The 72,089-nt window shown below is 38.5% G+C and overlaps 1 protein-coding gene and 1 pseudogene across 1 annotated transcript; one reads left to right on the forward strand and one right to left on the reverse strand.

The window, feature by feature from the left end:
* Window positions 1-35,648: 35,648 nt before the first annotated feature.
* Window positions 35,649-36,495, reverse strand: LOC146384924 (uncharacterized; annotated as a pseudogene).
* A 16,909-nt stretch (window positions 36,496-53,404) lies between these two features.
* On the forward strand, window positions 53,405-55,048 carry LOC146384925 (nesprin-2-like). Its single transcript, XM_084929904.1, has 3 exons — window positions 53,405-53,620; window positions 54,620-54,802; window positions 54,881-55,048. The coding sequence occupies exons 1-3, from the start codon at window positions 53,564-53,566 to the stop codon at window positions 55,046-55,048; spliced, it is 408 nt and encodes a 135-aa protein (XP_084786030.1). The 5' UTR covers window positions 53,405-53,563.
* The last annotated feature ends 17,041 nt before the right edge of the window (window positions 55,049-72,089 follow it).

Below are 72,089 nucleotides of genomic sequence, written 5' to 3' on the forward strand. Positions count from 1 at the left end.
CTGCCAACACACATGTGTGTGACGTGTGTGGTAATGAATAAGGATGTGTTGTGTGTGGAGCTGGTCGTTAATCACTGGCAGTGCTGGCAGCTAACAGATAAGCAGATTGATCCAAGGCCACCAAGGGAACGCTGCTTGGCACTTGCCCATTCATCACACACACACACACACACACACTTATACGTATACACACACAGGCACGCACAGACACACATATATATGTACTGTACACATATACAAAGACTGAAAAGGCTGGCCAGTGTGTTTTAGCTCAGGGCCGTCTATGACCATTCATGTTAACATCTGTGAGAGCTCCAAGAGTACACAGTGAGTTACGAAAAAAGAAAAAATGAAGAGAGAGAGAGAGAGAGAGAGAAGCAGACTGCGGGGCTGACAACATCTGCAGCCGCTCCATGACTGCTCACCTGTAAATCCCAACCTGGCATTTGTTACGTTCTCAAAATACAGTACACAAACAAAAACACATACACGTACACATGGAGACAGATAAGGGTCTGCGCTTTGGTCATCCAGAAATCCCACAGGGGCCTCAGAGACTGGGGAGCTTGGAGAGGAGTGGATGGATGGATGGATGGTAGGAGAGAAGACAGGATGACAGAATGACAAAACAGAGTTAAGGACACGCTCCAGTACTATGTGACAGCTTGGCGGGCCCACCGGGGAGAGAGTGAGCTGAGAGGAATAAAGCGGGAAAAAGAGAGAGGCAAGCCGGAGTGAAAGCAAGAGGTCAAACATCTGCGGTTTCCCTTTTTTATGGTTTCTATCACATGGTCAGTGGTGAGAAGAGAGACAGTGAAATCAGGGATGTAGAAAAGAGTCGACCAGGCAGAACTGAGTTTACGTTTTATTTACAAGTTACTTTTGATTGATTGATTGAAAACTTATATATTTGTAGTTTTGAAGCTTTGCTAATTTTTTTTTTCTTTTGATAAGAAATGAAATAGGCTGAAAAAAAAAAGCAATGTTTTTTTTTCATAAAGGTATTATAGGCACGAATACAATGTACTTTCGTTTCTGGCCGACCAGCAGAGTCCAAAATGTATTTTTGGCTAAGTAACTGCAGAGTACAATACCTGGCTTTCAAAGCTGCCAAGCACCTTTCTGTGTTCAAATGTTTTGAAATATTAAGCCATAAAGTTTTCCTGAAAAATTGTGCCAAGAAAACGGGAAATTTCCACTTAATTAGGGCTGACTTTCCTTTAAAATTAATCTTAAGTTAAAACTACTTTTTTTTTTGAATTATCAAAAAAGATTTAATAAGAAAGGACTCTTAAAAAAAGAGCCAAGCTTAAGATCTCCATCAGTCACTTACTGTGACATATTAAACACATCCCGTTTAATGTGTTTTCAAGTTTGTATGTGCAAACTCCCTAAGGGCTTTTTAACTCATGCATTAGATATAAAGGTGGGATGATCGGTATACACCACTGTGCTAAATCACTCTTGCTGTTCCCCTGAGAAAGTCTCTGATTCTGATGGGTAAGTATCTAAGTATAGTGCCTGAGAAAATAAAGTCATATATATAACATTCAAGTCTTTTTATATATACAATTTTAGCTATTTCCATATAGTTTTGTTTTTGTTGGTTTTGTTCGACCTTTTAGGTTTGTTCTACTTTACCATGGCAACACATTTACTATATGAATATTGACAGAATAGAAACAGGGAACCGGTCTCCACATAGCTATTTTTCAGATTATTGTTTCTTAGTTTTCTGTGTCCCTGATACTTTCATCTCGCTTGCGTCAACATTTACCAGTCATTGTGTTTGTATTGTGTCAGGCAGTTGTGTAAAATAGGAAGGAGAGAGTTAGGAACATAAAAGAAAGATGCTAACAGCAAAATCTAGCTTTTTTTCTATGCATAATACATCAGAATCTGTGGTGAAAACTCCTACTTTTGAATCATAACAGCTTTCTATACAACTGTTGTTAGTCTCTATTTTAAATCTTGTTATTGGAAAAATTCAAAACCTAGACAAAAACCGGTCTTTTATCTTTTTTTAAGTGCTTCAACTTTTCTTTTTGCTTTCATTGCTGACTTCTGTTTCTCAGTACCTTTTCCATAACCCTCTAGGGCTCAATTTGATGTACAGATTGGGGACTGCAGTATCAGCAAGCCACCAAACTGACATTACCAAAAACTCACTATCTGAAATTGTGCTTCTAATAGAAGTTAATCACATAAAAATTAGCAACCAAAAGCACTAATCACTTATTGAACAAAGTCTCTTCCCTCAGATTTGACTTGAATATACATCATCTGATGTAGTGTGGACCTGTCCTGAGTGAACTATCCGCCTGCTTCTGGGTCCAAGCTCTGACTCCATTTATTAAGGCTGTTGTTCTTTTAACGTGTGGTCATTCTTTGTATCTTGTTTTATTTGATATAAAACCCCTAAAAATAATCTATGATCACTGTTGGCCCAACTGACTTTTTATTAGCACTTAGTGCATTGCATCTTTAAGCTCAGGTTTTGAATGTTTTTGAAGTAACTACAGCCCATGGACTCAAATTTTGCCTGACACCAAAAATCTGTTTCAGAAAGGAATAACTCTGAGGAAAAGTAAAGTTTCAATGGGTACATGAAGCTGAGGATCAGAAATGTTTTATGGTGAGTAATGCAAACCATGCAGCACCATACTAATGACTAACCTTGTGCTGTGGATGGATCATCTCAGATCTCTTGACTGAAGTTTATGATTACATTTGTCTCGGCCCATCAGGGACCTTCAAATTAACTTTTACTGGAGGGAAGACGTTAACATTCATCCTCCATCTTTGCTTTGCTAATGTGTTTATATTATTCTATTCATAGGTCTGTAGCTAGCCACGGACTAGCACACTATTATATGCCAGCTATCCAAACTTTAATAACCATGCACACATTACTGCTGATTAGTTTACTTTCTTCATTTATATCTGAAGTGATAGAGCTGCATGTTTTAGCTCCTAGGGTTTTTTAAAAAAAAATCCCTGTCAGATGATGGTATAGCATCTGTAAGTGGAAACTAGTGAGCTAACTTCCTGCTAACTTTAAACTCAGTTAAAATTAGTAAATTATCTTTTTCATTGATGCCTGGATGTCAAACTTTATTGTAACACCTGGGAGAGCAGCCACACTTATCATTTCATTGACCATCATTTACTTTTTTCATTTTATTTAAGATGAAAAGGCCATTTTTAACTCTCAGGCGAATAAGAATCTGAACCTGGGAATGGCTAATGACGTCAGATATAAGAGGCGGATTATGCACCGTCTCTGCCAGATTTGATTTTAAAGGGTCTTTAGCAAGTCATTTCCCTGGTATTGTCTATGAGGCTCAAGGGTCATATTTAATGAAGTATCAGACTCTTCATTTGAATGTTATGATTTATTTTTATGTACTGAAATGGTTTCTTTTTCACTTCAATTTTTTGTTACATGAAGTATCCCTTCTGTTTATAAACTGCTCTTCATGCTCTTCAACTTCTGCTAATGTTCAAAACTTTCTGTCCTCTCTATAAAAAACATTACAAACATTTATTTTGGGATTAATATTGGTAATCATATACATGTGTTCACTGCTATTTTCAAAGGTATATTAAAGTAATATTAGATGTCAACCTAACCCAACCTAAGTGCATTTTTAAATCATCACTTAGTGTTTCACAAACTGCTGAGTTTTGAGACTTTTTAAATGTATAAGTTCCTTCTTGTCATTCTACTGTGTTTCTGTATTGCATATGCAGTGCTCCAGATGAGAGGAGGAAAAGGCTATGCCACTATTGTTAACCATAATATAATAATCCTTATGCCATGATAATCTTTATACATGTTTGACAATCAAAAAACACCTACCCCTGTAGGAGGCACTGTGGTATCTTTATAAAATTATAGTTTTGTTTTTTTGTTTTTAACAGTGGGACTGATGCATATATTCCAAATATGGCTGAGAAAATGATATGATGATATAACTTACTGAAAACATAAACATGGTGTTGTAGGACACAGACTAGATGGACAGCAGCTGGAGCACAGATGACAAGCCGTTTCAGAAAGACAAGAACATGGTTTAATCTTTTCCAGTCTTCCATCTATTAAATCTCAAAAAATGCATTACTGATCATGCTTTCAGTGGCTTTCAGTCTGGTGGCTTAATTATTCAAAAACCTTCCCTAAAAGCATGCTTTGCCAGACCTGCAGCCCTTCTTCAGATTCTTCATTCTGTATTTAGTGGTGCATCAAAGAAAATTCTGTCACAGATGTAAACTGTGGTAACTATTAATTTGGGCAACGTACGTTGAACATAAAACATGAAGCAAACGCACATGGAGTAACATCACATTTGCAAGTTATAATATATATGTTTAGAATTCCAGAATGTGTGATGTTGTTTGTGAAATGTTTAGTTCAGATTAGCTCACCCATAAGGGGATAGGGTTCATATGTACATACATACGCTATTATCATTATAGTAAGAAGATAACTGTCATGTGATACTTTCATAAACCACACTGCATACAACACATTTTATGGAAATAGAGAGTTTCCATTTTACTGTTACAAAAATGAAAATAAATAAACACAACAATATGTACTTAAAAATTCAATTTTCCAATTGTGAAGCTCCTGGAATGGAGAAGCTTGCATTCCTGCAACATACAGCTAGGATTTTAACAAACACCAAAAATGGTCCTATTCTCAAACCTCTATATTAGCTTCTACATTAAATAAAATACCTCTAATAATTTAGAAATCAGTAATTGAACTTGGACATAATTATATTTCAATTCTACTTGTATCTAAAATCAACAGGGTCAGACCTTCTATGTTTTCCCAGAAAACAAAACAAAATTAAAAAAAAATCATTTTCATCATCTATCAGGGCTTAAAACATTATTATTTAAAGTGGCTTGGTCAGTAAACCACGACTTCAACATTCTTTTAACCTCTTAGTTGTTTTCATTTCTACTGGGCTCCCCATGTTCACATATGATCTAATGATCAGTCATTACAGGGTAGAGTAAAACACCTGTCCCTGAGACAAAACAGAGGACTGGGTCATCACACAGTTACCGCTGTCTGGAAATTGCTTTTACCGAGGTTGTAGCAGAAATAATCTGGATTCGTGGTGATGATCACATCTGCAGTGTAAGATAACCAGACATCTGTGAACAGGGAAACAAATCTAGTCTTGTTTGGTTTTCACTTTGGATTGTTATTGTTATATTTCAACTCCACAATGAGTCTTTGTGCATCATTTATATCATGACATGTATATGATTTGCATGTTTTATTTTAACCCTTTGTAATGCAGTCTGAACAGTGTTACACCAGAAAATTTTACTATACTTGACATTATTGATACCATTTGAGAATTTTCATTGCATTTGGATGCAACCCATCTTATTTCTTCTGCATTTTCACGTTACTATAACTTAATTTTAACTGAAAGGAAATTAAAAGTTTTTTCCCAGTTTTTGTTTTCCTAGGAAGGTTTGTGAATCTGCTATCTTTTTAATTGGGACTATTTATTTATTTTCTTATTTTAGGGTCATGTGACTGGCCTAAATGGCACCTTTTTTGTTTTCCTAGGATGGTTTGTGAATCTATTTGTCGATCTATAATAGACTGAGAAATCTAAACATAAAAAGAGAATGCTTAAAAAAATAACTGTACATTGTGCAACACGGTAGTCGTGTGATGCGGTTATCATAAATCACTGGTTGCTAGAATACATATATGGAGGAATACATGGGGGAGGTACAGAATTGCAGAGAGATGAGAAAACCCCATGCAAGCAAACCTTGAGCTGTAATCATTCAGCAGGTACGCTAAGATTCTCTTCCATTATTCATTACTCCCTATCTCCATCCACTTCTCTGGATCTCTGTCATCACACATCACTGTCTTCACATATAGCTTTCTGTCACTGCAGCATTACAGAGAACACAGGCAACAGAAAAGTGAAAGTGCTATAGGACGGTTTCATATGAACTCCTGCTAAAGTCAAATCTATCTATCTATCTATCTATCTATCTATCTATCTATCTATCTATCTATCTATCTATCTATCTATCTATTTGTGTGTCTGTCTATTTTTTCCTGCACACAGAGTACTTGATTGCTTTCCTGCTGTTTTGAGTGGGCTACCAGCATTGTACAGCACACCCACAATGGGAGAACTGCTTTCTGATGTTTATTGTGTGCTGCTTGAAGTGCATCAAACCTACAGGCCAAAATGAATTAGTAAACCAAATTACTGTGCTGGCTAAAGGCAGCACCACCTTGTTTTCTGAATTTTTTTTTGAGGCAGCAAGAATCAACAAGCCTCCCAGTGTTGCTTACAGCTGTAACATCACATCGACCAAAATATCTTGATGCACTTGTGCGGCCCTCCTTTCTGTTTTTTTGTGCCATAAGTCCATTTTAAGTAAAACCTATCGGCTGGTGCATTTTACAGCAGAGCCCCTGCGGACTCAAGTTCCTCATGCATTAAATAGTCAACATTAGAATTTCAAACTTAAGTTAGATGACTCATGCAACAAAGCTGTCAGACAGCTTCTGCAACACATGATCCTTTGGCAACCTTGAACATTAAAAACGCTGGAAAAAGTAATTAATGTGTTTTCTAGTATGACCTGGATTACTCTGAAAAAGCGTCAGCATTAGATGAAGATAAAATGTGTGTGCATGACCACTGTGTATGTATCTTCATATCTATTTGAGGAACTCATTCTCTTGTATGTGACCTCTGTTTATTCTCAAAGGCTGGTGCCAGGATGCTCATGGATTTCATTTTCTCTCCCTCTCTCTAGCCTGTCTTTATCAATGTGTGAAGACCTCCACAGAGACCTCTACAATTCTGAATTACAGCCACATGAGCACAAAGAGAGCTCAGGTCGGAACCCCTGGTGATCACAGGAAGGTGGTGTGGTGGATTAAAGGCCAGTAAAACTAATACTGATTCTTCTTAAGAATAAAGGAAATGTAGGAGGTACTGGTTGAAATGGTAAGAATGGACTTACCACACAAAAAAGAGACACAGATATACTGCATACTTTTGAAGGAATAGAAAAGAATATCCAGTACAAATATAAAGTACAAAATAAAATCCAAGCAATTACTTATGGCGCTGACACTACGAGCAATACCCAATAGATTTACCATGGCTATTACTGCTATTTTGTGGCTAGTAACATGCAATTTCCTGTAGCTTCCATTATTTACATCCTAATATATCTTATTGGTATTGTATACCACATTTTTAAACACAGTGAATGTTTTACTAATATCCCCCAAAATCCTTTTAAAAGCAAGACTTGCCATCACGCTTCTGTATTTTGGGTTAATAAAACGAAACACATCCATATGAATATGAAAAATGGCAAAACTTTAATATCAGTGGTCACTGGGATAATGAAGAAGTCCACATAACTGCTACTGAAATTGCATAAAAACTCATCCTGATAAACAATACACAGTCCTGATGTCCTCTAGTTTGTTAATGTTTAAGTACAGTATCAGAAACTGAGGGACATGTAAGATGCTGTCCCAAAACGTCCCTTAGCTGGATGACCTGACTGTCTCAGAGTCTTTTGAAGTCTGCCTGCCAGTACTGAAGCACCCACTGGAGAGGAATATAGATTAATTCAGTGAAAGCAGGTAAAAGGAAGTTGCTGAAGTGGAAGTGACTTCAGCATACTGTGAGGTCGAGTAGGTGCCCCTTTGTCTCATACTTTATATACTGAAGAGAGGTTTAGTCATTTCAAAACTATGGATTCTTAAACCAAAGCTTGAAGCTAAGACCACACTGTCTTTGAATTTCACTGATAACTTGTGTGACAGATACAGGAAGGTTTTGTCAGGTGTTGTCAATCCTTGAAAGCTGACGTCTCCTTTCTTCTTCAAAGATTGAAAATGATTTTTAAAAAGGATAAAAAAAAAAAAGATTATTTGCATATATTTCATGTAGGCTTAGAGTGGCAATTATTCACATTCATGATGCAGTGAAGGAAAGAAACCAACACATTGAATACTTACAATTACTACAGAACCTTAACAATGACACTGAGACTGAAATGAAGACAGATTACTGTATTTCACAAGGGGAATATCAGATGGAAATAATGCACTAGTTTTAAAGCCACTTCGTTTTCACCATAGAGAGGTAAGGCATTCAGTACGTTTTTTTTCTTAAGTTTGCGAGAGTGTAAGAATGAACATTTGCAACTCACAGCTCCTGCAAAGCACATGCCAACAGGGATCTGACAAGACCTGAATTTTAGTATAACAGCTTTTCAAATGCTGTTTTTTGTGGTCCTGTAAATGAAAGGAAGGCTGCGTTAACTACTGTGTCTCACTGCCTCTCCTTATCACGGCACCCTATTTATGGGGGACTACAATAACTGCATCTTCCTGTCTGTCTGCACTTTTACGGTGGCTGTGGCTATGTGCTGGTGTTACTGCTTAGCAGCAACATCCCCGATAAAGTATTTTGTGGAAAAAAAGCAAAATCTATTAAAAAAAAATTATAAATACGTAGCTGCTTATATATACCAAGGAAATGCTCTGTCTTCACTGCTGTCTGCATAAGTCGACTATGGAATGAAGCAATCCTGCACTTGATGGTGACCTGTGCACTTGGCTTGAAGTTGGCATCTAGTGTTTGTTTGCAGCATCCCCATCAAATTCCTGATGAAGGTATTATTAAGTTCTGTTGGTATTGCATAGATCTTCCCTTGTTCACTCTGACTGTACCCTTTGAGGGTCAAGTCTTCAAGTAAGACACAAGTAGTGTATTGTGTGTGCGTCCTTTAAATAACATTCTTCTGTTTTTCATCATAGATCCAGTGTATCCCTCCCAAACATGGCCTCCACCACCTACACACAGTCTAGAGGGATGTTAATATATTATCCATTATACATGTCTTTGGTTCCAAAGCTGCTATAGACTAATTTGTGGTGAGTAGGCTATAATAAACAGTCTTTGTGAATAGGAGGCAGGGCACATTCTTTTAATTTAGTTGAAATATGATGCTCCTTACGCTGCTTTGCATTTGCAATCTCATTATAAAATAATGATACTGATTAAAATTTGAGCCCATATATTGCCTTCTTCGCGTTGTCTTAGTTTTTGGTGGAATTTTTACACATATAATTCAAATGTTGCAGACCTTGAAGGAGGAAAGGAGAGGAAGAAATAACAAGAAAATGAAGAGAATAATAAAATTCCAACCATATCTGCAGCTCCAGATTTTCAAGTCTGTAAATAGCTGATATATGGAGAAAAACAGGAAATAGACATGAGAGTGATGGGAGGAAGAGATGAGCCATGTTTAAAATGAGAGAATTACAGTAGCACACACACATGCATCCACACACATCAGCAATGATTTAGGGCCATGGCCTGCCATCTCTATGACTTTCAAAGCAGGCAGGAAGCGGAAATGAAAAGGCGATAACACATGAAATAATACACAAGCACAATAATGCACATAATATCACACACACACACACACACACTTGTGTTAAATGTCACTCAGCTCTGGTTATATTGAAGTCCAGCGCAGACAGCATTGACTGACAGAGTCTGACTTCTGGTGTGATTTACACGTCAGCCTGAAACAACTCCACACCGCAAGTACACACATTCACAAAACCACTCGGACACCCATATAAAAGGGCAATTTGTAATGATGGATGATCATTATTGAAGGTGGTGCTAATTGGCCGTTGGTCATTGCGGTCTGTCTATGTTGGTGTTTTGTGTGATTGTTTGTTATGACCTAGCAAGCATATCTCACTTAAAGTACCAACCGTGAACATTGGCAGGTTAATATTGTCCCAGTTTGATCACAGAGTATAATAAGGATTTTGGATTGGTGTCAGAGTGGTACATTACGGCCTCATTTCATGCAAGTGTGTGTGTGTATGTATGTGTGTGTTTCACTGGTACCAGACTGGAAGCCACAGCAGGTGGGCAAGCAGCATTTCAGGGAGGCATGCACACTGCTAATTACTATCTGGATCAGTCATACTGTTGGTTGGCATCTGTGTTCATGTGTCACCCTGGTGAGAGGAAACAAAGATAAAAACTGGATGCTGCTTGTGTTCTTCATTACATGGCTGGTGGTAGCCAGATCGGAGTTAACAAAAAAGTCAGAGTTTCCAAACTCTGGTGCTGGAAACACTATGTGGGATTGCTTTGTATAAGGTGTGGGTCATTTTCTTATATTAAATCCACGATCATTTCTGTATTTCAAGGGCTGTAGAATTAGCGATGGTCTCTTTCCTGATGTTAGGATTTTTCTCATTTTTGGGCATGTCAGAATCATAGCACTGTGCGATACTGTGGTCAGTCATGCTTCCTCAGCATGACATAAATTAGTATATATATAGCACAAACATTTTAAATACACAATCTGTTAGCACTATTAGTTGTCTTTCTAGATCTCATATTACTAGACTCATTGTATTTACAGCCCACACTTGTGTCTTTGTCCTACATGCCAGAATTTGCACCTACAGCTCATTCTCTGCTCATTCTCATTCTCTGACTGTAGTATACCAACTAACAGGGTCCGGTTTTGGGGGAAAATCAGAGGGGAGCTTGATTTTGAAACATTTCTATTTATGAAAATAATTCAAAAACTACAGTGAGACTATACACTATAAAGTCTGTTAATATATTTATTAGTAATTGCTGCTATCAATGTAAACTTGATAGAATAATTTAACCTAAACAAGTTTACAAGTTAAACTTAACTGCAGTCCTTGCAAGAATATTCTATACTCTATGAAGAGAACCATTCCAAAGCAGACCCTGGTTAAAACACCCAGTATCAGCCTTTTGAGCATTTTGTGATATTGCGATGGTTAACAGTATCACAGGCTGAGGTCAGATTTCTTTCTCTGGAAAAATTTACAAAAATCAGACTGAAATTCATCAGGTATGCTGCATTTGTCCAGAACACCTTTAAACTTCTTAACTACAACCTTTTCAAAAATATTAGCAATAATTTGTCATTTTAACTGCTATGAAGAGAAGCTTGATTTTTTTTTCAAGATTGGTTGGTTGACAGCAAGCAGGTGCTTGAACGGATACCATTTAAGAGTTAATTACAGTGAGCACTCCGGGACAAATAGACTGAAAGACATTTCTGAAAAAGAATGCAGGTAAAATGTCAGAAGAGCACGAGGGTGCTTTCGTAGAAGCAACTAATTTTACCAGCTCAGGTAAAGAAACAGATAATATCCATCCATCTTCTTCCACTTAACCAATTCTTTTTCATAACTTGGCTGCCATGTGGGGGGAAACTGGGTACAGCCCTTGACAGATCGCCAGTCTGTCGTAGTGCCAACACACAGAGACAGGTAATCGTTCATACATACATTCATGGTCAATTTATAATCACCAGTTATCCTAATGACACTAACTGCATGTCTTTGGACTGTGAGAGGAAGCCTGAGTACACAGAGAGAAGCAACACAGGTAGAACATTTAAGCCATCTGTCGCCAGGTGGTGGATTTGAACCCAGGACCTTCTTACTGAACCACACAGATATTTCTCCTTTGACACTTTGTAATGTACAAGGTGTGTTATGTTAGGAAGATGACTGAAACAGATTGTAATCTTTCCAAAATAACTAGCCAAGCAGAAAAAAGATTTTTTTTTGCTGACATTACTCTTTTTTTTCTACAAAGAAAGAAGGAACATTTTCCTGATCTTCTTTAAAAAAATTGAAATAACAGATGGAGCAGAAGTAACAATATCACTAACCATGTCAAATAACACCTTAGGATTATCTCTGCTCTTTGAAACCAGGTTTGAAGAATGGGCAGCTCTTGCTTCAAAGTGTTAAAAGACAGTAAAAAAGGAGATGAAAGCGTAAATGAGTTTTTTCCCGCAAGTGCTAAACTTTTCGACAAGAAAAGAACGGAAAGACCTGAAAATAAGAGCTAATCTTGTTTTAACGGGATATGCTTTATCTAAAATAGAAAGGCAATAATTATTATAAAGATTTATTAAAAGATCAACATCATTATAAGGGGATAAAATACATTAAAGCACAAGAAAATTAAACAGCAGCAGAATAATTTAAAATGCAGGAGCTAACCACATGGCAGATGGGAGAGAGAGGCACTTGATAAGACAAGATAAAAAAAATACAATAATCATCAGAAATAAAAGTGTCTTCAGAATAAATACACTTGATATTTTAACCCAAAGTAAAAGAAAAATGTGTAGGTCCATTTCACGCCAATGATGCAACATATTTTTGAAAAACTCCAGCACTCAACCAGATCTTTGAGGCTGGCTGATGAAGAGTGACCACAAGGTCTGACGAGGGATAAATAGTCAAAGTCATGCTGCCCAGCTTCATTAAGAACTTAAAAAAAGAAAGAAAAGAAAGAATTAAGTTATCAATGTTAGAAGGCACCACCTTTTTTTCGGTTTGTGTAGAAAAGCAACTGTTACTCCCTGAATCCTGGATTGATGTACATAGATAGACTGCTAAGCCAACAGTCTATCCGCAATAGATATACTAAAGTGTGTGGTCCAGGGATTTTTCATCAGTGTATAAGAGTGGAAGTTGTAGAAGTAGTCAGATGTCTCTAGCAGGCACTCAAGATTTCTCTGGCTAATCTGGCAACCATAGCCGATCTCATGAAAACACCTGTACAAGATTTTTTTCTTTGTTTAACAGATGGAAGATAGCAGATTTAAAGCTGTCTACGAACAGCATGGACAGCATACTGTCAACTGTGGTGTTGAAGTTGCTGTGAAGCAGAAAGACATGATGCTTGAGCTTGATGCAGATGTTGTAGGAGGAGGAAGGTGCCAAAAAGTGGAGCAAACAGGTGGACTACTTCTTATGCAAAAGGTGATACATCTTATATACTTCTTACAGGTGGTGGCAGGGGATAATGTAGATAGGCAGTATCACAAAATAGTCTGCAGGATGGCTTTGAAAGTCAGGGAGAGGAAGCAAGTGAAAAAGGGAAAAGGATTTAATAGTTGAAGATAAAAACTGAAGGATGTTGCAGAGCTCAGGAAGTTGAGACAGGTGCTTGGTGGTATAGGGAAGAATTACCAGATGACTGGGAAAGTGTAGCTGGAATTGTGAGGGAAAAACAGTAGACAGTGGAAACAGGAAAAAGACTTGACTATGGAATGAAGAAGTCCAGTAAAGTATTTAAGAAAGAAGGTAACAAAGAAAAAGTGAAATAAGCAGAAAACTGAAGAAAGTAGACTGAACTACTGGGAGGCTATTGCACAGCAAAGTGTCATAATCTGGCTGTGTGCAGGCAGGAATTGGACCCAAACGCAAACTCACAGGAAACAGGACTAAACTCAAATACAGCTTTATTGCTGAAAGAAGGAAAAGGCGATACAAAGTAATACAAAACTAAACTGGGAGATTCTAAAGGAACTGGCTGACGAGGAAACACATGGAGGGGCACACAGTCATGAGGGAGGACGCGACACAGAACTGAGGGAGACGCGGACATAAATACACAGAAGGATAATGAGGGACGTGGGAGCACACAGGGGACACAGCTGATAGTAATAATTATAACAAGACAGGGCAGGAGCAACACAACGCGACGTACACTGACGGGAGACTATCAAAGTAAAACAGGAAGTACACAGAGACGTGGACAGGAGGGAGAGAGAGAACACGGGGCGAGCACAGACATAACGGGCTGGGGAAAACATGGAATAAAACACAAGGTGGAGAAATGAGGCATACATGGAGGGGGACACATGGGGTAAATACATGAGGGGAAATCAAATAAACTAACTGAATAACCTGGGAACCATGGAGTAAATAATGAACAAAATACAAAAACACAAGAAAACTAAGAACACTGGGTCAAAATGACCCAGAACCATGGCAGCAAAGACAGAAGTAACAAAGGGGGAAAAAGAGCTTGACATGACTAAGATGCCTGGGAGTGACAAGAATGGACAATGTTAGAAATAAGTATATCAGAGGGACAGCTTAAGTTGAGGAATTTGGACACAAAGTTAAGAGAGGCAAGGCTGAGATAAATCAGATATATACAGAGGAGGCAGTGGATATATTGAACAAAGGATGTTTAATATGGTGCTGCGAGATAGGAGGAAAAGAGAAAGACAACACAGGAGGTTCATGGATGTGATGACGGAAGACATGCAGAGGGTTGGTGTGACAAAGGAAGCAGCCAAATGAAGAAAAAGAGTTATTTATAGTTCTAATTTTATAGTAGATTTTTTTTAAACATTATTTGATAAAATATTATAATAAATTATGATTAAACATTGTTTCAGCAATATAAAGAATTTACAGTTTGTTATCTGCAGTAAGCCACAGATGAGTCTACACTCAGATATGAGAGCAGAATACTGTCCAAGTAGAGAGCTTTATATCTTCTCTTCTTATTAAAGATCAAGGTGCTGTATTGTTATACCTTTATCCCAAACTCATGCTTGGCATATCCAATGGACTTTATGGCCAGAAATATTTACTTGCTATTGCTAAAAAAGCCCTCTAATTACCATATCACAAAGCCAAACCAAAGGAATACAGTTTTACATGGAGGATGAATCAAAACTCTTTTGTATCGAGCTGCTGCCAAGAAATATTTAATACAATAATAAGTAGTGTAAGAACTTTTTTTTCTTGGCTCCCAAATAAAACTGATTTTGGGTAATGCCAAAATGGAATTAAGGTCGATGTGCCCTCAATACTCAGAGAAAGCAAACACACGCTACACTGAAGTGGCCAAAAAAATAATGTTGCCATAGTAACAACATCATCCCTGATCTTAATAGTAGATTTTGTTAGGATTTGTGTATTTGCTTTGTACAGTTTTCTTGATGGAATGCTGTGAAAGTGAATTTTTAATTTGCTATTATTTTCACCCATATGCAACCTGAGGAAGGTGTATGATCTCAGCAAAAACAAATGTGTCCGTAGGTGGAATCAGAGTCAGGACTATTTTTAAGAATGCAAAAATTAGGTAACAATATTGTCTGATTGTAAAAGAAACAACTGCTACTGCAATAGCACTTTTCTGTTTGTTTGACTATATAAAACCTTTTCTTAATACACGCCTAATTTACACAAACATATCTATATAAGCATGTTTTCCTATGCCTGAGCACTTTTAGCTTAACATTCACACACTCGCTCCTGATGGAGAGAGCATTGAGGAACTGGATAAGGCAGTATCCAGGATTCCCAGCAGTGAAGGACTGTACCTTTTGGGAGACTTCAATGCTAAATTGTGGGTCGATTTTGAAGCCTGAACATTTTGCCTAGGTCACCATGGGGTAACATGGGCAGGATGAATGACAATGGACAGAAACCGCTTGACTTTGCTTTCATATGGTCTGCATGCTATCACAGGAGACACTGCAGACACCCAGTGTCTTGCCACTGGACCATTTCAACCTTGCCATCACCAGGTATGCGGACCTGAGCAGCATCTTACACACTCGCTGTTACCACAGTGCTGACTTTAACACAGACCACTCCCTTGTTGTCACCAGTGTGACACCCAACCCTTAGCGCTGTATAATCATGTCATGAGATAAATAGAAGTATATCATACACTATACACTATTTTCCATGATCACAGTAAAGTTGAAACATCAAATGTAAATCAAATTCCAGCATGTGATGGCTCGAGGTAGCCAACGGGCAGATGTTAGTGTTCTTCTTAAGATAGTTTGTGCAGGTGTAACTGAAGTTATGCAGAATTACACTTTTTGGTAGAGTGGAGTGGGAGGGTATAGGAATAAGAATGGTAAATAACTCATGTCATCACCAACTTGAAGATCCAGAGAAGGAGCTTACTGCAGACAAAAATTTTCTGAAATTTCTATACTAGTTAGGGAGATTCTAAGGATTTTAAAGAATATTTTATATTAATATTTAAGAATCGCTGTGCTACAGGTACTAATTCTGTATGTAAGACTCTTATGCAAAAGTTCAATGAGGAAGCTATGTAATCACTCATGTGCCTGCTCTTCTGAGTGTTTGGGTCCTTTTCCGTTCTTTACATCAAATAAATGTTCAGTTATTTCAAGTGATCTCTCCTTATTGAAGTGCATATGTGGATATCACCCAGCGTTTCTGTGCTTTACAACTTGAATATGAAAATTAATATGCAGTGATTTTTCATTTATTTATTTATTTTTTTAACGTCAGTATAAAGAGACCACTAAATTAGGTCACTGTCAAACACCTCATCTGACATGCTACTGCAGTTTTAAATCTTTCCACTACTGATAGCAGATGGTTTTTGTTTCGTTTGCCAACACATCTGGATTTTAAATCATCGTACAGCCCTTTTACTGACATTTCACAGATTTTATCATGTTCATTTTAAGCTTTCCACATCCTGTAAACATGCCATGATATTTCTACATTGTTTAGTGCCTATCACTGACTGCAGAAAAAGCAATTAGCTGCAATGGCTTGGACTGTAAAGGACGTGTTTTTAATCGGTAAGGTCAGAAGCAAAAACATGGTGAAATAATGGAACCTGACTTTGAGTCCTTTCCACATTTTTTCCATAATGCCACTGTTTCACAGCAGCAATCTGCATCCATCACAATATCTCATCTGAGGAAAATCATGACATTTACCAGACTGTGGTGGAGAAGGTCTCGTTTTTCAAAGACTCACAGTTTGATTGGTTGTTGTTTGACCTGCAGAATGATACAATACTACCATATTTCAGTTGAGGTATATGTGTTATTTGTAAGACGTATGTGCAAAGTTTAAGTATGTAGAAGGGAAGTTTAAAAAAAAGTACCATAATGACTACTGGGCTGGAGAAAACCTCATGTATTTATTTAAATTTTTCCAGCATTTTTCTTTAAATACATCTATTTGATCTTTTTTCTTTGAGGCAACTATTTAGATGTTTTCTTTTTCTTCTTTTTTTTTGTTGGATTGTCCACATAGGGTTCTGGGTTTCAGGGGGCAAGGGAGAACTCAAGAGTGCTGCTAAGAGTGGAAATCACACAATTGTAGGTCATTCTTTGTTGATTTCAATGTTTCGTAGTTTTTGTCTTAAAAAATGTTTTCAGTTTTAACCACTGTGATTGCTTGCAACACAGAAAAATAAGAGGTGTACTGATTGCCAACTTTTTGCTGCCACAAAGGATTTACCAGTACCAGATGCTCCTTAAACAGGTGCTGCTGTGAGTTTATCATATGGTATTTAAAGTGTGTGTCTCTCTCTCATATATATAGATTGAAAGAGAAAGACCACCCCACAGGGTGGGTTGGGAATGTATTTATTTATTTTTTAATTTACCCTATTTTCCGCACTATGAGGTACACTTAAAATCCTTCAATTTTCTCAAAAATCTACACTGTGTCTTATAATCCAGTTTGCCTATATGAATTCTGGTTGTGCTTACTGACCTTGAACCGATTTTATGTGGTACACGGTGTTCAAAAATCTGTCAAAAAATGTTCTAGTACGACTTTGGTAAGCTACGAAGCCACACCGCTTGATAGATTGACTGAGCATTACTCCTTTGTGAGGAGCCTCACAAAGTAATCTGGGTCCAAAACTCCGTCTGCTTCAGGTCACAAAGTGAAACGAACACTGCGACATCACTGAGAGTTAGAAACTGTCTAAATTCTTTCATCTTTAATAAAATGATCGGTGTTGCTGCTTTACCAGGTGTAACAATTAAGTTTAACATCCACGCATCCATGAAAACAGAATTTATTACATTTAACGGAGTTAGAAGTTAGCAGGAAGTTAGCTCGCTACACAGTAAAACTCACTGAGTAAAATTCACTGAGTAAATTTTACTCAAACTGAATAAAATTTTACTCTAAGAAAGACAGTATTTGGTCCCAGTCTAGATGGAGTAAAATCTACTCTTATGGCAGAGTCATACTTTCAGAGTTAAATATACTCTATTTAGTGCAAATATTTTACTCTACATGATGATAATTTACTCAGTTTAGTATAAAATAAAAACAACACCACCCTAATTTCATTCTAAATAGAACAGAATTTTACTCTGAATAGAATTATAAATAGAAGAAAAATTAACTGTATTTCACTCACTATGTAACTGTATTACAATCGTTCACTGCAAGGTTTTAAAGGTACAATAAATAAACCAGAAAAATATATTTTTGTTTTAGCAGCCACCTTTATTGTTCAGAGGAAACAGTATGGTACAATATAAAAACTGGAATCACCATGACTGTATGACACCTGTGAATCGAATGCTTTACAACAGAAAAGCTCTTTGGCATGAATTACATGAGGTCCGTCTCTTTTACACAGAACTTGAAAATCATTGAAATGCTCATTGAGACACGCTGTTTGCAGTGCAAAAGTAATCAACAATAACCTCTCATCCTTCACAACAACATGGTAGAACTTGGCATTTCACAATGGACTTTTATACAAACAACTAAATCTGCACAATAAATATTTCCATGGTGTTTTGCCCATCTAACATTTAACACCTTGGTGTTGATTGGTAGCTGAAGAGTCTCTGCCATCTCACAGCCCCAGTCCAATGCATTTCAAGAATTTTACCTGGTCCAGTGGTCAGTCTCTTGGGGTCAAATGTCTGCCAACTGAAAGCAATAGGACTTTGATGTTTTGTTGCCAATGTTTTAATTACATTTTTGAAACTTTTCAATTGTTTTTTTAAAGAAGCTGTGTTTTGCTTCATTGTGTATGCACCAGCTATGCAAAAGTGGTCCTGTTTTAAGTATACATGTAGGATAATGCATCATGAAATTATGCTTTGGTAGCAGCTTCTTGTGTGGAAATAAACCTTTGAATAACCTGTGGTGTTTGGCGATCAAGTGTTTCAAGAAAATAGTGATACCTTTTGATAACACTGCTGAAAATACAATATTCACTATTTGAAACAACAGCAGTAGCAAATACCAGTGCTGATCGTTTGGACAAACTAAGTCTCCAAAGATGAGTAGTAGATGCCGATGTAAACACCAGAACTGGATGGCATTTAACTCCAAGTCATTTGAGTCCTCTCCCAACTTCACTCTAGGTGGCTTGTTGTTTTGTTCCATTTAGCCACAGTTAAAACTCTTAATTCTCATGTCCACTTCCTTTGATGTTGTATACTGATCTATTGCATGTAACATAATCAGTTTCATTTCATATTGTGTGACTCCCTCCAAGATATTGTGCATAATATCAACAGAGAAATTTTCACATGTATTGAAGCACTGCAATGAGTTTAGAATCCAAGACTGTTTAACACCCATCACATAAGGCGGTCTGGGATTTGTCTCCATTTTTTGGCAATGTTCAGTATGGAGTGCTTGAGTTCGCATGATTATCTTGGGTGAATCCTCTGTAAACTCTTTCTGAAAGTCCTCTTTCTCAGCAAGACAAAAGTAGCAACAATATCTGGCACTAAATGACTCTAGAAAACCAAACAGACAGTGAAGACCAAGGTTGTCAGTAGTAACTTGGACAATAGTTCCATGTACTGGGTTATCATGCAGGGCAATCGTAATTCCATCCCCTCCAGGATTTTCATATCATTCACAATTGGATCAAGTATCTTAGAGAAGCCATATGTTCGGGATGTTGAACTTCTTGGCAACTGTGAACATAATAAAATTGCATTATACATTTGAAATAAACACCAGAACAAGGCAAAGAAAGTGAAATTAAATAAATTGAGCAAAATAAACCTAAACAGTTGGTATAGCAGCTATTATAACATCATCCCCAAAGCTCGACTGATTCACACTATGAAACACGCAGGAAATGTTGACGTTTTTTACTCACCGCATTCCAAAAATGATCTGTAGGTCAGCTGGCCCTCAAAACTGATGTACTTCTGTTGTTCTCTGCACTTCACACGCACAGCTTGCATCCTTCATGAAATGAAAAGGATATTTTTAAATAATTAGATTTACTACAAATACTTACAAAATTGAACAAAACACAGGCACACACAAAACACATAGGGCTTAAGAAACATCTAAAACTGCACACTTGTGCAGACTGCAACCATGTATGTTTTTCAATTCGAGTAAAACACACGTGCTTGCTAAACTAACAGCAGTACACATACAAGATTCACTCCATTAAACACACATGCTCCTAACCAAAGATCGGGCGAAAACAGTCGTGTATGTGACTCAATTCAGAGTAAACCACACGTGCTTTCTAACTGAACAGGTGAAACATCCACAAACGTCAATCCTCGATAAAACACACATATTACTAACAGAACATTAGGTAAAAAAGAAAAAAATTTTCATGACTCAGTTTGGAGTAAAACACATGTGCTCACAGACCTTTTTTGGATAAAACATTGGTGCACTGGATTTGCTAAAAACACACTACTCTGGTCAATTATACTACCTAAAGCAGCTATTGAACAATGCTAAACTTAGTTTAGTGATATATACCTTAATGCTGTCTGTAAGTCTAACGACATTAATTTAGCAGAAGCTAACGTAAGCATCAACCTTGCCAATTATGCAACATGTAAGACCCACAAACTCTCAAGCTGTAATGTTACTTACAGACCTTTCAGATAAACAGAAACCCCCCATTTTATCCTAAATTCAATCATTATTGAGCACTTTACTCACTTACGTGGCTCACCTCTGACAGTTGTCTCTGTTCCACTGCAGGATAGTGGGCGTGGTCATGCCATATTACTCCAATGGAATTTCCTCTGTTTTTTTGCTCCAACTCTGGCAGCCAATCGAAATGATTACAATCCAAAATGAGTGAAAATGACTCTTTTAGAGGAAAATAATGTTAACTCTGGAAAAATTACTCTCTCCATTTTCCTGTGTAGTTTCCACCTAAACATGATATAGCATGTTCTGACTAAGAGATTTTTGAAAAAAATAAATAAAACGTACACCTCTGCTATCACTTTCAACATAAATAAACTAAACAGCAGTGACTTTTGTAGGGTTAGTGAAGTTGGACTAGCTGGTATATAATGATGTGCTCCGTGATCGCTAGCTCACAGCTATGTTAGCATAACATAAACACAGTGAAGCTGGAGGATGAACGCTAATTTTTTTCCACTCGATAAAAGTTAACGTGAGGGTTCCCGATGGTTAGGGACTAATGCAATAGCATGGCAGGATGCTGTAAACGGACCAAACTTCAGTCAGGAGAACAACTGAGATAATCCATCCACAATACGACAAGGTTAGTCATTAATATACTGCAACAGCATCGGAATAGAGCAGCTGCCAGAGAATTCAACATTAATGAATCAATGGTAGGGAAGTGTAGTAAGCAAGAAGAATGAGTTGAGTAAAGTTTGACTTATCTGACTGTTTTGTTTCGCTTAATGCGCCTCATAATCCGGTGTGCCTTATGTATGAAAACAGACCCGTTCATCAAAAGTTGCTCCTTATAATCCGGTGTGCCTTATGGTCTGAAAAATATGGTATCCTTCAATTTCAGGTCCTTTACCAGAGGTCTAGGAGCTTGAGGGTCCTGCACACTATCTTTCTGTTTCTATGAGACAACAATCTTCTAGGCAATGATCTTGGAAGTCGTTCTTGGGATCTGTTCGAGCTACTTGACCAGTTTGGGCAATATTTATTGATATACAGACATGTTTTTTCAGAGTATTACAAATTATTCATATAGAAATATCAACTTAGTTCAGAACAGCCAGACCAAGAAAGAGGTGAGGCGATTCTTGGGGCTGGATGGCTGGCTATTACCACCGGTTCGTGCCCGAACTTTGTGGACCTGACCGGCCCCCTGACTAACCTCAACCAATAAGGTGCTTCAGATCTGATGCCAGGAACTACTGTGATACTTGCAACACAGAAACGGCAGTGTCCTGGCAGTGCTTGTGCAGATAAAGAATGCTTTAGGCATGTGGATAATCCCTGCTCCACACGCCTAACTTTTCCCTCCCTTTCATTCTGCAACAGAGGGCAGTTTTGTCCCAGCAGGCAAGTTGGGTTGAACGCCCAATTGTGTACATTAACTGGAAATTGTCAGATCAAGAAGGCCGGTATACCACCGTGGAGAAAGGGTGCTTTGGTAGGTTGTCGACTCTCTTTGTTATTACCTCCTGGACTACACTTTTACCCTCTGTTCGGCTCATGCACCACTGCAGGGGCTCCACCACATGAAGGATACCAATGGCTGGATCACATGGTGGTATCTATGCTCTCCAGCCTTTAAAGTTTACAGTGGTCCATAGGTTGGGGGGCGGAGATAGTTTTGGCTGATTTTGGTGGGTAAGACTAGGCTGGATTGCTCCCTGGCCTAAGTTGGGTGGTGGGGGTGTGTGATGGGGTGCGGCTGGTGGCTCGGCTGCAGAGGAGGGGTGGAGTAGTGGGTTCAGGGTGTCGTGTCAGGGGCAGGCTGGTTGTCACTGCTGGTGAACATCATCTAATCAACCCTTCCCTATTTTAATAGCTGCCAGGAGAAAGGAGAAGTCGGAGCAGCTGATCAAGCGATGACAGGAGCAGAAACGTCAAGCAGACTGTCAACCATTGGGTGCGAGGGTTTTGGAAAGTTACCAAAAAGCAGTTGTGACTGTGTCGTCTAAGGCAGGAGTGGAAAATAAAAGCAAAAGTACACAAGAATAAAAATGAGTCGTGCCTGTCCTTTCACAATATTATAATCTTCTTTCAAGTCTTGACAACAAGGAAACATCATAAACTTTTAACACTTTTAAAAGAGACACAAATTTGAAGCCATGCCAAAATAATACTAATAATAAAAGAAAAAAAAAGCTGCATCAGATACATGCCAAAGGCAGCACATGCTATATTCGTGGGATTCCACAGGGATTCTATTCTAGTCTATTCTATAAATCTACCAAAACAAGTGATAGTGTTTTTAGGGTGACTCAAATACAGAGACTGGGATTCGTGTCCTGTGTGAATACTCTGGTAGGGTCATCAGCTGGGTGCCATCCGTTACAGATGTTTCACCCCTTTGATGCCAGACCATGTCCAGGTGGTGAGCCAGCAGCAGAGATGTCTCCCTGCTGCTCCCTACAGCCCTAAGATCCTTTTCTGCCCTACTTTGCAACTACCCTCCTAAGCCACAATGCCCAAGTTGTACCTTCTCAGCAAAATCCTTCATGGCCTTCCTCTTGCTGGCTCTCATCACACCAAGAACCCTTACTCATTGTTTGGTAGATTTTCCAGTGAAGCCTCTACAGCCAACTTCCATATGGTTATTGTGTGTAATCTCAACAAAACATCTTTTTGTATATAACCCCCCCACCCCCACCACCACCACCACTTTTTTAAGGTCATGCTTTGGGGTAAAATAGACAATTTAACAAGATTAACTACAACACAAATCTTCATTAATTATTTTAAAAGCTTGCAAAGCTGGTATTCTTAGAATATTTCCAACCTGATAATGCCATAACTGTAAAAACACTATGTTATTCACTGTGGAGCATCATAGAAATTACACATTTCACTGTGATATCTGTGCTCCCCCTCTTCATCAAACTATATAACATTACTCAGCATTACTGGGATACACAGTGTCTGTACCTCTGCCAAGCATCCACCTTTTTATCTCTCTCTCTCTCTCTCTTTCTCTCTCTCAAACACACACACAAACACATACACAAACACACACACTTTGCATTTCCCATGCAATCTCATACACACACAGCCCCACAAGCAGAAGTGACCTTGCCTCCCATGGGAAGGACCATGTTTAATTGTTCATCAGCACTTTCCTCAGTGTTCTGCGGGCTGGGAATTAAAGGAGAGGAGGAGAGGGAGAGAAAGGGGAGTGAAGTAGAGAAGTTAGCTCCCAGGAGGATACCAAACACAGAGGGAGAGGAGAATACAAGAGAGAAGAGTAGAGAAAACCAAGGCATGTGCCTAATTGTTTTGGAAGCAGATGGACAAACAATCAGGCAAACACATTCTCTAACATAATCAACTTCAGCATGATGAGCATCCTGAGAATAAGCCCAGTAGCATTGTGAGTAATTGTTCTATATGTCTAGTTAGATTCCAATAAGAGCGCAGTAGCATTGATGTATTGTTAACAATATGGTGAGTAACTGGGGAATGATATGCTATTTAAACCTTCGTAAATCACACTGAAACATTAAACTACTGCTTTAATGGTACATATATTGGTCCCTCAGCTCTTTTGTACCATGTATGCTGACTAATCATCTGCTGACCAAATAGACTGTGATGTGTGAAGTGATATTCACTGATTTATTTCCATCTCTTTTCTCTTCTTTCCCTCCCTCTATGTTCGCTCCTTAGAATGTCTTCTATCACTGCTGTTTTTCTTCCCTTGCTTTCATTGTCTGTGCACCTCACCCTCTCCCTTCCTCTCCTTTTCACTCTCTCTCCAGACTTGTGACTAGATAGGGTGGCAGATAGTGATGAGCCAGCAGTGGCCATGCTCGGCTGCTTTGGCTAATGGAACTCTCCTGTCTCTACAAGGCCTCACAATGTAGTCCAGAATAAGGGCCTTATCTTGTGATCTTTGTGTGGGTGTGTTTGTGTATTTTCTCCCCCCGAGCATGTGTGCATCATGTCATCCCACAGTGAGCATTGTAAGGGGAAAATAGCACAAAAGAAACACAAGCATTAAGTTAATCACACATTTTAACAAGCCACAAAGTCGTTTTGAGAAAGAAAATGTGTTTGACTTTGACAGCAGGTTTTATCGTTTGCTGATGACCAATAAAAACTGCACAAACAGCAAAACTTGTACAGCTCCCTTTCGGTCAAGTAGAATTGTGTTGGTCAGGCTGATGAAAATAGGATAATAAACATGGTAAAACTATTTGAATGTTGTTTGGTTTACTCAATGACCAGAGCCTCAAGCTGATGTTAAACTTGTTGAATTGAGTAAGAATCTGCTGGGTTAATGCAAGCCAGTTGCTGCATTTCAGAGCTGTGAACACTGTTGACACTCAAAACCAGTGGAATTCAAACACCACGTGCTTAATATGAATTAAGATATGTTAAATAGTATATTAGCAACACTGCATCAGGGATAAAATAGATTTTAGCAGTGGCAGTAAATATTGAAATAATTCCTGGACTAATAAACGAGGTGGCAAGATGTGTGGACAAGATTTCCAGCAGTGAAGCTTTTTCCATTAGCTCAACTAACATTGACATTATAGAAAATACATGAAAATTCACTTCTGTGTTATGGAGAAAATATGAATGCTTTTAACAGTTATAACCACTGTGTTTAAGGCTACAGCCAACTGGGCAACCAGTTACGAGAGCTGGCATTTGTCTCAACTCAACTTGCTCTTTCAAGAGAAAAACAGAAGGTACATTCATATACATACACAATGTTGTCAATACAGTCACACATGCTGTAGCCACAAAAACATATGCTATAAACTAGGATACATGGTAAAACAATAAATCTGTCTTAGATGGCAATCTGTACTAGAGAGATGTTTTCTCAAGGTGCATATGTGGATTAATTAACTCACCGTATACTAGGAAAGTGAAAAATATCCTCAAGCACATTTCCATTTCTTTTTGCCATTTTTGCCAGTGAGATCAGGCTTCAAAGCTAGCCTCATGAGCTCACAAATTACCTCTTTTTAGTTCAAAAGAACCAATGAGAACATGCAAGGAGAAGAACATGTGAGTGCTAACTCCCCAAGTTTGACTTGGATAGGTTCATGCACACAAAAAACAGTGTTTTTCTCAGTCATGCCACTGCAATTATTGCAGATGCACTTAGCCACTCTTATCCAAATAATTAACATGGCTGTTGAGGCAATAACTTATTGCAATGTTTGTGTTGATCTTTTTCATTAACAAACTGTATGACTTAATTTCACTCACTCTCAAGGACTGACCATAAAATTTGGGCTCAACTGTAATATGCTTTTATTTCCCAAGTAGTACTGATTTATCACCTGCTCAGACATGATAGGTGCATTTCAGTGCTCATCATTCCAGTGAGTGTGAAAAACAGAAGTTTTCCATGCACTGGCAAACAATCACAAAGCCGTCAGCTATTGTCAAAATATTTTATTATTTTCTTTTAGCTTGAATTTTTTAAACAGTGAACGTGTAGAGGACATCTTGGCCCCAGAATATTCACTGGCCCCGAAATACTAGCGGTTGTCCTCTGAGGCTAAATCATGCGCTAAGCTTTCCATATTGTAGTAGGTTGTAAAAACTTTGGGAAAAATGTTTTTGTTTTTGTGACAAAAACATTTCTCCGGATTAAAATGCTACTTCAGATGAACAGTATTACATTTTTTGGGTTTTGTTACCTTAATGATTGAGCATGCATCAAGATAATAAGTTAGTTATTAAAACGTTTTTCATGCTCCATTTTTCTAGTTCACACATGTTGTTCAAGGTAGTTAGCAAACAGAAAGTCATCTGTTACGATGATAAATGACTGGAGCCTTTTTTCTGCTAATGCTAGCTGTTTTTTTACACAAGGAACAAATTGTAACTGATCTCAGAGCAGCTGAGCCAACGGCAGCTTGCCTCACACACTGCTCTCCTGTCAGTTTACTAGTGCTTCATCGACAGTGTGCAAAACCACCAGACAAACACTGCTGGCCTCTCAATTTGCTCAGTTCAAGTCATTGTTAACAGGAGATGGACACACCTGTAAAACAGTGAAAGCTAAGATTTCCTTTAAGTAGAAAACAAGTACAGGTTTTAGCAACGATAGCCCACTGTGGCAGGAATGTCAAGGATGGATGTGAAAAGGTGAGGAGTTTCATGATGGTGCTGTCTGAAATAAAAGGAGACAGATCACTTTAATTTATGTCAGTTTTTAGATTTGACAAAGCAAGCACTACTTGCCTTGCTTGTCCTGACAGAAACCCACTGACCTGTACGTTGTTGCATTCATCTTTCCCTGATCCTGAAAAGTCTCCCAGTTCCTTTTGCCAAAAAACATCCCAACATCATGATGATGCCACCGCCATGCTTCACTGTAGGAATGTTGTTGGCCAGATGATGAGCGGTGCTTGCTTTTCTCCAGACATGTCACTTGGCATTCAGGGCAAAGAGTTCAGTTATTGTTTCACGAGATTATATAAAATGCAATTCATTTTGTTATCTTTTCATGAGCAAGCAATTGAAGACCTGAAATGAACTCAAACAAAGAAGTAAATCATTGTAAAAGCAAGGTGAAAGCCATAAAACTTTGATTAAAAAAATGTAGCCTGTATATAACAGACAGTTGCTACAACAGGCAAAGTGCTACAGAGAAAAGACAGAATAATTTATTACCATTTATAATTTTTTCATATTCATCTATTGTTCAGTTTCTCAATCTATAGGTGAACCTCAGTATGATCCACATCAAGATGATATACTGTGCATACTGTGACTGTGTTGGTGTGTAAATGTGTCTATAAATGTGTCTATGAAGATGCTACAGGATGGAAAGGAAGAAATGTTTGGTGGATCAATGTGTGTATTGTGATGCTCTCAATCTTATTCCCTCTACTCTTTGCTTTAATTCACGCCCTTGCCTTGCTCAAGGCTTTATGCAAATGCACACTTAGGAAAACAAATGATATATGAGTGAAATGAACCCCACATAGTACATAAATAAATGTATGGGAACAGCAGCACAGATTGTTTGCACAAACCTATTTTCCCTCCTCTGCCTTCTTCCATTTCCTCACACTTCTCCTGTGAGGAGAAGGAACTGCCCTGTGGCCTTATTACTGCAGTTAAACATGTTTAACTGTGTGTGTATTTGTGCAAATTTGTACTTGTCTGTCTGATGAACTGTTTGTATGTGAGCTTGTATTCATTTATGGGGCTTTTTTGTATAAACCTCCTTTACATTTGTTTTGTTGATGTGGTTCTTCATGCAGTACTGTGTGACTTTATTTAGAGAAGTGAGTGGTACGATCCGAAAGAAAGTGAAATAAGGAGATCAAAGGAGGATACAGTTAATGCTGATGATACTTGCAAATTCTGTGGCCGCTAACATGGTTTATTTACTTAATTTTGCACTACAGAGAACTTACGTGTGCATGTGTCTACATAAATAGGAATATTCATCTCTACAGTGCATTGATATGTATGGATTGGCCTGGTCACAAGCTGTAAAGTATGACACATGAACGAAGAAGTCATATCTCAGCTCAACTTTCAGAGGGAAAAAGAAACCGATAGAGCTGAAAACACTCTTCATTGTAATCCTCACAGCATAAAATGAAACCACATCACAGTCACACTCTTTGCTATAGATAGAATAATCAAAACAAACATTCATATGTTTTGAAGACTCAAATACTCTTACATACCACACATGAACACAGGGTTAAATAATCTCTAAATAACTGCTACAGTATGGTCTAATTATCAATTACAGCAAATGTCTGTTAAACCTTTTAACTACTTTGGTCCTCATTAACTCAAACAAAGGCATTTCATTAAAGGCTTAGCCCTCTCAGGTATGAAGCCACACACATTTATAGAGACATATGTGCAGTACTCATATAACACAGTGACATACTACAGTGTGGAGGTTCAGGGGCTACGGCTTCTTACTTTAGTGTACTTGTGATTCATTTTTTGAAATATGCATTTTACATGTTATCTTAAAATGAAAAACCGGGCAAATGAACCTTTCATTCCTATCAGCTCCTCTAGTTTTTTTTCCTTCTTTCTCATCTCTATTCCCTTTGTGACTCACACAGCTCCAGTATGTATTAAAACTGGTATGTTCAAGCATATATTTTTTAGTCAGCTCAGTGCAAATTCCTGTATGATCATGCCCTTCCAATGCTGTTTACACCAACTTTAAAACAAACTTTTCATTAATTCTTGTTTTGTTCAAAACGTATGATACAAAACATGTTACACACCATAGGGGTTCAGATCACAGATCTAAGGCTACGTTCACACTGCAGGCGAAAGCGCATCAAATCCGACTTTTTTGACCGTATGCAACGCATATCCTATTATGGTATGACGTGGTATGACGGTGTGAACAACACAAATCCGATATTTTAGAATCTGATCCAGGTCACTTTCGTATGTGGTACTGAATCCGATACATATCTGATGTTTTAGAAAGCGACTGCTGTTTGAATGGTCATGTCGCATTAAATCTGTCTTTTACGTCACTGACACAAGACAGACGCCAATTATCAGCGCCGGAGAAGACATCGTGAACGCTTACTGGCCATCCAGTGTAGATGTTAGTGAAACTGTTGGGAAGACAACGTTGGAGAAACGTGAACATTTTATTTGTACTGTATAATCTGCAGATTCTGACAGAAATTTCCAACTATCCTTTGAAGCACCGCTCCTCTCTAAAACAGCAATAAGGTTAATTATTAGGCCATATGTAAATAACAAAATAACTTTATAACTTCAAGCAAAATTGGGAAATGTAAAGTCCGAAACAAGTCTATATATTAAGGGCCATCAGTCAAACAATACTGTTTGGTCTGGGTCTAAACAGAGCGCGTTGTGTGTGACGTCTCCTTTTGTGCATGCGGGATGCTTTGAGGGTTCACACTAGAGCGCGTTTGCTGTCACATTTTATTTGTAGTGTGAACAAGCAGACAAAAAAATAGGATTTGATCAAAAAATCGAGCATTAGTGTGAACATAGCCTAAGTCGTTTTTTTAGAATTAAAATTTATCAAAGGATTGAACCTGCAGTTACTCTTGGCCCTATGAGCATATCATAATTTTTTTGTTGCTGTATTTTTATACAGCACCAACTTTTATCAGCATCAACAGTCTGTTGATTCTATTGTAAACTAACTACCCAAAGTTAAACAGTAGTTATTGACCTGCTAGTTAAAACAAACAGCCTTGGGGCATTTAGTATCTGAAGAACCTGATATTTCTCCCATGTCAAGCTGTATTTGCTGTACATGTTATTCATAGACAGCCTAAAGGGTATAACTCCCTAGACATCACCCATTAGTTTAGGAACCCTCATTTTCAACCTTCAACATTAGTATTTGGCTGGTTAGTGCTAAGTAAAGAACTCCATAAATAATCGATATTTACTCACCTAAAGTGCAGCACAAATTACTGGGATGGTGTCTACCATAAGACAAACCATTATATTAGTCTGATAATCCATTAAAAGTGCTTAAAGAAACACTTTTAATGGATTATCTGATTAATGTAATAGGAAATTAAAGCGGACAGACACATAAATTGAAACACTCCAGTTAGATGATGAAATAGTGGATGAGGGCTAACTGACAGTAAAAGCTTCAACTGCCTGTATTGTGACAGCTGTCAGTGTGGCCACATAACTCAGTTATCTAGGTGGATTAGAAAATGGAATAAAAAATAACTCTACTAGACTTTTGACTCTTTTTTTTTTAACCAGCCTCAGGTGGAACATACCAGGTCTCCAGTTTTTGTCATTTCCACAATGACTTCATGTTTTAGCTCTGTGGCTGGTCTTTTTGTATCAACAGGAAGGTAAAGTGAAAGCCAATTGAACAGATATTTAATACCATGCTGTTGCCCAAAAATTTTGAACACTGTAAATTAAAAGAGAGTATAGTAAGTGAGCAACATTTTTATTGCTGAAAATAGTAAATAGTAAATAATAAATAATAATAATAATAATTATTATTATTATTATTATTATTATTATTATTATTATTATTATTATTATTATTATTATTAGTAGTAGTAGTAGTAGTAGTAGTAGTAGTAGTATTATTAGTGTCAGTATTATTATTATTATTATTATAACAATAATAATATAAACTGCTTTCAAACAAAGTGCTGAACAGCTAGACAAACATCCTTTCTCAATCGATAGGGTTTAATATGATGTTGGACCACCCTTTGCAGCTATAACAGCTTCAGGTCTTGGGAAGGCTTTCTACAGGACTTAAGAGTGTGCTCATGAAATTTTTGATGATTTTTCCAGAAGTGCATTTGTGAGATCACTGAGAAGGCTTGCAGTCGCCACTCTAATAGTGATGGGATTTCCGGCTCTTTTTGGAGAACCGGCTCTTTCAGCTCAGCTCACTAAAAAGAGCCGGCTCTTTCGGCTCCCAACCGGCTCTTCAGGTTGTTTTGTTGCTTTAATTAATTAATTATCAACAACAATATAAAATTATGCACAAAAGGAATTAGTAATGTAAAAAACGTGGTTTTCTTTATGTATGTTTATATATAAATATTTATGGGGGCCTGTTACGTTCCCCTGAGGGGTCTAGGCAGTGAGGGGGAAGTAACAAAAAGTGACCGGGTCAGAAAAAGGAGTCAAGGAGGCAAAAGGGTTAAATTAAAGAGTTTTATTAAAGTTTCTATTAATACTAACTAAAAGAGACGGACAAGCCGCTATCACCATTTAAGAAAACAAACAAAACTCAGGCGTTGGTCAATAAAGTAAAACGTAAGCCAAAAAGAAAGAGAGTAGCTCACTAGCTGCAAACCACAATAACACAGCTCACTAGCTGCAAACACCACAACCACACACAGCTCACTAGCTGCAAACACCACAACCACACACAGCTCACTAGCTGCAACCGCACTCTGGCCCAGAGCTCACCTTTCCCTGGGCTTAAATACTTTTGATTACTGATGTGAGTCAGCTGTGTAACAGGGAAAGGTGGCACCTCAGGCAGAAGAGGTGGTGGGACACGCCCACACAGGCACCTTCAGGAGGAGGCCCAGCTAGGGCCGTAACAGGGCCCCTAGAGACAAAACACGTACAAACTCCAAAGCACTTAGAAATTCCAAAGCACGTAAAAACTCCAAAACACATTTCTAGCGTTAACTGAACTTCCAAAACAGAGCTACCTAGATCACTTAAATTACACTAATCGAATGCATATGTCTATTGTTTTTGTATTAATACACAAACACTCATATATATTCAAATAATTTAAAAAAAACTTCATTTACCTGTTACTACCACACACCCAATCTGATTGTTGGTACTTCCTGGCTCGTGTAGCCACTAGGTAACAAAAGCTCAACACGGCCCCAGCATCCTGGAGCACTTCCGTTGTGTTTTGGAGTTTGTACGTGCTCCGGAGTGTGTACGTGCTTTGTCTCTGGGGGCCACTGTAAATATACTTTTATTTATTCACTCCACATAAAATGTAATAAATAAATTATAAAATACAAAAAACAACTATTTACATTTCATACATTTCAACTTTTAACTACTTAAATTTTCAGCTTTTTCCTTTTAAACAAATTTAAAGTGACACAACACAAAACACTGCAAACCACAACACAGTAAAATATAAATTAAAATATGGAAAAAAAAGGGGGGGGAAAAAGAACGCCCGATCTTTAATTAAGGGAAAGGTTGGCATTTAGAAATATTAATATCACACTCAACTGACTGCGTTTTATCTTCCCATTGCACTGATGGGTGGACAGTTCTTAGGTGCCTCGCATTGTTCACTTCAAAGATCCGGCTCTAAGGCTACGTTCACACTGCAGGCGAAAGCGCATCAAATCCGATTTTTTTGACCCTATGCGACCCATATCCGATCATGCTATGACAGTGTGAACGGCACAAATCCGATATTTCCAAATCCGATCTGGGTCACTTTCATATGTGGTACTGAATCCGATACATATCCGATGTTTTAGAAAGCGACTGCTGTGTGAACGGTCAAGTCGCATTAAATCCGTCTTTTACGTCACTGACACAAGACAGACGCCGATTATCAGCGCCGGAGAAGACATCGTGAACGCTTCCTGGCCATCCGGTGAAACTGCTGGGAAGACAACGTTGGAGAAACATGAACATTTTATTTGTACTGTATAATCTGCAGATTCTGACAGAAATCTGCAACTATCATTTGAAGCACCGCTCCTCTAAAACAGCAATAAGGATAATTATTAGGTTATCTACATTATTATGTAAATAACAAAATAACTTAAAGCAAAAATTGGGAAACGTGAAGTCCGAAGTATTTATATTAAGGGCCATCAGTCAAATAATATTGTTTGCTCTGGGTCTAAACAGAGCGCGTTGTGTGTGACATCTTCTTTTGCGCATGCGGGCCGCTTTGAGCGTTCACACTAGAGCGCGTTTGCTGTCGCATTTTATTTGTAGTGTGAACGAGCAGACAAAAAAAATCGGATTTGATCAAAAAATCGGAATTGAGCATTAAGACCTGCAGTGTGAACGTAGCCTAAGAGCCATTTCGTTCGCGACCGACCCATCACTACACTCTAATCAATGCTGTAATTGGTGTTCTGTCAAGGATGAGGTTAGGACTCTGTGGAGTCCGGTCAAGTTCTTCCATACCAATCTCACTCATCCATGTCGTTTTTACACCTTGCTTTGTGTGCCATCGTGTTGGAACGGGATGGGTCCATCCCCGAGCTGTTCCCACAAAGTTGGAAGCATTGAGAGTTCATTTCATTGAAACTAGGGGCTGAGCTCAGCTCCCGAAAAATACCCCTGCTGTAATTTCCCCAAACTTTACATTTGACAAAATGCAATCAGACAAGTACCATTCTCCTGGCAACTGCTTGAGCTAATCTGAAGGCCAAATTAAGTTTCAGAGGTCATTGTAATTGACACTGCAAAAAGTTGGTGACCGCTGCACACTATGGTACTGAGCAGCCGCTTAAACAACAAAACTAAAATCTATTTTTTTATCTACAGGTTGGATCATGGAAGCGTTGTCTTTTGTATGTCGAGGCCAGAAATCTGGGTGCTTGTTTTAGTGGTGATCAAACTATATTTCTTAGATGCACAGGTTATCAGAAGATACTCTAAATTTACATTATTTTTTTTGTTTATGTGGCTAATCAGCTTTGTTCATAGACAGTAAAAAGCTTTATATTTGATTTTATTCAGTCACAAGTCTACAAGTGACTTATAACAAATGAGCACTGATAAATAATTTGCGACAGGGTCTGGTTTGTAGCAGATCCATAACTTTATCTCAGTGCTGATAGATGTTATGGAAGTCACAGTTCTTTACAGGACCATTATATTCCTTCCCACCAAGCTTTGTTGATGGAGCTTGATTTGTTCAAAGAAGTGATTGTCATTTAAAGAGGAATGTACTTTGTCCAGTGTGATACCAAAATGTCAGATGTACACTATATGTACTATATTGACATATAGTACATATAGTGACATTCTCTAGCAATGGGCTTTTCTTTAATAAGAACAACCCAAACAAGGCATGAGGAATGGACCATTCCTCATGTCCTCACAAATATACATAAAAGTATAAAAGGTAGCACAGACTATTGCTGCCACACAGAAAGGGAAATGCTTAAAAATTAAAACTAATGGTACATTTTATATGTTTGCTCTTATTTTCAACAAACATACTTTATATTCTTTCCATATTTTACATTCTTATTGCATCTTATCACCCTCTCTTCTTTATAGCTCAGATTTTGTATTGCAGTGTTTTATCCCTTCATGTTTTTGTTTTGTGGGAAATATAATGTGTTAAGTCACTGGAACTACTGCCAAGCACCACACATAGGCAGGCCATTTTACAACTCATCCACAATTTGATAGTAATTTCACACTTGAGGAAGGCAGTCATGACAATACTCTCTCAATGCATGTGGAGATCCTCGCTTGTTGGATAGCACAGTTCACAACATTAAGGACAGCTTGAGCAGTTATGATTTATGTGGTTGCTTAATTTGGCTGTCTGGTATTTTAGGTGAAAGGAGATCATTATGCTTTTGAAAGGCAACGCACTAAGCTTCCTACAGTAACTAATTCAGCATCAGGGCTGCCTGAGATGTGGTGGTGCAATGTATTTATACCAATGGGGACAAAAGTATGGCAAAAGAAATAAAAGAGATAAATAAAAGAAACTCAGAGTTTTAGTTCAATTTAGGAATTTCAACAAAACAATGTCAAGCACTGTATAGCAGATTCTTAAATATATGCGAAGATCAAAATGGTACAAAATAAACTTTATCACACAATGTTTTAACATGCAGCACCAAGGTGTTTTTATATGTTGGATGTACTATCATGATAGGCCAAAGCCAGCAAAAAATGAGTAAAAATTGCCATGTTTCTAACATTAATCTAAAGTTTTATTTCCCCCTATTTCTGTTCTCTACCCACAACTTTGATTTCCATGAATGCACTGATATGTTTACCTTCTCACATTGCCTGCAGCGCTTTCTTTCACCTGTGCATATTTATACGTAGTGATAAATAGGTAGATTTAGCTGATTTTTATTTTATTTTATTATTTTTGTATTCTCAGCACTGAACTTGATGCATACGCTTGAACCTGCCTGAGAGAAAAGGTAGACAAATATTTTAATTAGGGGTTATTTTTTGTGTCATCTTTGATTGACAGGCAGATAAATGCAGCGCTTTAGGCGAAAGAAAGTGTTTGTGTGACAATAAGGAACAGGGATTTTAGAAACAGAAGAACACAAATAAAATCCTACGTAAGAAGCAAAACTTGCTAAAGTTTAAGCAGTTCCATACGGAGAATTCAAAAGGACTATTTGGAACTATTACTTCTTGTACTAAAGTCTAAGGAGCTTGGAAAGAAAAGCGTCTGGACTTCTTTAAGTTGCTTGAAGACATTTCACCTCTCATCCGAGAAGCTTCTTCAGTTCTAAGGGTCAAATGGTGGAGAGTCCCAGATTTAAACCCAGTGGGAGTTTCCCCCCAAAGTGGGACAAAGGACCCCCTGATGATCCTCTACCTAATCACATGAACCAAGGCGTGAAAACGGGTGTGGGTCACAATCAGCCAGGGTTTCAGGTGAGCTCATTGTGAAACCTGGCCCCACCCATTCATGTGATTTTCTGAGGTCAGATGGCCCAGGATGTGAGTGGGCGTTAAGGCGTCTGGGAAATATCCTCGAAAGAGTGTCCTTTATCCTTAAGATGCAGATGGACTGCTGAGTCTTGTCCCGTGGAGGTGGCTCTTCTATGTTGTGCCATGCACTTGTGAAGTGGCTGTTTGGTCTCTCCAATGTAGAGGTCTGGGCATTCCTCGCTGCACTGTACAGCATACACCACATTATTAAGTTTGTGTTTAGGAGTTTTGTCTTTTGGGTGAACCAGTTTTTGTCTGAGTGTTTTTGCTAGGTCTGACCCTCCTGAGTTTCTCTGATACACCGGCTACATAGGGAACACAATGTTATTGCGTCTGTTTTTCTTATCCTTCCTAGTTGGTGTCTGATCTTCTTTTCTGTACATCTTTGCTGACTTTATGAACGCCCAATTGGGATAACCGCATGTTTTAAGTGCTTCCTTTACATGTATGTGTTCCTTCTTTTTCCCTTCAGGCTTAGAGGGAACATGTTCTGCCCGGTGATGTAGGGTTCTGATTACCCCAGGTTTGTGTTCCAGAGGGTGATGGGAGTCAAAGAGGAGGTACTGGTCCGTGTGTGTGGGCTTCCAGTGAACTTCAGTGTTGAGGTTGCCATTCTCTTCAATGTGCACAGCGCAGTCCAGGAAAGGCAAACAGTTATACTTTCTTCTTGAGGTGTTGTCTACATATCTGTACCAGTGGCTGGGTACTCTCCCAGCCCTTTGTTGGCTCATGCGATTTGGTAGAGGACCATCAGGGGGTCCTTTGTCCCTCTTTGGGGGGATACTCCCACTGGGTTTAAATCTTGGACTCTCCACCATTTGACCCTTAGAACTGAATAAGCTTCTCGGATGAGAGGTGAAACGTCTTCAAGCAACTTAAAAAAGTCCAGACGCTTTTCTTTCCAAGCTCCTTAGACTATGATGACCTGGATGACTGAGAACCTTCACAGACTTCTTGTACTAAAATTATTATCCATTTTTCTTAGTGAAATTCAACCATAATGTAACAGATGTTACATTTGTTGCAATATTTTTGATAACATCTGGAGTCCGCACGTGAACTCAAACACTGACAGAAGTGTGGAAAAAAAAAGTCTAATATCATGATAAATAGTTTAATATCTTGGTGATGTGCTATTACTTGTTTAATTTCATTTATGTATAATGATTAATGTTTAATTTAATTTAATGGGTTCTAACGGTTGTGTGCACTTATGTGGTGAACAAGAGTTGAGATTACAGGGCTTTTCGAATACACCTTCTTAGATTCACTATCTTAATGGGGAACAACATTCTCATGGGACCTGGGATGTTGTGACTGGGAGGAACTGCCTACATGACCTGAATCTGAACTGTATTTCATTGCTGAACTTCTGTGATAATCACAGTTTGCCTATAACAAACAACTTGTTCGAACAAAAGGGTAACAGGTCAACCTTGGCCACATATGATGATCACTTTTGTAATCATATCATATTATCACATCTACAGACACGTCATATGGTGGTAGAGGATGCTGGACAAGCCTGGTTTGTCAAAACATATTGTGAGGGATTGTCTGGGCAAGGCCCGGGTCAATGAGATCTTCAATGATGCATTGAGTATTTCTTCTTCAGTCACTTTTCTCACTCACTATGTGTTAATAGACCTCTCTGCATTGAATCATACTTGTTATCAATGTCTGGCTCTCTTCCACAGCATGTCTTTTGTCCTGTCTTCCTCCCCTTACCCCAAGCGGTCGTGGCAGTTGTCCCCGCCCTCCCTGAGCCTGGTCCTGTTGAAGGTTTCTTCCTGTTAAAAGGGAGTTTTTCCTTCCCACTGTTACCAGTCAAAGTGCTTGCTCATAGGGGGTCATATGCTTGTTGGGTTTCTCTCTGTATGTATTATTGTAGGGTCGGTCTACCTTACAATATAAAGCGCCTCGAGGCGACTAATGTTGTAATTTCTTGGTATAAAAATAAACTGAATTTGAATTTAAAATTCAACTCCCGCCTCAGACAAAACTTCAACAGGGAGGCTAGATTGATTGAGTCTGAATGAACCATATTCCACATCTCCATTGCTGAGGTGGCTGTACGGAACTGCAGCCACAAGGTGGTTGGAGATAATAGCCCTCAATCTTGCTAAGTAAGTTAAATGTGTAAACTAAGTTTTAAAGGATTGATAGTCTACATACCAATTCAGAAACATTTACAGTTGTAGCATGTATAAATGAAGCACTACATTTGAGTAGGCTTATGATTTACAAATAAATACACAATTAAATCATTCATCAACAATTTTTCTAGCACTTCTGATGTATGTAATGAATATCCAATTCAAAACTTTTCTGCAAGAAATTGTTTAGAAATTGATGTACATTAGATTTTTTTAAAGTTCATAAAAAGCCAAATTATCTTTAGAAAACAGTCAGTGCTTTCAATCTGTGTTACACAATTAGTTTTTTGATCTTCAAATGACGTGTTTATCTGCAGGCAACCAAACCCTGGTTATGATTATAACCCAGACTACTTGACTTCAATACAAACAGAAAACAGAAATCCCAAATCAAATATTCTAATTTCTTTCCTGCACATTCTACATATTTATATGCAGATATTTGTCTATAGAGAAAATCTGTACGTTTCCTTTAATTAACTGAAATAACACAAAGCCAAGTTAATGATAGTTGTTCTCAATAAAATGTGTAAGGTAAACATTTATTTCAAGTGTAAACAATATTGACAATTTGTACAATATGTACTTTTTTCCTTTAAAGTATAATTAAGAGAATTATTTTTCTTTAGACTTTCTAAGTGACTAAGCCACCGGGACACAGATTGTTCCTTCTTAAAATACAAACAGGAAATGAGAAAAAATAAATATGTGTGTAGTTCGATTACACAAGCTTTGACCTTGTGTAATCAAATGTCAAACTTGAACATGTTTAAAAAACAAAAACACTGAACCACAAATTGGTTAAACTAGTGTAGAAGTGCTTGAAATAAACCCAAAGTAAATGAACTACATTTAACATTAAACTAATATGTAGAGATAAAGATTACTTACGTTGTGCTCTGTCTGCTAAGTATTTGAACAAAATAAATGTAGAACTGTTTATCATTAAATACCCAGTCAATATCAGAGAGCATGTCAGTTTAACCTGTAACATATCACAAAGATTTATTTAAAGTTTAACTTGCCTGAAATTGAAAATTCAGAAGAACATGAAATAAATGTACATTCCTACAGAAACGAGACCTTGGATATCAAAACATCTTTTCAGGCCACGCAGAATCTATGAACCTTTAAACCGACAGTAAAGATGTGATCACAATGCAGAATTTTATTTTAAATAAATGGGTTTTTGAAATCGGTGTTTAGGAATTACAGCCATTTTTTTAATATATTCACCTATTTTCAGAGGCTCAAACATAATTTGGGCAAACTAAAAAAAAATGAAATACTTATATTAAAATATTTTGCAGTCAGTGAAGGTTTTTTTATTATTATTGTGAAACGGTCTGAAAAACAAACGGAGCTACACTAATTTATGTCTATATGTTAGCTAAGCTAATGTCAATAATGGACAACACTACTTGCCTCCTTCATGAGACTATGAAGACCCTGAGCAGCTCTTTCAGTAGTAGATTGCTACAGCAATGGTATATTATTTTCACTCCTACTGCACTTTATGTATATATAAAAAAGAAAAATATTGGTGTATCTTACTGCATATAGTAACCAACTATACATGGCATAGTATTCTGTCTTTTTTTGTTGACTTATTTTTTCCTATTTTTATTTTTCTAATATATCTCCAGTTCACCTTTTCTTTTTGTCCCTTGTGCTGCTGTAATGAGTGAATTTCCTCAGTGTGGGATTAAATAAAGTCTATATCTTTGCCTATGTCTATTTGGCGATATATAAAAATACAATTAAATCCAGTCTTAGTAGTCCCACAGAGTGCCTGTAGGGCATGGAGGTAAGCTAAATTTTGAAATAAACATACAGTCATGTGAAAAAAAAAACATTCTATGTAGTCCTGTGTAAAAACCTAATACCCCATGATTCAGTAGTTTGGAGAACCAATTCTAGCAGCAGTAATTTTAAAGTAATTATTTTCTGTATGACTTCATCATGTGTCCCACTTCACTGTTGAGGAATTCTGGCCCACTCTTCCTTATAACGCTGCTTTAGTTCCCATTTAGGTTTGCAGGCATTTGTTTGTGCACGGCTCTCTTAATGTCTTGCCAAAGCATTTTAGTTGGGGGTTGGTGTGGACTTTACCCTTTTCTTTTTCAGACAGTTTCTTGCAGAATTGTTTGCTTTATCCTGGCAACTTTTCCAGTTGGGCTTTTTAACAATTAAATGGTCATGAAAGTAAACAGTTAATAGGCTAACTGAAACCTGACATGTAACTCTTTGGATTTTTGAAGTTTCTCTGTGAATTACATTGTCTGACCTTGGAGTAAATTGGCTGGGTTGTCCACTCCTGGAAAAATTATGGTTTCCACACATCTGATCAGCAAATTGTCAAAACATCTGCTGTTACAGAAATTGTAACACTGTAACAAGTATGTTTGATTAGCACTGCATAACCTGGTTATTGCTCGCATAAGGAAGCACTAAGGGAACAATAAAGATATCATTTGTTTTTCAGAGGACTGCGTGTGAACACTTGAGTCCTGTGAAAACTTCATAATTGATAAAATAGTGTAGCAATTATTATTATTTTTTAGGGGATGCTGGACAAGTTTTTTTTATATTTTATATGTTTTTTTATATTTTATTTTTTAACAATTTCAAGCAATATAATGTAGTAAAATGCAGCTCTAACTATATAATAATGTATCGAAAGTAGTGCTGTTGAGCAATAGAATATGTAGGGTTTTTTTTATAGATAGTACAGTTTTACATTACATTACAAACCAGGTGGATTCATATTTAAAGACTTTTTTTCTCAACCTCCATAGCAAAACTGTACACACATACACGCACATTCATTTGATAAACACTACTCATGACACTGCATAAACAGCAAGGAGACAGTCATGACCATCTTGCAATCTCCTTCTTCATCTCTTGGGATTCTTCAGCAGCAGGGGAGTGGGTGGAGTTCAAAGCCGAGTAAAAATAAAGAAACAAAATGTAAACCGAAGAACTGTGTACTCTGGCAGCTTCCTCCCAGTAATCGTCTGGCAAACCGTTATTAGCTGTCTATGTGGGAAATCATTAATTTTAGAAAAACAAAATATGTCAAGTTTATCCCTGGGGCCAGCTGCTATTTCTGTGTGTTCAGGACAGGAAATGTTGAATGTGATGATATCCTGAAGGCAATTTGTTATTTATTAATTTCTTCTCAAGCATTTTATTTGAGCTGTAGGTTGAAAGAAAAGCTGTAATTTGTACACAAACACACGGTCTATTTACAGGCTAATGCAAAAAAAGGACTCACAGAAGGGAATATTTAATATCTCTGCTTTTTAAGTATATGCATTATTTCCATTTTGATGTGTCACCTCAAATTCAGTGTAACTCCACGGAAATTGATTTCTACTGCTCTTTTCCATACTTGTGTTTTTCCCCTGACATCACAACCTCAGATTCAGCCTTGAAAATATTCATGCATTCTCACTCCTTGGGAAATCTTGCCTTAAACCAAGCCCATTCATCCATGATGGCAGTGACAATACAATGGTGACAGGCACCCAGAATCCCAAAAATGTAGTACAACTCCAAACCCAAAATGCAGCACAACATGAGACCTTTCCTCACCAGAGATTCTGTCAAGTTCCTCACTCAAATTTAGTCACCTCTTGTCTGGGCTACTCTGATTCCCTCTGTGACCACACTCCATCCAACCTCTGCATCTAATCCAGAACACAGCAGCATGCCTCGTTTTTAACATGCTCAGACCCTCCTATGTTATCCCACTCTTACAGTTCCTCCACAAGGCTGCTTGTATTGCATACAAAATCCTGTTGTTGTCAAACAAGGTTGCAAAGGGATTCACACATGCATACAACCAGGGCACTGTCCAGGTCTACACACACCAGCTTGCTCTGCTTGTCAGTGACGACAGGCCACTTAGTTCATCATTTTGATTCCTTCCCAGACTTCCTGATTTCTCCTTGTTTTTCCATCTCTTCTCTCATTTCTCTCTTCAAATGTGTTGTATTTATTTCATAACTTTTTATTATAATTCTGGCGTCTTACCAGCCTTTTTTTATGAATTTAACTGTTGAGCTCCAATTAAGTTACTCGGAATGAGAATGTCAGTCGAATTAATGAAATCTAAATGTCAGTCTTTTTGCCTACTACTGTTTTTCATTTTCTCTGCTCTATTTCTCTTTTTGGGCTTCTATAAGAATGTTGTTAAAGCACTGAACATACATCTGAAAGTTACAAGCTGAGTTATATGAGCTCACTCAATCTTAAGTTGATAATTGCATGCTTCCTCCCCTGAATGAGGTATATATACCAGTCTCCAGATGCGTGTACAGTTTTGACTCACTCACATTAACCCTGTGAGCCCTAGGCGTGAGAAGCCTACTCGAAGGCTTGTTAGGTGTGGTAAATGTTGTGCATGTACATGGATTGAGCACACATCACGATATGAGTCAAAGCATTATACGATGACCATAAAACTTGGGGAAGACTGTAGCTTGATTGCCTGCTGTCTGTGCACTTACCTTTTCATGGTTTGGCTAGGAATCAGTGGATTTAGAGAGCCATCTGTCCCAAATGCAGTTTCTTCTGCAAGAAGAAAGGCTTTCACTGCATAACTATATGGGACCATTTTTAATTGGTGTTTTCCTTTGACAAGTGACAACCTTATTTAGAATTTTAAATTTTGTCAATGTCAGTCTATGAACTTAGATAAAAAATAATCTGAGAGAGGTACATAAAGCACCACAAATGTCTCATCTAGCTCCTTAATAGAAAACAAAATAATACATAAAATTCTCTTAATAAAATAAATTTAATTGTGCCAGTGTGTTAAAGCATGGCTAATATTCGGATGCAGTTGCCGAAGTTCATATAAAAAGCTTAATTCTTTCCACTGCTTTTATTCAGGGAGAATTATCTTCTACATTATAAGCATTCATGGTTCTCAGGAGAAGAAGTGTTCTGTCTTTCATCACTATTCCCTTGTGCAAACAATGATATGATTTTTGAGGTTTTCATGACATCAGAAAATTATGTATTATGTTTCCATCAAGTTTTAGGCATAAATTCATTGTTGACAGAGGATTCATTCCAGTTACTATCTACCTTCCAGTTTCCCTGGAATATCTTCAGCAGGTCAAAGGTTGCCGTAATCCATTGGTACAGCTGGTGGATTTTGTACTGACATTCACTTGGAAAAGTATAATGTCTGACTCTTTCCTAGCACCAAACGCCAGTTGATTTTAGGAGAAAATTTTGGCTCATGGTTACCAGAGGAATTCTACTATTCTCACTAGCTGCTTTTGCCCATTTATTATTCTTGGCACATACAAAATAAATTAGCACATTTTTGTAAATCATTTATAGTTCACAGAGAATGTCCGCTAATGACTTGTTTCAGAGAATCTGTTGGGAATATCACCACAAAAAAAATTACAATTCTCATTTCCTAAATACCGTTAAGATAATTTTATAAGCATCAAGGTGTAAAGGATGAGCTGCAATTCTTCTAACTGCTTGGCTTAAAGAATTCAGGCAACACTTTATAGGCCAGTAAGAACTGTCTACATAGAAGATCGGTAACCAGAGTTGAGCAAGAAATTGAACAATAGTCCCTCCTCATTGCTGTTCACTTTTTCCTGGGTCAGTATTAGGCAAATGTCACAGAAAAGCTGTTATCATGGATGTTGCAGCAAGACATATTTTTGCCAAGAAAAATCATTATCAGTTTCTATGTGCATTTAAAGTTATTTTGGACTTTCAGCTCCTTGTTGCTGCCTCATTAGCTTCGTTTCTTTTTGTGATGAGTATTTTAACATGATTAACTAATGTGTTAAACTTCAGTCATACAACAACCTCTGCTATTCTGAGGTAAATTAATGTGCATGTGTGAATGTGTGCTTTTTTGTTGTTGTCAATGCAGTCAGTTTAGCAGAGATATAAATTCAAAATATAATATCTAAAAGGGCTGTATGACAGCATATAAAGTGATGAAAATACTCTTAATACACCCTAGGAATATCCAAACTAACACGTTCATGTTCTCCAGTCACTTGAAGAACTAAAAACACTATGGAATACTTTAACCCTTCATGCATGAATTACGACAACCTCAATCGGGATTTTTTTCTTAAGTATTTTTATTCATCTTTAGGCATGAAAAAAAGACTTTTGAACTTCATGTTTTTAAACATGTACTTTTCAAACAGTTTTTTACATGTCCACTTTGGTGGACATTATACATTTTGACTCATGAATTTGCTATGGAGTGCCACATCAGTGTCCATTGTAGTGGTTCATGTGCAAGTATACCATCAACACTGACACAAATACAAGAAAACAGGCTTTGAATAGCTGTCCACTGTAGTGACCACTATGCGTGAAAGGGCTAAACTAAAGATACCTCCCAAGTAACTGGACACCTGTGTTGTTGCCTAGTGGGGCTAATGTAATTATTGGCTTTGACTGCATGCACACAGGTCAGAAATCTGTGGAAAATGCAACATGAATAAAATCTGGAAACTTTACAGGCTGATTTATAAACACCAAAGATACTGCATTTGAATAAAATCAAATTCACAAATCTTTCCTGATGTAGACATAAACTGTTGTCAGTGTGATAGCTGATGCAAAAGACTCATAAGCTGGATCCATTGGAAAAAGTTCAAGGACTTTAATTAACTCTTTTAAATTCACAACAGGTAGAGGTTCAAAACAGAATATGCAGCTTTTCAGAATGATACAGAAGTTGATATTCAACTTTCAGTCTTTCTTTTTGTAGAAAGGCCAGTTACGACACAGTGGTATGACAGGTAAGTGTTCAGTATCCACGCAGGTTGCAGGCACATGTTGGTTGTGGTTACTTTCACAGGTGAAACTGCAGGTAAGATAGATTTCTGATTTGTAAAGATGTATTCTCTTGTAATGATTCTCTTTTTCTCCAGAGTCTCTGGTGCAGGTAAGGTCTCTCTTTATGAGTGAGAATGGGTCAGGCAGGTTTTTCCAGAAGCATGGCAGGTAAGCACACTAAGACAGAATCTATGATGAAGGAGGCCAGATCAGATACAGCAACTAGCTACAGAGCATGAGTTAACAGGTAACAGGCCTCAAAGTAAGATGTGTGAAGAACTCTACCACACTGAATAACTGGGTATACTGTATATACACACTACCAGTCAAAAGTTTGGACATGCCTTCTCATTTAATGGTTTTTATTTATTTTCACTATTTTCCACGTTGTAGATACATACTGAAAACAGTGAATATATGAAACAAGATATAGGGAATTATGTAGCAAAGAAAAAAATGATCAACTCGGCTGAGAGCCATATTTGACAACTGTTAGAATTCATATTATGGCAAGAACCAATCAGCTAAGTAAGGAGAAACTACAGTCCATCATTACTTTAAGAACTGAAGGCCAGTCAGTCTGGAAAACTGCTAAAACTTTGAATGTGTCCCCAAGTGCAGCTGCAAAAACCGTCAAGCGCTACGACGAAATTTGCTCACATGAGGAAGATGAAAGGAAGATCAAGAGTCACCTCTGCTGCTTAGGATAAATTCATCCAAGTCACCAGCCTCAGAAATGGCAAGTTAACAGCACCTCAGATTAGAGCCCAGATAAATGCCACAGAGAGTTCCAGGAGCAGACAAATCTATACATCAACTGTTCAGAAGAGACTACACAAATCAGGCCTTTATGGTCAAAGTGCTCCGATTACCACTGGGACCACTGTTACCTTCACTCTCGATATCTTCTTGAACTCTTCTCTGAGCCCTCTGATCTCCTTCTCCATGGAGGGTACTGACGCTTGTGGCTGCTGTCGTAGTGTAAATCAGCTGTTTAGTCTCTGTAATGGTCGCGGTAGGTATTGTCAGTAGTGCTGCATTCACATCAAGTAGTACCCTTCTAAGGATACTTCACGTAGTCTTGGTAACCGGCTACAGAGGGTCAAGGTTTCAAGCTTCGCTATGATCCTATCTTTCAAGTCAGTTCCTCTTGCACTCAACAATCCTTCTTCTATTGCACTTGGGGCTTGGTACTTAATCTCGGGTGCGGGTGATGATATCTCCCCCCCTGATCTCCCCACTGAGTGTTGTACCTCGTCAATATCTAGCTGTGAGAGCAGTCCCTTCTTCCGAAGGGCTGAGCTACTAGTTGTTTTGCCATCAATGTGGATGCTGGGTATCGAAGATTCAATAGATCCCTTGTCCTATTCATGAAACCCCTTCCGCTGGGGTTACTTGCATAGTAGCATTCCAACGGCGCCCTATTTTCATCTCTTGCCCACTGATGTCGTCTTGTTCCAGTAGCCCACTTCTCCATGTGTGGTCATCAAGTCAAAAGCCTTCTTGTAATCAGTCCAGGGCGTGCACAGGTTGTTCAGTCTGATTCTACAGTCTCAGGCAACTGCTCTGCCTACCAGAAACTGCTGTTTTGTCCCTTTGGTATTCCTACCAATTAGTTTCTGTTCCCCATCTTATGCATTGAGCCATGTGCCTGTTCATCTCCGCTGCTATGATGCCTGACAGGAGATTCCATGTGGTACTGAGGCAGGTTATTGTCCAGCTTTCAGTTAGCCATTTTTGCCGTGTCTCGTCAATTAGCAGCTGGTTCATTTTTGCTGCCAGACATTCATGGAGTGCAGTCAGCTTCTTCAGCCAGTAGGTGTGAATCATGTCAGGGCCTGGTGCTGTCCAACTCTTCATACCGGAGACCCTTTCTTGGATATCTGCCACTCTGATGGTTACTGGACCCTGTTTAGAGAGGTTGCTGTGGTCTGCTCTTGGATCCACTAGCCACTGAGCATTGCCGTTATGGGTCGCAACCTTCTGTCATAGGCTCTTCCAGTGTCGGTCAGTCTTTAGCCTTGGTGGGGCTTTTCTGTATGGTTATGTGGAGAACAGCTGGGTTATCCGCCTGCCTTCTATTTCTCTGGTACAGCTCTTCAAGCGGCTGGCAAAGGCTGTGAGTCTTTGCTTGGTATTTTCTAAACGCCCCAGGTATGAACAGCTAGCTATACTTCTTAGGCACTTTCTTCATTGCACCTTTCTGCAACACAGATAATTGGCTAACTTCGCTTCTGATCTTGTCCAATGTCCTTCTCCATCAAGGGTTCTGCTCGTGGCTGTTCACTTTGTGGCTGATCACTGCTGCCATGGTGTAGATCAGCCCGATTAGTTTCCATGATGGTTGCAGTAGGAAGTGTCCCTAGTGCTGCATTCACATCATATAGCAGATCTTCGGAGGGCACTTCACGTAATCTTGGTAAGTGGCTACGGAGGGTCCAGGTTTCAAGCTTCACCATAATCCTGTCTTTCAGGCCAGTTTCTCTCGCACTCAACTCCTTCTTCCATCATACTTGGGGCTTGGTATGCTATCTCCGGTGGGGGTGATAATGATATCTCCCCCCTGACCTGTCATCTTGGCTCCCTGCCATAGAATTTGTGTTGTACCTCTTCAATCTCTAGCCGTGAGAGCAGTTCCTTCTTCCAGATGTTGGAACACTGAACTACTACTTTTGCTGTCAATCTGGATAGCTGTGTATCGAAGATTCTATAGGTCCCACATACTATTCATGTAACGCTTTCCACTGGGGTTACTTGCAGAGTAGCATTCCAACAGCACCTAAAAGGACAGGGGGCCCGACAATCACTCAACCGAATGACTCTGAAATATTGACATTAACGGGGCATTAAACTACAAGTACTACTAATGAAAGCAATCTGACAAATTCTACATCAGATATGTTAAAAACAACAATGCTGAGAATTTAGCTGTATTAACAAGTAAAGTTATCATCCATGATGATATCTGTACATGCAAAGTTGGCTGCTTCTCTCTGTCATTCACAGATCTCTTCATCAAAGACAGTGGGTAGCAACTGTACCAGTTGTATTTAAAGTTCCAAATAACAACACACCATTAGAAATGGAGCTTAAAACCAGGAGCATACAGGCATGACATAAAAAAATTATCTCTGTGGTTTTTCGGGCTGAAGCTTGGAATCTACAGTCTGTGCACACGTGAGATTAACACTAATATGTCTTAAAGTGGTACAATATGGAACCTTTTATACATACACATAATAGTTATTACTTTGATGGCAACTAAATTATTTTTTACGGTGTAATCATCAGGTGAGAATTTCTGCCTATTGTATCATTTGGTTTATGACATGACACAAAATGCAAAACTGCACTATTTTGTCAGTTTTCTTCAGTAGATTAGAGTTGGCTAGCAAAAAATTTAAAAAAAAATCCTTAATATCACTCCGTATGAGTGCATATATGCATCACGGTGAGCTTGTTCACCTGCTAAAGTTAGCACATAGCTCAAAATTATTCAGCCTTAAACACATCATGAAATATTTTTGAGACTCTTACTCCTCTTGGAAGAAAAAGTGAGAGAAGTGTGATTATTTCTTTGTCCTTGAGTTGGAAAATTAAATTTCCCTTCTTACCTTTTCTATACCCTGTTGCTGCACAGCAAAACAGATTTTCTTTCTGGGCCTGAGTTGTTTTCTTAAAGGGGCTGAAAAACATGAAATGGATAGATGAGGAAAGAAATAAAGATAGAGACAGGTGTAGTTGAAGAGATGGAGAGATGAATAGAAGATGGGGAGTGGGGTGAAAGGGGAAATGGAAAGATGGATAGAAAGATGGATGCATGATTAGGTGGGTGGGTGGTTGTAGGGGGGGGCAGTGAAGTTAGTGGCATCTATAAATAGGTGAATGAATGGATACCTGGCTCGTTGCTGGCTGAATGAGTGGATGGATGGATGAATGGATGGATGGGTGGAGAGATGAAAAGCCTTGAGGTGAGGAGAGATTTTAAAAGATGAATGAATACCGAGCAGTTCACTCTCTGCACTTCTCCATTTTCTTTCTTTCCCCCAGCTCTCGCTCTCTTTTCTCTGGGTCTCTGTCTCGCTCTGTCATTGTTTCTCTCTCTGTTATGGACTCTCTCCCCTCCTCTCTCTCCCTCTCTTATTCTGACCAGATGAGTAATAGCTGTGATGCTGTGGCTTGACTGATTAATGCACTCAAAGAACCGAGGGAGGTGGAGCACAACAAACAGATGGGGGAGGGAGGAAAAAAGTGGAAGAGAAAAGATCTCAGAGAGAAGCCTGAAGAAGAGTTAGTGAGAATGAACGTGTGTGTCAGCATGGAAATCTTAATGCTGCCATTCAGGCTGCTGCATCAAGTTGTGTGATTGTCAGAAGGTCCTTTCTTTCTCCTCATCAGTGAAAGTGTTCTCTCTTTTTAAAATTTAGAAAAATCATGCTCGGTGGTACTGTGAGGGAATGAATTGATAATAAACCGAAAGTGAAAGAGTAAAAACACACACACACACACAGGTAAGGCAAAGTTAGAAATAAGTTACTATTTTTTTTTTTTTTTTTAATTTTGGGTTGATGAGGCTGAAGTTTGAAGTGAATACTGATTGACTTTTTTTTTTTTTTTTTTTCTCTTGATCACCATAATTGGTAGCTCTTTCTTCTGTTACTTCTCACTTACTAATTAGCAAAAAAAAAACCTACTATGTCTTGATTGTTTTTACTCTCATAGAGCGAGGCACTTCTGCCCGTTTTTGCAATATTAAGATTAGCAAGTATTAATGAGTCATGAACAAGATTTCTGAAACAAAGTCAGCCTGTATGTCTTAAATAAAGCAGGAAAACTTCTTTGATGATAAATGCCCCTTCTTTATTTGTCACATGCATAGTTATACAAGTATAACACGCAGTGAAATGTAACCTGACACGTTCCTCGACTTGTGCAAAAATGGGGGGGGGGGTAGAGGAAAAACGAAAAACATTATATATATAATATATACATTAGGTGAATGTGCAGTAGTAGCATGTATGCAGCAAGCAGGTGAATTTTGTACATAAAGTGAATTAAATAAGATTGTCTATTCTTATTTAATTCACAATCTGACTATTTTACAGAATAGACGATATAAACCTTGATAAGTGAATCAAGGTACACAACTGCAATATCCTTCATAATTTTGCCAAGTTGCAGTATTAGAGTATGCATTTTGCACAAAACTCATTTTGCATCCCTGAAAAACCAGAAACATTGATTTCACTGTGATTATGTGACTTAAATTTGGATGCTTCATCAGATCTTAAACTTGCTCAACTGCTCACTGTACCCCAGGCTTCATGCATTTGTTTAATGTAAATATGTTGTGTTCCATCATGCCGTTTTCGGCCTGTGCTTGGTTACAGCACAATGTAACTGCAGGAGTTGTCACAGTGGTCAGAAATGTACTTCTAAAAATAGAAGCCATGCTGGAAGTGTGACAGTGCTGCCCAAGGTGACTACCTTAAAGGGTAGACTAGCCAAATTTAAATTGGATATGATTTTTGCTTTTTATGAGCAGGGTTATAGGATATTTAGAGGTGTGACATATTTGTGAATATGTCATTGGCAACAAATATATACCTTCGACAAACTCACATTCATATTGTTTTGTTTGTGTGCTCATCTTGACAGACATGGCTTGAAGCTGTTTACCTTGTCGACAATGAGAACCAGTGAGACATGAAGCACATGCTGGAAACTAACTGGAACATAAATAACAGTTGATGAGAGTTGCTAAAGTTGAAAAGAAAACATAACAGCTGAGGACTCTCAGAAAAATTATGGTTCTTAAATGGTTCTTCAGATGTCTTCATGGTTCTTTAAAGAATCATCATATGTCAAAGAACCTTTTTATTTTGTAGATGGTTCTTTAGCTATTACAAATGGTTATTTAAAAACAAAAGGTTCTTCATCCTTAGCTATGTAAGTTTAATGGTGTAAAATGGCATAAATATTTATTCACTATAATGAGGGTGTGAATTATACTGTGTGTTTTGTTTGTGTGCATCTGTGTGCGAAGGGGGAGGGCGGGTTACCTGGCAATTAACCGTTAAGAGCAGATGGTAGGAAACTGAATATTCAAATAAAAGTTAGAAATACTTGCTTAAAAATATACTGGTGGCAGGGGTGGGGCAAAAGCCTAAAGACCCTACCCCTAACCCCGCAAACCCATTGATCACAAATAATGTGGTAATAGAATATGGAATTTATTATTAAGATGTTTATGATTATGGTGAGTTAACAAACAGTAGACACAATACCCACATTCAAATATTGTACTTTAGTTTTAAATTTTAGAAAAGTATTACTATTTTCTGCTTCAAGGCACTACTTTTGAGATTATTATACAGAAAATCGTTATGCTGAAAATATAGCATAATGATAATACTAGTTATTGTAAACTTTACAAACCATCCATCAGTACGTAAAGTCAAATTATAAAATACAAGTAAATAACAATTGCACAACAGAATGTCAATGTAATGAACATGCCAACACACTTACTTAGTTTTTACAAAGCACACTCCTTAGGTAAAGGATCTCAGTAGTTGTTTATCACTGAGAAATTTGTTAATATGTGTTTCGAGCTAAATAAATGAGAGCGAGAGAGAGAGAGAAAATTATCCTTTGACACAAGGTAGCATATAACCGTTTTAGTGCTTTTTCATTCTAATATCTATCACTCATCACCTTGAATAATTTGCAGATTTGTTTCCATCTAAAATATACTTTTTCGTATTCAGGAAAGGCTGGCCCTTCTGATGTTAGCCTACAATTTCCTGTGAATGATCCCCTTCCAAAACTTCAATCTTTTGTTCTTTTCTGATAAAAAAAAAAAAAGGCTTTTAACTTAGATTAGATTTAGATTCTAACCTCAAAAATATGCTTACTAGTTTCTCAAGATGGTTTATTGAGTATCAAGAAAAACAAGGTAAGCAATAAAACAGAGGAAGAGAGTAAGAAAACACTACATTTAAATTTGCATGCAGGTATTGGATGAAAACAAAAGGATGAACTGACAGTTTCAGGTTTTGATTTAAACGCTTGTTTTTCTAGAAGTGCCTTTTCTCACAAGAAATTTCCAATAACTGTCAACACATATGTGGTGAGCCTTCCTCTTAGTGTTCCCTTAACCCAGCAAAACTTAGCTATTGGTATATTTATTATATTTGCTCATTAATTTATTGTTTGCATAGTTAGTACTACACTGTGAGTTAAATATCTCATATACATTATATGTCAGAGGTATACATTTCTGATAATCTAAATTTTGGAGTTTGGAGGTCAGAAAAATAAAGGTGCCAACTGGAACCAAAAGTGGTTCTTTAGACTGATGCCATAGAAGAACCTTTTTTGGTGCCAGAAAGAACCTTTCAAACAATGGTTCTTTGAAGAACCATTTCTTTCAGTGGTTCATTGAAGAACCTTTAAATGTGCCCCAAAGAACCATGAAGAAATGGTTCTCTGGGGCACCTTTATAGATTTTTCAAAGAACCTTTTTTAAAAAGGTCCTTCAAATGGTTCTTTAAAAAACAGTTTTAAAGAACCTTTTTTGAAATGGTTCTGTAAAGTAAAGTAATACATGTCACATATTAGTCATTTAAACAGTAATAATTATTTTTTTTTAACCATACTATAAATAAATATATATATATAAATACTATATCTATAGATAACACAACATGTATTGTTTAATTAATAAAACATCAGAAAGTGATAACAACACATTAGAAATAGCAATAGCGTCATAACAGACCAATAAATCAACACATTTTCATCAGCAGATGCTTGCATGTTCAGTAAAAATATTTCAACAACAAGTTTATGATTAAAATGATCAATGAACTTCAGCCTTACGCTATGTAATGTACGTTTCATGTTGTACTCATGGTCCTTTGTTAGTCCAGTTTAGGATAATGTCTCTGACGTATGTATCATATCAAATATATGTCATATCAAAACAACCCCACACCTGCAGTTGTTTCAGTTTTTCACTGGTGTTTCCTGTCAGCTGGTCAACCTCACTCAGGTGGACATCCATATCAGCCAACCAAACGACAAGTTCCTCCCTTTGTGCTTCAAATCCCTCCCACTCTGAGACAAGGAGCTGAAAGAGAGAGAAAAGAGTCAATTATAAAGAAGAGAGAAACCCTCCTCAGAAGGTCTGACTCGCATACCTGCAGTTGACCTGTGATGGACCAGTTTGGCGTTCACGTCATCCCTCGCCGATGCCAACAGCCGAGTCTGCAGGGTGCCCTGGAAGAGCTGAGTTAATGTTCGACTCCTCCTGGTCAGGCTCTCCAGCTGGATGATCCGAGGTCTCCCCTCTCACCGCTGCCTCTGAACACAGAAACACAAATTGCATCTGAAGCAGGAGGTGCAGATTTTTTGTGCTATTCTTTTCTAAATCCAGGCTAGATCACGTGGAGGTATTTGGAAAACTTTTTTGGCCAGCAGACGACTGTTGTCTTGCAGAAAGTCAAATCAAACATATGCGATACACAATCAATTCACAAGAACACATTATAAAAAACAAGTCCAGTTCTTGCCTGATTTCAAATGAGTTCTGCATCAAAACAGGGTAAAACGAGTGTTTGCACAAGACCACCTCTGACCGAAAAGCTGTAGATTTTTCTTGTTTGCACAAATTAATTCAGATTCGCACTAATTCTTTTCACAGCTCCAACAAAATGAGGAAGAGGAGGGGGAGGAAAAACAATTAGATTGAATTACAAATGGATGGAAGTCGAGGACAAGGAGAAGGAAGCTTAGGATGAGGAGGAAGAGAAGCAGCAGGAGCATCTTTAGTGATATCTATGATGTCATTGAGGTTTGTTTCATTAATATGGTCCTCTCACAAAGAAAGATGACTTGTTTTAGTTAACCTACTTCCTGTATTAAATAGTGATTTGCAAAACATGGAAAACCACAGAGCAGGCGCATATAGTGCATCTGCAGGTAAATGAACATCAAATCTCTCAGACTGAAATCTGTATTATACTTTTAGTCTTATCCCCCTTATGATAAAAACCCATGTCAGCCATTGGTTTATGGACTTTGTATTTTGAAGCCTCAACATTTGTTTTATTGCTATTGCTATGTTGTTTTTTGTTAGCCTTTTGGGACCATATTAGGATGAGGGATCAGAATCTTTAGCGTGTATCCATAAGATTTTTACAGCAGATCCAAGTTGTGCCTTGAAAACAGGAACGTTGTCTGCATAGAGGAGAACTTTAATAGCAGGCTTGTACAAAGTGAGGCTGTGGGGCGATCGTGGCTCAAGAGTTGGGCGTTCGTCTTGTAATCGGAAGGTTGCCGGTTCGAGTCTCGGTCGTTGTGTCCCTGGGCAAGACACTTCACCCACTGCCTACTGGTGGTGGTCAGAGGGCCCGGTGGCACTAGTGTCCGGCAGCCTCGCCTCTGTCAGTGCGTCCTAGGGCGGCTGTGGCTACAATGTAGCTTGCCATCACCTGTGTGTGAATGACTGAATGTGTAAAGCACTTTGGTGGTCCTTAGGGACTAGTAAAGCGCTATACAAATACAGGCCATTTACCATTTGTGCTCACATTTGCTGCAAACACTCGTTTTAATTCTGTTACCCTGTTTTGATGCAGAATTCAGCTAAAATCAGGCACTTTCTTTTATAATGTGTTCTTGTGAATTGATTGTGTATCGCATACATTTGATTTGACTTTCCGCGAGACAACAGTCGTCCGCTGGCCAAAAAAGTTTTCCAAATACCTCCACGTGATCAAGCCTGGATTTAGAAAAGAATAGCAAAAGAATCTGCACCTCCTGCTTCACATGCAATTTGTGTTTGTGTGTTCAGAGGTGGCGGCGAGAGGGGAGACCTCAGCTCATCCAGCTGGAGAGCCTGACCAAGAGTAGTCGAACATTAACTATGCTCTTCCAGGGCACCCTGCAGACTCTGCTGCTGGGAACAGCGAGGGAGTGCGGCCGCCGCTGGGATGACGTGAACGCCAAACAGGAGTCCATCACAGGTCGACTGCAGGTATGCGAGTCAGACCTTCTGAGGAGGGTTTCGGTTTTCTCTCTTCTTTATAATTGACCCTTGTTTTCTCTCTCTCAGCTCCTTGTCTCAGAGTGGGAGGGATTTGAAGCACAAAGGGAGGAGCTTGTCGTTTGGTTGGCTGATATGGATGTCCACCTGAGTGAGGTTGACCAGCTGACAGGAAACACCAGTGAAAAACTGAAACAACTGCAGGTGTGGGGTTGTTTTGATATGACATATATTTGATATGAGACATTGTCCTAAACTGGACTAACAAAAGACAATGAGTCCAACATGAAACTTGTCTTACATAACGCTGAAGTTCATTAATCATTTTAATCATAAACTCGTTGAAATATTTTTACTGAACATGCAAACATCTGCTGATGAAAATGTGTTGATTTATTGGTCCGTTATGACGCTATTGCTATTTCTAATGTGTTGTTATCACTTTCTGATGTTTTATTAATTAAACAATACATGTTGTGTTATCTATAGATATAGTATTTATATATATATATTTATTTATAGTATGGTTAAAAAAAATAATTATTACTGTTTAAATGACTAATATGTGACATGTATTAGTAGTGATGTTGTGCTGAGGGTTAAAATGCCCTTTTGTCTTTTGGTAACTACAAAATGGCAATAAACCATTAATATATGTCTATGCTGTGCTCGTATTTATTTTACCCTACTCAAATTCAATTTATGTTACATTTTATTTTGAAAGATTTAAAATGGTTCTTTACAGAACCATTTCAAAAAAGGTTCTTTAAAACTGTTTTTTAAAGAACCATTTGAAGGACCTTTTTAAAAAAGGTTCTTTGAAAAATCTATAAAGGTGCCCCAGAGAACCATTTCTTCATGGTTCTTTGGGGCACATTTAAAGGTTCTTCAATGAACCACTGAAAGAAATGGTTCTTCAAAGAACCATTGTTTGAAAGGTTCTTTGAAGAACCAAAAAAGGTTCTTCTATGGCATCAGTCTAAAGAACCACTTTTGGTTCCAGTTGGCACCTTTATTTTTCTGACCTCCAAACTCCAAAATTTAGATTATCAGAAATGTATACCTCTGACATATAATGTATATGAGATATTTAACTCACAGTGTAGTACTAACTATGCAAACAATAAATTAATGAGCAAATATAATAAATATACCAATAGCTAAGTTTTGCTGGGTTAAGGGAACACTAAGAGGAAGGCTCACCACATATGTGTTGACAGTTATTGGAAATTTCTTGTGAGAAAAGGCACTTCTAGAAAAACAAGCGTTTAAATCAAAACCTGAAACTGTCAGTTCATCCTTTTGTTTTCATCCAATACCTGCATGCAAATTTAAATGTAGTGTTTTCTTACTCTCTTCCTCTGTTTTATTGCTTACCTTGTTTTTCTTGATACTCAATAAACCATCTTGAGAAACTAGTAAGCATATTTTTGAGGTTAGAATCTAAATCTAATCTAAGTTAAAAGCCTTTTTTTTTTTTTTATCAGAAAAGAACAAAAGATTGAAGTTTTGGAAGGGGATCATTCAGAGGAAATTGTAGGCTAACATCAGAAGGGCCAGCCTTTCCTGAATACGAAAAAGTATATTTTAGATGGAAACAAATCTGCAAATTATTCAAGGTGATGAGTGATAGATATTAGAATGAAAAAGCACTAAAACGGTTATATGCTACCTTGTGTCAAAGGATAATTTTTAGAGATAGTCATTTGGCTGTGAGTGTTTCAGTACATGCATGTGTTTGTATTTGTAGGTTTGTGCATTAGTTTCCAACCTAGCCTTCTGGCCTCATGGTGGCAGGGACAGTTGTTCTAGAACAAAGATATGGTTACGTTTCTACACACAACGAATCCCCGAAGAAAAAAAAAGCATATACAAAGTGATGGAGAATTGGAGTGAATTTCTTTCATTCTTTTTTTTTTCTATTGGCTTCATTTTTCTTTATTCCTCTGTCCTATCGATCCAAGGCTCCCCTACCTCTTTGTCTTTCACCCTCTTTCATCAGATGATTCTGTTTCACATGCGTTGGTTTCACTCAGAGCACCCGTTAACTGTTAACCTTCATACTCTAACTCTACAGATCCATCATCACACTGGGTATGTGTGAGCATATAGAATAAGTGCTTACAGTAGATTCTTTCAAAGACAGTCATGTTGTTATAAACCACTTGGTGGCACTGTGGTACTGGAGCCAGACAATAGTCGTTTTTTTCTGTATTACAAATTTTTGCTGTCTTAATGAAGGTCCACAAAATTAATGTAAGCTGTGAGAGAGGCAGGAAGAGCAAGTGTGTGAAGAAGGCAGGGAATCTGAGTTGGGAGATGGATACCTAAAAGTGGAATAGGGAAGCTCTGGCATGGTGAGATCTGTTGTATCCACAGCCATGCATAGAGAGCAGGGATAGGGGAGAGATGGGGCACTTTGCATCATAGCTTAAGCCTCATTTCCATGCCTAAACCCTGCTACCTCTTTTACAATACAAGGGATGCTGAGATGTGGGGTGATATAACATAACAGCAGCACATAACCATGACTACCCGCTTTCAAAATGTCAAGTCTCTAATATGAGCATGCACTAAAACTCCTTTTTATGGCAGATATTGCAGATTTTCAGATGCAGTACCCTGCAATTAACTGTCATTCCCTCTGTCTCAATTCCAAAGAGATGAAAATGGTGATAATCATTCTCCATTAATACTTATCGCATTCGTGATCAGTGAGCAAGATTTCATGAAAAAAAAGAAGCTCAAATTAAAGTTTTGCTTTTTTAGTCTTTATTTATCTATGGAAAGTTGAGCAAGTAAGACAGTGTTTCTGTTCGTAAAAGCTGCCAGAGTGTACAGCTCACATAGCATTTTCCAACACTTATCCGTTATCTCTAAATAGCCACAGTATATAGGTAATGCTGCAATTTCAGTTGCTTCAGTAGATCCAGTTTTCATTGTTGTAGGTACAACAATGAAAACTGTATGTCTTAAAACACTGTGTGGTGCCATCCTTTACATCACTACTTAGATGTAATCAGAAATAAATGTATCAAATATGATAAAGCTGTGTTGGGCTATCAGTAGAACTTGCTATTTCAGATCATTTGTGCAGGCAATGCTTAATTGTTGTACATGTCAATAGACATGTAGTATTCATATAATGATATTATAGCTTATATTAAAGCTGTGGAACAAAAAGTATGAACTAAAAGACAACAACACCTTTTGTAGATTTAATTGAATACTTTGGTGATCATCTTATGTGGGCTTTTCACCAGTGACATCCTCTTGGAAAATAGAGTATGTGGTCATTTGAGAACTTATTGATGAAGTATTGAGAAAGAGTAATATGAAAATTTATTAAATTTTATGCCATGTTAAATTCATTTTAACCAACGGTGTGTCGATTAAGGGGAACTTGCCTTTGTGTGTGATGTTAGATATTGCAGCAATGACAGTAATACATACAAATATGCACAATTTTCCCAGTGATGACCCCAATGAAAAACTTTTTTTTTGTTTTGGCAATTTTCTTTCATGAATTTGAATTATCTTAATGCTTACTGCTAGATGAGGACTGCAACTAGATGAGCACTATGTGGTTGATTCCAAAATTAATAAAAATTTGTTTAATTGAAAAAGAAAATGTTATTCAGGCATAAAGTGTAAAAAAGAAAATAGGACACCATTTATCTTCAGTCCTAAAAACAAGACCAAAAAAAGTTTAAATTCATTCTAATAAGCATTATTTTTACAATACTTTTTCAAATTTAATACACAGATTTTGCCATTTTCAAAGCAGTTAATTATAAAAAAAAATAACAAATAAAAAAAAAAGCTTTTTAAATGATCCTTTTTAGGGATCGATATATGCAACCCAATGTCATTGGCAAAGTGTCATCCGTATCCATTTCATGCTTTGCCTCTCAAAAATGTAAAATGGACATGCATGCAGAAGTTGCAGTACCAGCAGGGGTAGGTATGAATTACATCCCTGGGTCCTCCAACGCTAGAAACTAAGCTAGGTGGCTAATATGTATTTACATGTAAATGTGTCAGCAATGTCTGTTTAAACACGTTACCATGTTTATTCTGATATTGGCTTGAAATAAAATATCTTCCTCTGCTGGTTCTGCAGCTTATTACAACTTACTGCATGCACATCCATTTCACGCCTTGGAGAGGAAAAGTACGAAATGTACACGTTCCCACATAGCAAGCAGGTCTGGCCCAGATCTGGTATCAAGCCGGCACTGCTGGCTGACTTCTGGCATGAGAAGAGACGTATGTCATCCAGATATGGGCCAGGCCTGGCATAGACGGCATTGTCTATGTGATGGCATGCCATATCTGGCTCAATTGTGGTTTGGTTTATGGGGCCCAGGCCCATAGAAAACAAGGTCTGGCTTGGATCTGGCATCAAGCTGGCACTTCTGACTGACTGGTGTCATGGCAGGGTGTATGTCAACCAGATGTGGGCCAGGTCTGGCAATGATGGCACTATTTATGTTCCTATTTTCCCATTTTATTTAGAAGACCCAAATGCCATGTTGCAGTACTATACTGCTATGGTAGCCAACGTTTGAAATGCAGGTTTGACAGGTTTGTGAGTGCACACTTTATCCAAACTAGTGACGGTTTACTCATCTTTGCCACCGGGTGGCTGTAGCTCACCAGGTAGAGCAGATCACCTACTGATTGGAAGGTTAGTGGTTCGATCCCTGTCTCCTCCAGTCTGCATGTCGAGAGTAGGGATGGGTACCGCAATGGTAGTAACCAGACCGAAAAGCACCACACATTTTGGTGCTTTTTTTTTCCTGAGATGTGATACACTTCAGATTCTAGCCAAACATTTTACGTTTCCAAGGATAGTGGGCGTGTCCAGGTACGTACCTTCTTGTAGAGCAGAGCTACAGATTAAAAATGCCCAACGCGAAGCGGTCAAAAGTCTGGCTGTACTTCACAGCAAAAGATGCAAACTCAGCCGACTGCAACAAGTGCTTTAAGGTGATACTGTGCAAAGGAGGTAACACCTCGAATCTACCTGGCGACGCATAGCAGGTTTTTTAAAAGCCGAGAAATGCACCATACCTACTGCGGGTGTGGTGCCTGTTATCGGACTCGGAGTTAGCAACATCCCCCAAGAACCCGAAGAGGAGAGTCCTGGCCCGTAGCCCTGCCAGTGTAGCTGAAATGATGACGGATGATGATGGCAGCAGCAGCCGTTCTTCTCTGCGTGAGTAGCTTAATGTTGTTCGTGTGTAATTTACGTTGAGTACGCTAACCACGTTATTACATTAATGCATGTAAGGTGAACTAGCAAACACCGTTGTAGTTACAGGCGGCTGTCTTCTTGTTTGATGGCAGATACTCCCTTCACCCTGGCTAAAAAGGCTAAAATGACCAAAGAAAAATTGGAAAACAGTTAAACATGAGAGGTTTTTGGACAAAGTTTGTGTTTTTTCCATTGTTTAAGCATTGCTTCCAGCCAAGAGTGATACCATATGCCCTATAGCTGCAGAAAAGGCTAACATTGTTATCTTTTTACAGAAAAACAGCTAAACATGAGAGGTTTTTGGACAAAGTTTGTGTTCTCCTTTCTTTAAGCACTGGTTTGAGCACCGTTTAAGCACCGCGACCGTTTCAAAAATACCGGTTTGGTACTGGTATTGGATAAAACCTAAACGATACCGATCCCTAGTCGAGAGTATGAATGTAGTTAGGAAGCACTCAGTTTAGAGGAAGTGTGTGATTGGGTGAATGTGGTATGTTGTATAGAGCACTTTGAGTAATCCGCCAGAGTAGAAAAGAACTACATAAGAATCAGTCCATTCACTGTCTGAACAGACTTTCGTCATGTTACTTTTGCACTATTATGTTCCGGTGCATGTTGTTATTACATGGCTTGATTAAGGTACACATTAGGCTGACATCTGGGGCCAGAGCTGAAACTGTTCTGGGCCAGCACAGGGCCAGCAGTGTGTCTGCAACTGGCCCGTGGCTGCACACAACTTACACATGGCCCACATACCGCATAGAATGACCGCCCTTTGGTGGCCCAGATCAAGTTTGCCAGGGGTAATCCACACATGGGCCAGCACAGGACCACCAGTGTGTCTCCAACTGGCCTTGTGCTGGCCCATGTGTGGATTACTTCTGGCAAACCAAAGGGCTGTCATTCTTTGCGGTATGTGGGCCATGTGTAAGCACATTGTGTGGGCCAGATCAGGGCCATATCAATATTGCTATGTGGGGTGAACCGGCACGTCTATTACACTATGCCATAATGCTGGGTTGATATATGGGTATGTATGAGTAACAGTTTATCATACAAAGTTAGGCTCATTGCACACAGTACTCTGCAAAAGTCTTGAGCACGCCTTAATTTTCTTTATATTGTTTTGTAGGAAAGTGCATCAATTTATTGAAACACATGCAAACATATATGGAAATACAGACTTAAAGGCAAAAACAGAGTTAGTATAATTCCAACAGGTTTTAAAGTTTAAAGTTTGACTACCTTTATTCTTCAGCACAGCCTGAACTGTCTTAGGCAAGCTTTCATATAATTTCTTGAAGTTACCTTTAGGAATAGTTGTCCAGGCTTCTTAAAGGATTTCCAAAGCTCTAGAAGTTCAAGATGAGACACTGCTTTGGTAATGTTGAAGTCCAGGCTCAGAAGAGGCCACTTCATGACTGATAGTTTTCCATTGTGTATTTTTTCTATCCAGCTACGCTGCACTGGCAGCGTGTTTCTGTCATGTTAAAAAACAAAACTGTTGTCAGTCAAGTGATTTTCAGAGGGTATTACATTATGGATCACAATTTTACTGTACTTTTCAGTATAATTCAATCAATTTGACAAGATATTCAAAACCACTGGCTGAGATTCAGCCCAAAACAATGACAGAGCCTACTGTGTTGCACAGATGGTTAAATACACTCACCGTTGTCTTTCCTGACCTCTGATGTATATATTGACATTGATTTGAACCAAAATGTTCAAATTTAGATTCTTTATTTCACAGATCCGTTGCCACTGATACTGATTTTCTATTCAGTTTCCAATATGGTACACCTGTGGCATTATGTAGTAAACAAAAAAGTGTGAAATAACTTAAAACATGTTTTCTATTTTAGATTCTTCAAAATAGCCACCCTTTGCTTTGATTATTGCTTTGCACACTCTTCGCATTCCTTTGATGAGCTTCACGAGGTAGTCACCTGAAGTGGTTTTCCAACATGAAGGAGTCTTGAAGGAGTTCCCAGAGATGCTGAGTACTCTTTGGGACTTGTGCCTTCACTCTGTGGTCCATTCATCCCAAACCATATCAATTGGGTTTAGGTCAGGTGACTGTGGAGGCCAGACCATCTGGTGCAGCACACCATCACTCTCCTTCTTGGTCAAATAGCCCCAACACAGCCTGGAAGTTTGTTTGGGATCAGTATCCTGTTGAAAAATAAATGAATAAATGCAAACCAGATGAGATGGCATGTCGCTGGAGGATGCTGGTTCAGTGTGCCTTCAGTTTTGAATAAATCCCCAACAGTGTCACCAGCAAAGCACCCACACACAATCACAAGCAAAACATCCTCACACCATCACATGCTCCATCCTCCATGTTTCATGGTGGAAACCATGCATCCATTCATCCTTTCTGTGTCACACAAAGACACGACGGGTGGAACCAAAGATCTCAAATGTGGACCCATCAGACCAATGCACAGATTTCCACTAGTCTAATGTCCATTCCTTGTGATTCTTGTCCCAAATAAATCTCTTCTGCTTGTTCTGTTTCTTTAGTAGTGATTTCACAGCAGCTATTTGACCATACAGGCCTGATTTGTGCAATCTCCACTGAACAGTTGATGTAGAGATGTGTCTGCTGCTGGAACTTGTGATTTCTGAGGCTGGCGACTCGGATGAATTTATCCTCAGCAGCAGAGGTGACTCTTGGTCTTCCTTTCCTGGGGCGGTCCTCATGTGAGCTGGTTTTGTCGTAGCGCTCGATGATTTTTAGCACTGCACTCAAATTACATTCAAAGTTGTAGCAATTTTCTGGACTGAGTGACCTTCAGTTCTTAAAGTAATTATGGACTGTAGTTTCTCCTTACTTAGCTGACTGGTTCTTGCCATAATATGAATTCTAACAGTTGTCAAATAAGGCTGTCAGCTATGTACCAACCTGACTTCTGCACAACATAAATGATGGTCCCATCCCCATTAAGAAATCCACAAATGAACCCTGATATGGCACACCTGTGAAGTGTAAATCATTTCAGGTGACTACATCATGAACCAAGGGTTTGCAGTGCTGCCAAGAAAGGAAAGGGTGGCAACTTGGAGGAATCTAAAATACAAGACATATTTGGAGTTATTTATCAGTTTTTTTTATTTGCTACATAATTCCATATATCTTCCTTCCATATTTAATGTCTTCAGTATGTATCGATAATGTAGAAAGTAGTGTTAGGTCATTGCTGGATTTTTCCCTATTTCTTAAGGGCATGACATTAAGATTCTTTTCATCTAGTATGGATAGCTGTTTTAGGCCTACCAGTTCTTCCTGTGTCTTCCACTTGTCCAGTTTACACAGATTTTTAAGGACATATTGCACACCATGTCTAGACATACTCCACACCAAGTTTTTAGCTGTAAAGCCTTGTTCAGCTAATAGCCTTGTGAATATCACCTTGTTGGTGCAATAATACTATTTTGTGCTTGTAAAACTGGAAAAATGTGTTTTTATGACTAATTGGTAGTAACAGTACAGTAAGTGCCTAAAGATAGAATTTAACTAGATACTGTAACTTCCACAGGTAACACATACAGGTATATGTTGTCTATATGCATGACAAGCTTATTAAATTCAAAGCTGCTATTAAAGACACACTCTTCATACAACAACCCCACATGCAATCACTTTTGGGATGCTTTATTTCCAGCTTCACCTATGGAATTTATCCCTCTCCATATACACCAATTACATATAAAACACTGATGAATCACATCAGGGCAATGTAGACTAGAACATTAATCATGTGTAAGGCAATCACAGATAATTTATGGCTTCTCCTGTGTTTCTAAATGATCTCTCTCCTGTCCCTGATTGATCCATTATTTGGTCGTAAGCAGAAACATGTTTGCCACATCAATCAAATGATTAATCACAAATAATTGCCTTGACAGCTGAACATAATATACTCTATAGTGTGTGTGTGTGTGTGTGTGTGTGTGTGTGTGTGTGTTATGTGTGTGGAGTGGAGGGTTAAATACAGTACAGTGGAGAGAGGAAGGTGAGTTGTATTTTTGTGGTTCTTAACTCTCATAGACTGTGTATTGTTTACAGTTCTTTGAAACTCATTCACAGTGTGAATGTCCTTGCACTGACAAGTCAAGCATGAATACTGTTTTTCTTTTGTAGGCATACAAAATCAATATTATATTAATGTGTGTAATACAAATGGTTGCTTATGGTAACAAGCCCATAACAAATGATCATCTGAGTACAGTTGTCATCAGTGCTACACAGCATTTTAGCGCTTTCTGGTCAGGCAATTGGAGTTCTAATGGATTCCACATCCTTAGCACTGGGATCCACAGATGGGTCATCCAAAAATCTTGTGCAGTTAGAGTGTCTAGGTGGTTTCCTGTTTGTGAGAGGAGTTCCAGATTTCCATCCTCTGGGATGGAGTTTCTAGCACCTCACCTACTGCTCATTCCAGGGAAATAAGCAGGAGGGTTTTTAAACCAGCACCGCCTGCCACTCTCCACCAGTTTGTCCTGCTACCATTGGTGGTAACTCTGCCTCCTTGTGTTAAGCTTCATGCTTGTCTTTCCCATGTTTAACGTTGCCTCCCTGTTTGCAGTTCCATCAGATTCACCCCCTGTTGTGCTACTCTTCAGCGCTGGTCCTGTTCAGTTCAACTACTACAGTCAACTACAAACGGAAGGTTTCATACTCACTGTGCTCACTTGCCTTCCCTCCTGCCTGTCGTGACTCTCTTGAATTTGCTGTCTGGACTTCCTAGAACTGGACCATCTCCTCTCACCATGCTGACCCCCTACAAGACACTCCCACGCCCACGCCCTCCAAGGCTAATTGGTCTTCATCCGCAAGTAAGCACACCCCACTGCAATATCTACTCACTTCTAGCCATTCTCTCGTCTTCCTGCTTATCTTCCTCTGTTACAGAGTTTCCCTTTCCGTCGCTCTCCTTGTGTGCCCCATGTTCGAACGTTTCTCCATCCTTGACCTTCCTTGGCTCCGGGTCTCCTGTTTATGTTTTCAGTTTCAAGCCATCCCATATGGAAAAGAAATAGTAAAAACTTATAAAAGACTTGAATAAGGTGTGGCCTACTTCATATAGTGAATCATGTAAGGCTTATATGATTTACTCATGAAAGTGGCCACTTTGTCATTACTTTCGTATATTGTTTTAGTAAGTATCCAAAACATACAAGTTTCATTTATATGATTTTTCAAGGGATCTTATATCTGTTTTCACTCTTGTATGCTTTTCATACAAGTTTCATACTAGACAGACACAAACTTTATAAGATTTATATATATCTTTTCCATATGGATGTTCTAGTTTGAGTTTGCCTTTTTTTTTAAAAATAAAACCTTCTAAATAGTTTATACGTGTAATGAGTCTGCTTTCGGGTACACACCGCACACGAACCCCCAGTTCTTGACATATGCAGCCAATCACTTGTGAGTAGGGTTATCACAATACTCAGTACTCAAGGAAAATACTTGACATTCAATAACATATTGGATATCACGGGTGTAATTCTTAACATAATTTTAAGATGTACATATGAAAAATATTTTATGATTCTCTTAGGGGTTGCCAAAAAAAAGAAAATATTTTTAGGTATTCTGAGGTAATGTATTGTTTCTTGGGATTTGGCTCGACATTTTCTTTGGTTTTCTTGTAGAGTTGGTCTAAGTGCTGAAAGACTTTTTTTAGTTTCAGTCTGGGACTTAATAGAACCATATCACTTCTTAGACAGAATTAGGGGTGGAGAGTGTTCCCAGAGGAAAGATTAGTGATTGCAGCAGACTTCAGTGGGCATGTAGGTGCAGGGAACAGAAGTGACGAGGAAGAGTTGGGTCGCATGATTAGGCGAAATGCAGGATGACAGATGGTGGGGAATTTGCAAAAAGGGTAGAAATGGTTGTGGTGAAGACATTTTTTATGAATTGGGAGGTACAAAGGGAGACTTATAAGAGTGGAGAAAGGTGCACATAGGTTTGACTTTGGACATTAAGAAGAGAAAGTGAGTGTAAAACAGAGGAAAGCATTAAGTGGGGGATGTTGAAGAAGGAAGAATTTTGAGTTTAGGAAGAAGTGACACAGACTCTGGGTAGTAGGGAAGAGTTACCAGACCACTGGAGAAGTCCAGGCTGGACAACTACAGATGTGATTTGCTTTGTGGCATATGGCATTTGTGTTGATGGAGGAGTATATAGTATAGTGAAGGTCAGAGGGAGTCGCACAATGTCTTTGTGGAGCTAGAGAAAGCATTTGACAGGGTGCCAAGAGAGGAACGGTAGTACTCTATGAGGAAGTCAGAAGTGGCAGTATGTGAGGTTGGTGCAGGACATGTATACAGACAATTAGACAGTGGTGAGGTGTGCAATAGAAATTATAGATAGGTTCTAGGTGGGGCTGAGATTACATCAAGAATTACCCCTAAACCTCTTTTTTGTGATGGATAGACTGACAGATGAGGTCAAGGAAGAATTTATTAGGATTTATTTCTTTATTGTTGACTGTGATGCTTGCAGAAAACATTGTAATCTGTAGAGAGAGTAGGGAACAATTTGAAGAGAGGCTGGAGAGGTGGAGCTATGCACTGGAGAAAAGAGGAATAAAAGCCAGTTGAGACAAGACAGAAACCTTCTATGTGAATAAGAGGGAGAAAGGTGGAAAGGTGAACATCACAAGCATAAATAGTGAAGCTAGATGATTTTTTAATACCTGGGGTCAACCACCCAAAGCAACGGACAGTGGACAGAGGAGGTGAAGAAGAGTTTGCAGGCATGATGCAGTGGGTCAACACAACTATCAGTGTGATTTGTGATGGAGGGAAGAAGAAGATAACAAATTTTAGACAAATAATTGTTTTAGCCTTTTAAATTTAGGCCATCCATTATAACATCACAGACTTGCAGGACTGATAACATGTCTACATTCCACATTATCATTGTCATTTTATTATTAATTATAGCCGTTACGATATTAGACACCTAATGTAACTATTGGATAAGATTGCCATCAGATGCGCCTTTATTTCTACAGGTGTTAACACAGTGGATGGATCTGCATGTTTGATTTGGCAAAGATTTTATGTGCTACCAATTACTAATGCTGTTGTTGGTCCCAAGCCAGTACCAGCATTAGGAGTACACTAGCTTGTGAGTCTCTGAGGCTGTGTTTGCTGCTACTGAGTAATTGCTGATAATTTAGCGGCTAACATTAACATGTGCACCAGCCAAGTTAATATGCATGATGATTTATCCTCTATATACTTTTGGAAATTCCTCTTAAGTGTTGTGGACATCAACTACTTAGACATGATATCCAAGTACACAGCTGCTAGTAAGGCTGTGTCCCTGCGTGTCTACAATGGTGCAATAGGAAGTTATGTACCAGCTGGAGGATTCAAAGATGGCACTGTTTATATCAATACTGTCACAAATGAGTTGTGTATCTAATCTGATAGCAATTTTTAGTATTGATTAGTGTCTGAAAATCAATTTCTTGACAACCCCAGTTGTAGGAAGTGCCCATATTTATGGAATTGTACTATAATTAGCTTTCCATGCTCATCAGAAAACCTTTTCTGGGACTGTTCTAGGCTTACCTTGTGTCTGTTGAAGCTGCCTGCAAATGTAAAAACATAAAAATCAAGTTGATAGATACTAATTAATAATATTAATAAAAGTATTATATGCAACTACCCTAGTTGGGCATTGGCAGTACTTGATTGTAATGGAAAACGAGTCGAGCTGAGTCGTACCGCTTCTAGTTGCATCAAGTCGATCCGAGTAGGTAAAAGGGCTGTAGAGACTGACAATCACTCAGTCTTACATTCACACATATGACCAGTTTAGAATCACCAAGTAACCTTACATTCAAGTATTTCGACTGTGGGAGGAAGCCATACAGACATGGGGAGAACATACAAATTCCACAGACCAGGGCCTCAGCCAGCCAGTATATTGAAAAGACTGTGTTGCTGTAAGGTGATAGTATTAACTATTGCATCACCACACTGGCCAGCTGAAGAAGATGCATAGATGGATTGATATGCATAATCTGGGCTCATCCTCATAAAATTTACAATACATCTGTTTTGTTGAATTTTAATGTTATGTTGTTTAAGCTAAAACCTTTTGAAGCTGGAAGGTGAAGTAAAGCAAAAGAACTTTATATGAACTTACAAATAGGTAGGAAAACAAGATATTAGGGACAACCGGGAAAAGTTCAAAACAAATTCAAGAAAATGAAAAACGTAATGGGAAAAACAGGTTTACAAATACAATAGAGCTAAGATGCAGGTGGAGTGAAAATGAGGCAGACAATCAAAATCAGCGGAAACAAAGACAGGACATAAAACCAATTAAAATACACAAGAAAGTGATGAGCGAAATAAAAGAGGAAATGAGTAAGACAGAAATGCAAATAACACAATGATAGATAAGAAAAATCTACAAAAATATATATTTTTAAAAGATGCAAAAAAAAAACAACAACAAAACTGTTGTGATAGAAGAAACAGTATTCATCTATGTTATTCCTCCCACTTGTCTCCCTTTTTACCAGATTCTCAGCATTTAACTGTCTCAAAATTTCATAGCAGATATCCTCATCCCGCTTACCCAAAGTTTTTTCTCTGTCATCTAACTGCCTTCACAGCCTCTCTTTCTTTCTTTTCTGCTACTGTTCTGCACCTGCATGCTCACCCTCTTCAGCTCTTCTTTCCATTCATGTCTGTCAGGCAATTACCATCTCCATGCCTCCTATCTATTGATTTCTCCTCTCCCTGTGTTTATCACTTTCCTCTTCCATTCTCTCTTGCTCTAATATCTATTCATACTTCTGGGTTTATGCCTCACTGTCTTTGGGCTTTCCTTCTCTTCATCTGTCCATGTCTTTTGTAGGGTGTGTGTACACAGTAACCACCCCTGCTGTTCTGTCTTACTCCATCTCTTCTCTGTTTTCAGTTTTCATTTTTTTGCCTCCCACTAACCCTTCCACCCGTAAACCCACAAAGCCCCACCCTAGCCCTGTCTTTGTGAGGTCTCCATAGACATTAGCTGTCTCCATTCTGCCTGACTGAGCTAAATTATTCCACAGTAAGTCACTGGGCTAATTCACTAGCATAATCACCTCATGCATTTGAAATTTAAATGATTTCATGAGCGCCCGCACTGCTCTCTCATTAAAGAATCCCTCTCAAGACTCAGACAAGCAGGTAGGAGTGCACAGGAAAGGAAAGTACAACTTTTACCTGTGTGTGTGTGTGTGTGTGTGTGTGTGTGTGTGTGTGTGATGGCATCACATATTGAATCTGAGAGTAAGTGCATCAATGTCTATGCATGTATTTGTGTGAGTGCTTCCTCATTTGTGTTAAGTTGGAGAGGCGATTTTTTTAGACTGAAAAGCATGTACATTCTCAGCCAATTAATCAATTATTATACTTCCTGAATAACTGGTGTTGGATATTTCTTTTTGACCTACAAGGTCAGTTTATAGCTGTATTATGAACATGTCCTTCAGTTGACAACACTTCACAGGGCTCCTGGAGACAGTATGACTGAATGTAAACTCATGGGAGTTCTAGCACTGAGTAGTGTGTCAATGTGGCGACAGACAGCCAGAAAGCACGAGACTGGCAGGAACATGCACCTATCCAGACACATACAAATAAGCAAGTTGTATTTATAAATGTGAAATCAAAAATATAGAAAAATATATATGACTCACTTTTGTATTAATCGAATAGTAATCACACTATTATTAGACATTTTTTTATGGATTAGGGCAACAATGTGGAGCCAGACAGTGAAATAGAGAAGCTAATAATGTCTTCAAAAATAAACACAAAATTAAGTTTTAAAATCACGCAACATTAGTACGTTAAAATACACTGTGTGCACCAGCAAAACCATTAGCCTGAACACACTTCTATTTTGGGGTGATATCAAATTCCAGAACAGCAACCTCACAGTCAGAGACCATAAAGCTGTCAAAGATGGTTGATGGGCTGAATGTCAGTTGGAACATATTGCCTCTGTCTCCATATTGATGCTACATTGATGCCAGACAACACCATTCCTCGCTTTTCATCAGTCTTCTAGCTAATGTCCAAACTTTGGAAAACAAAGTGGATGAACTAAAGGCCAGGATGACTTTCCGTTGGTATATTAAGGTTTGTAATTTTTTTTTTTTTACTGACACATGGATGGATCTCTCAGTCCCTGACTTGGCTACTGTGACCTCTCTGTTCACCTCCAGGACTGGACAAAGGAGTCGAGTAAGCAGAATGGAGGTGAGGTCTACATAATGACTAACAGAAGGTGGTGTGTGGATGTACACGTAGTTTTATTTGGGGTGCTCTTCTGATCTTGAATACATCATGATCAGATGCAGACCATTTATCTGCCTAGAGAGTTTACAGCTGTGTTCTGGACTGCTGCTTATATTCCACCCCACACCAACATCATGTGGGTGCTAGACAAGCTGAATGATGTTATCGACCCGGAGGAAGCACCTGGAAGCAGCTTTTATCGTGGCTGGTGAGTTCAACCTGAAGAAGGTTCTGCCAAAGTACTACCACCACATAAACTTTACAACGCATTGCCATAACATCCTGGATCATGTTTACAACCCATTCACACGTGCCTACAAAGCACCAACCAGCTTTTAGCAAATTAGATCACTCCTCAGACCTGCTGTTACCAGCCTATAGTCGGAGGCTGAAGCAGTTAGCAGCCAATGACACGCTCGATTCAACGCTAGACCAACCGATCACACTCCTACCTTCACTGCTTCTACAGGGTGGGCCATTTATATGGATACACCGTAATAACATGGGAATGGTTGGTGATATTAAAGTCCTGTTTGTGGCACATTAGTATATGTGAGGGGGCAAACTCCTCAAGATGGGTGGTGACCATTTAGAAGTCGGCCATCTTGGATACAACTTTTGTTTTTTCAATAGGAAGAGGGTCATGTGACACATCAAACTTATTGGTAATGTCACAAGAAAAACAATGGTGTGCTTGGTTTCAACGTAACTTTATTCTTTCATGAGTTATTTACAAGTTTCTGACCTCTTATAAAATGTGTTCAATTTGCTGCCCATTGTGTTGGATTGTCAATGCAACCCTCTTCTCCCACTCTTCACACACTGATAGCAGCACCGCAGGAGAAATGCCAGCACAGGCATCCAGTATCCGTCGTTTCAGGTGCTGCACATCCAGTGTTGGGACTAACGCGTTATTAAGTAACGCGTTACAGTAACTACGTTATTATTGTGGTAACGAGCACGGTAACTAGTTATTATGCCAAAATCAGGAACGCGTTACTCGTTACTGGGATTTAGATAGGCTCGTTATTCGTTACTTCATGTGGTGGCTATCGCGGAGCTTCCACAGATTCAATAACATTAGCAAGTGGTGGAGGCTAGCAGGTGGATGAGGGAAAGTGGAGGCAAGAGGAGAGACCCGAAGCGGCCGCCCATCCGAGTGTGAACTGAACTTCAGGTAAGAAGTTATGACCTGCAGTCTATCTGGGTCAGATATAAACCAAGTTTATTTTCCTTATGCTGACTGTTTCGTACTGCGTGCTAGCTAGCATGACGGGGTTTCTATACAGCTGGATGAGTGCTATGTTACTGATGTTGAACTTTATTTTGTTCATAAGGTTAGTTATTAGAGTTTCCAACCGTCCCCAAAAAAACGGAATCGTCTCATATTCAGAGAAAATATTACGCGTTTCGTATTGAGGTAAAAAGGAACAGTTTGTCCCGGACTTCAGCTACAATGAAAACGACACAAAGCTGGAGTTATTCTGTGTTTGCTGCACAGCTGCCTCTTCTTCTCTCATTCTCTCCCCTCTCTCTCCTGTTTCTACTTCAATCATGAAACTGATCAATGATCAGCTGATCGGCTTTTCTCTCTTGTTTGTTTATCGCCCACTTCGTGCCAGAAAGAAGAAACCAGCGGAGGTCGTGTTAAACAACAACAGCACGTTTGATCAGCTGTTGTTAGAA

This window comes from Perissodus microlepis, chromosome 6 (assembly GCF_051167445.1).
Source record: "Perissodus microlepis isolate ML-2025 ecotype Zambia chromosome 6, ASM5116744v1, whole genome shotgun sequence".
Lineage (NCBI taxonomy): Eukaryota > Metazoa > Chordata > Actinopteri > Cichliformes > Cichlidae > Perissodus > Perissodus microlepis.

Excerpts from the sequence above, each read along its gene's own strand:
- LOC146384925 (XM_084929904.1), top strand. The coding sequence starts at position 53,564 with ATGAGGAGGAAGAGAAGCAGCAGGAGCATCTTTAGTGATATCTATGAT. Across the intron at positions 53,621-54,619 it reads ATATCTATGATGTCATTGAG|AGGTGGCGGCGAGAGGGGAG; the intron begins GTTTGTTTCATT and ends TTGTGTGTTCAG. Across the intron at positions 54,803-54,880 it reads CCATCACAGGTCGACTGCAG|CTCCTTGTCTCAGAGTGGGA; the intron begins GTATGCGAGTCA and ends TCTCTCTCTCAG.